Source organism: Lactuca virosa, chromosome 3 (assembly GCF_052849685.1).
Source record: "Lactuca virosa cultivar CGN04683 chromosome 3, Lactuca_virosa_CGN04683_v6, whole genome shotgun sequence".
Classification (NCBI taxonomy): domain Eukaryota; kingdom Viridiplantae; phylum Streptophyta; class Magnoliopsida; order Asterales; family Asteraceae; genus Lactuca; species Lactuca virosa.
In genome coordinates, this window is record NC_136428.1 from 276,799,473 (window position 1) to 276,871,561 (window position 72,089).

General features: G+C 37.6%; 3 long non-coding RNA genes across 5 annotated transcripts; 1 reads left to right on the forward strand and 2 right to left on the reverse strand.

The window, feature by feature from the left end:
- The first annotated feature begins 10,295 nt into the window (after positions 1–10,295).
- LOC145162956 (uncharacterized) lies at positions 10,296–53,894 on the forward strand. 2 transcript variants are annotated; one of them, XR_013739461.1, is made up of 3 exons: positions 10,296–10,674; positions 11,152–11,252; positions 53,774–53,894. It is a non-coding gene; the product is annotated as an uncharacterized LOC145162956 (long non-coding RNA). The 2 variants fall into 2 exon arrangements; XR_013739460.1 differs by lacking the exon at positions 53,774–53,894 and adding an exon at positions 25,337–25,417.
- A 2,632-nt stretch (positions 53,895–56,526) lies between these two features.
- On the reverse strand, positions 56,527–59,102 carry LOC145162957 (uncharacterized). 2 transcript variants are annotated; one of them, XR_013739463.1, is made up of 8 exons: positions 58,969–59,102; positions 58,719–58,836; positions 57,889–58,000; positions 57,714–57,742; positions 57,581–57,633; positions 57,413–57,502; positions 57,166–57,257; positions 56,527–56,903 (listed from the first exon to the last, which is right to left on the reverse strand). It is a non-coding gene; the product is annotated as an uncharacterized LOC145162957 (long non-coding RNA). The 2 variants fall into 2 exon arrangements; XR_013739462.1 differs by having other exon boundaries at positions 56,528–56,903; positions 57,718–57,742.
- A 1,605-nt stretch (positions 59,103–60,707) lies between these two features.
- On the reverse strand, positions 60,708–62,140 carry LOC145162958 (uncharacterized). The gene is made up of 5 exons (XR_013739464.1): positions 62,080–62,140; positions 61,927–61,984; positions 61,113–61,214; positions 60,870–61,016; positions 60,708–60,776 (listed from the first exon to the last, which is right to left on the reverse strand). It is a non-coding gene; the product is annotated as an uncharacterized LOC145162958 (long non-coding RNA).
- Between the last annotated feature and the right edge of the window lie 9,949 nt (positions 62,141–72,089).

Here is a 72,089-nt window from a genome sequence, read left to right on the forward strand (position 1 = left end):
AGAGAAATAGAGCTGCATATGTTACAGGCCAGGTCGGATCTCTCGATCACACAAAGGAAGCAACATATGACTAACAGACAGATAGAGAGAAAACAATTTTCTACAGACCTAATTTATCGGAATTCACCAGTCACCCCATCAATACCGGAATTAAGGACAGAATCCGCACATCGAGGAAAAGTTAATCCACGGTTCCAAGTACAGGTTCTTTAATGTGACCGGTAGATTCCCATATATATCTCCCTGCTCAACCTATCCAAGCGTCGTATTGTCAGGCTAAACGGATCTAACTAGGTCAAGATTTGTCAAGTCTATGAATTCCTTAAGTTCCACTCTGCCTAGTCATGTCCATTTAGAATCTTTCATGCCTACCAACGCATCAAACCCAGAGCATAGACCTTTCAACTTTGGGTACGTTACGCAGACTCAGATTGCCTGTTATCACTTGATAATATCACTTCCCAGTACTACATCAACAAGCAAAACTGTAAGCGACAATATTTTTGATTTTTCTGAAATTTTTTTAATGTTTTTGGATTTTTGAATGTTTTCTGAAAAAAATAAAACAGAAACAAGATGTTTTTGGATTTTTTAATTTTTCAATTTTTGTTTGGTTTTTGTTTATTTCTCCCCATAAATTTGTGCATGGGTGAGAATGAAATCACTAAAATGCGCAAATTTAACCTAACCTAATCAATAACAAAAATTTAATCCTCAAAACGAATCATTTTCAAAAATCCCACAAGCACATCGAATCGAGCTTTGTTAAAAGGCTTGGTGAACAGATCCGCCACATTATTGGCAGTGGGAACCTGTTCTAGCCGGATGAGCGAGCGCTCATAACAATCTCTGATAAAATGAATTTTGATATCAATGTGCTTGGTTTTGGAATGTTTGACAAGATTTTTAGTAATTTGAATTGCTGCCTCATTATCACAGTGAATTGCGGTTTCTAGATAATTCAAACCGTAGTCCAACAGCTGATGTTGGATCCAGATAACTTGAGAACAGCAGGAAGATGCAGCAACGTATTCCGCTTCTGCTGTTGAGGTAGAGACGGTATGTTGTTTCTTGCACTGCCACGACACCAGCCTATCTCCAAGGAATTGGCAGCCTCCTGATGTTGATTTCCTGTCAAGCTCACAGCCTCCATAATTACTGTCAGCAAAAGCATATAAATCAAATTCAGAATTCTTCGGATACCAAAGACCCAATTTAGGGCTGCCTTTGATATACCGAAAAATCCTTTTGACAGCAATAAGATGTGAAAGTTTAGGATTAGCCTGATAGCGAGCGCATTGACAAATTGCAAACATGATGTCAGGACGACTTGCAGTAAGATACATCAACGATCCGATCATCGATCTGTAGTGTGTCTGATCTACGGATTCGCCATCAATATCTGGATTCAGCAGGGGTCTTTCAGCCATTGGTGTCGATGCAGGTTTTGCGTCTTGAAGCCCGAACTTCTCAAGAATATCCTCCACATACTTAGCTTGATGTAGCAGGATTCCGGTTGAATTTTGTTTGACCTGAAGCCCCAAAAACATGGTCATTTCACCCAGTGAACTCATCTCAAACCGCTTTTTCATCACGCCTTCAAACTCTTTGCAAAGTTGTGGACTGGTAGACCCGAAGATAATGTCGTCAACATAGATCTGGACTAGTATCTGATCATTACCAACATGCTTGATGAATAAAGTTTGATCAATAGTGCCGCGAGAGTATCCATGCTCGAGCAAATGCTTTGTTAGAGTCGCATACCATGCTCGAGGAGCTTGATGTAACCCATACAATGCCTTGTCCAACTTGTAGACATGATTAGGAAACTTTGAGTTAACGAACCCAGGGGGTTGGTCAACATAAATTTCTTCCTTCACCTTGCCATACAAGAAGGCAGTCTTGACATCCATTTGGTAGACCGTGAAGTTCATATAGGAGGCATATGCGAGAAAGATACGAATAGCCTCCAATCAAGCCACGGGAGCATAAACCTCAGTATAATCAAGACCCTCAACTTGTCGAAACCCGCGAAACACCAACCTTGCTTTATTGCGCACTATTACACCAGAATCGTCTTGCTTGTTACGATAGACCCAACGCGTGTCAAGAGACCTTTTTCCCTTCGGTAACTCAACCAATTTCCAAACCCCGCGCTTTTCAAACTGATTTAGCTCTTCATGCATTGCATCTACCCAGCTGGGCTCATTCAAAGCCATGTCAACATTCTTGGACTCTATTTGAGATATAAAGCAAGAATAGAGACATGCATTGACATCTCCACTCTGACTTCTAGTTTTAACTCCGTCACCCAGCTGGCCAATGACGTTATCGATCGGATGATCGCGTTGAATTCTTGAAGGTATGTCTTGGCTGATATCATTGAGTGAAACAGGAAGAGTGTGGATGTTGAAACCTCCATCATTTGTTGATTGATCCACATTAGATGAATCTGCTACAAACTCATTAGCAATTTCTTCAGGAAAGAGTAATTCCATAAAAGTTGGATTGACAGCGGAAGCATCTCTAGACATGAACTCTCTTTCAATAGGGGTAAGAGGTGTAGCATCAGCATCAGGAGTTCCATCTTGAACTTTAGACTGTGGACTATCAAGTCGATCAGATGACTCCCCCTGAGGTGGAGCAGAGGACCCCCCCCCCCCTCAGATGGAGCAGAGGACTCCCCCTCAACCGTTGGAGGTCTGTAAACAACTTCTTCGTCTTCGTCTTCAGAAACAATCTTCGAACCAGAAGAGGATCCATTTGAGCCATCTGAAGACACATTTAAGGATTTGAAAAGCGACGTGTAATCAAATAACCAGTCAGGACCCACTCGAGCGTCTGTTTCATTCTCCTCCAACCAGCGCACGTCATAGGATTCGACAATCTGCTTAGTCTTCTTGTTGTAAACCCTATACGCGGTGCGCACAACATATCCTATGAAATAACAATCATCGGCTTTGGCATTGAATTTAGGGTTGGATTCCAAGTGAAGAAGGGTGAAAGGGCAGCCAAATACACGGAAATGGCTGACTGAAGGCTTGTGTCCATAGAGAATCTCGTACGGTGTCTTCATCTGAGCTTTGTTGATTAGAACACGATTCTGCACGTAGCAAGCAGTGTTAATCGCCTCGGCCCAAAAGAAAACAGGTGCATATGACTAACTGATTAGAATGCATATGTTATACACCCAGGTCGGATCTCTTCCAATCATCATTTTGAGATCGAGTTCTTGAGGATTTTCTAATTAAAGACCTTCCTCGAGATTCGTTCTCTCCTTTTGGTGACATATAGTTCACAAAGATCCTATTTTGACAATTCCTAGCTATATGACCACCAACACCACAATTAAAACAAATATGTTTATTATTTGAACTTGTACTGCATTTCTCAGATTTATTTTCTTGACAGACACTCTTACTCTTCTCAGAAGAACTTGCATGAGAAATAGGTTGTGAGATAAGTGAGGGTGCCTCAGAGGGTGTGACTTGTGGAATTGATGGGTTTTCATGAGAATCACAAGCATCAGAATTACCAAACAATTCATCAAACATATCAAAGAAATTAAGTTCAACAGTAGCAGATGTGGAAACATCACACGAAACATTATCAGTCTTAACATCAGAAACACAAACATTTTCATTTGAAACAAAAATATCATAATTAGAAACAGAAACAGATTCTCCAGCTTCACGCTTTGCCTGATCTAATGGTTGATCTGCAGGGGAAGTAGAAATGTTAGTACTTTCAACATTAATAAATCCTCCTAAAACGAAACCAGATGGCTTGCCATAAACCATAAATGATTCGTTGGCAATCTCATCCTTGGATAGGGGTTGATACTGATATGTATGATTATAAGGAGGAGGTACACTATCATAGCCTAGACCCTTTTGTTGGTTTCGTTTAAACTGCATGCAGTGATCAATCATGTTAGCAACTACCTCGCTTGACCCATCAAATTTTCTAAAATCAAAATTTGCAGTTTCAAATTGTCTTTTTAATGTATCAAGCTCGGTAATTAGCTCATCATTTTGTCTTTTAACATAATCATAAAGCTCACATTTTTCACTGTATTCTGTCTGAATTCTTCTAAAATCTTTTATTTTTGTCTCTAACTGGGCCTTAAGGGGTTTCTGTGCTTTCCTGAGTTGATATCCTTCATATCTCAGGTCCTCAACTTCTCTTTTTAATAAATCAATTTGTTCCCGAAGAAATTTAATCGTAGTTTCACAAGATTGAGAACATGAAACTTTATTGACTGGAACGTTTGAAGAACTCATTGTCTTTAAAAAATATGCCCTTTGACTAAAAACTCAAAAGTCAACCTCAAAAGTCAAATTTAAAAAGTCAAACTCAAAAGTCAAACTTGAAAAGTCAAACTTAAAAGTCAAACCGAAAAGCTAAATTTGAAAATTTAAAAGTTAAACGAGAAAGTCAAAGTTTAAAGTCAAAGGTCAAATTTTAAAAGTCAAAGTCAAAATTTTAAGTAAAAAGTCAAAAATAAAGTCAAAAATTAAACACTAAATTTTTGGTTGAAAAAGGAATTTAAAATTAAAAGAAAATCAATTTTGGGCTGAAATTGACAAAAATGCGAAAGTAGGTGCGAAAGAGAGTCTTTATGAATAAAATCTGGGAGTAATGGAACAAGATGCAGCCTAGAGCAAATGGTAAGACGCTGTGGTGTTGAACTGAAGCACCCGGGTTCGAATCCCGGCACCCCCAAAACTGTTTCAATTTTTGAAGTCCGAAGGCGAGGCTGCTGCTTGCGAGGACGAGGCGCGATGCTAGGACGTGCGAGGATCAACTCCGAAGCGAAGACCGACGACGCGATGCGAGGACCTGGTGCGAACCGGAAACTGCTGCTGACCGAGCCGTCCTTCAAGCCGTTCACCGAGCCGAGGCCGCAAACTCCGGCGACCGTAAACCGCCGACCGTAAACAGCCGGCCGTAAACTGTTTCCGGCCGTAAACTCCGGCCGTAAACCCTTCAAAGACCGTAAACACAGCTTCAGATCGCGAAAAAAACGACGTTTTTCACCATTTTTGCTCCAAAACTCGATCAAAAACTCGTTTTTATGAAAAACGCGAAGAACAAACCCCCCTAATTTTCAGAGATCTATCCAAAAACGCAATAATCTTTCCAAAATAAGATCAAATCGGCTCCAGATCTGACAAAGATGAGTGATACAATCCAAGCTCTGATACCAATTGTAAGGTCCTGAAAAGGATCTTTACCAATGATCAAGCAACAAACAATCACAATAGAAGTAGAAGAAGAAAAGAAATCGAGCTTGCACACGTTTATATTGAGAAAAACGTTAGGTACAACTCGATGGAACACTCTGTAAACACAATGGCATCAACAACCACACATAGACCTACACCTCCACTATATATACTAGACAGGACCGCAAACAGGGTTTACGGCCGTAAACACACTTTCTGACCGTAAACACAAAAACAACTCACAAAATGTATTAAAGACTCATACTGAACAAAATACAATGAAAGCCTAGACCAAACCATTAACTGGACCTTTCACATGCCCTCCGTGCCAATCCAGTCATCCACAAAGAATTAATTATTGAGTTCTGGAAAAATGCATCAATCAACAAAGATGGAGCTGGATCTATTGAATCAATGATGAAGGGAACTCAAGTAATTGTTTCTGAGCAAGTTATCAGAGAAGTACTTGAATTTGGTGATGCATCTGCATTTCCAATTGAATACTCCGCTGATCAAGTGAAGGAAGTTCTTGAGAAGATGTGCTATGAAGGAACTTATCCTCCCACCATTAAGAAACTGTTGCCACCTTATTGGAGGCTTCTGGCACACTATTTTGTGAGTTGTATTTCTGGAAGGAAGGGAGGATCTGATGAATAAGTCAGACTGCGACCTAAGCTATTGTCGCTTTAGCAATGAACTAGGATTACAATTTTTCAAAGTTTGTTTTTGAAGAAATGAAAAGCAACCTCCAGGGGAAGAAGAAGGAACTGTTCTTGATGTATCCCAGGTTCCTTCAAACGCTCCTGAATGAAAAATATCATCAAATTGAGAGGTCGTCTGACACTTTGGACATGAAAGCTTTGGGTCCCAACACCTTTGGACTCATGAAGCAATCAAGAAAAGCTGCCAAAGTCGCCTATCAAGGATTGAAGGAGTTGGTTAAGTTTGGAAAATTTGCTGAAGTTGAAAACACTCCTACTGCTAGCACCATTAATGTTGAGGTTGCCGAGGAATACGTGGCACCTAAATCAAAATTTTAATCTGCATCTGAAGAGATTGATGTATCTGATGATGAAATAGAAGAGGTTCAAGAAAAGGATATGACTGAGAATGAGCTTGAAGATCTTCTTCAAAGTATTTCAATCCCTGAAGAGGATGTGACTGTCACACCTTCTGCTGTGACTGAAAGAGATCGTGACTCAATTGTGCAAGTTTATTCACCTACCCCTGAACAGATGGATGCTCTTATTGTTGAACTTCAGCGAACTGCGAGGAAGCCTCCCCAAGCAGATCCTGTTACAACTGAACCTTCATCTAATTGTGATCAAGATGATTCAACTCATGTTCTACTCCCGAGAAAAAGGAAAAGAAGAGATCCAAGACCTGGAGTGCTTATCACAGACCCTGTTCAAAATGTTTCTACTCCGATTGAACCTAGTTCTGTGGCCCATAATACTGAAATCACTTTCACTGAGTCCTCTCCAGTGATGCAAGAGATTTCAAGCACGTTACCTGAATCCACTCCTATAGATCAAGATTTTGAATGCCATATTGTTGAACAAGAAGTTTTGCCTTCAGTTGGGGCTCAAGCTTCTGTAAGCTCCTTTGAAGCCCCAGAGCTAGATATTTCAAAAGGCAAAAGCAAGTTACCTGAGTCTGAATTTGTGGATGTTGCCCTGCTTCAGAACGGAGTTTTTGATTTAGAACAAAACTTGGATGAAAAGGATTTGATTATTGGAAAGCAGGACATTAGAATAAGTGATCTTGAAAAGGAGAACTCCATTAAAGATGCGAAGATTTCAGAACTTCAAGCAAATCTTGGTGGTCTAACTACCTTATTTCTTTGACCTGAAACAACGTTTACATTAAAAGTTTGGTGATGATTTTCAACCTCTAAGCGTTGAAGGAGAAAAGATTTATGCTTCTAGTTCTGGACCAGTTAATCCATCTTCTTAACCTGTAAGTGAAAGAGTTGTAAGACCTGCTCCGGATGCAATTCTTGACACATTTTTATCTTCTGGTCCTTCTTCTGCTCAAGAAAGAAGAGAAAAGCAAATCAAGGTTGAGCAGCTAAGAGGGAAGATGTTGGTGATGAAACATTCGGACCAAAATGCTCCAGGTGATCAGCCTGAGTTGTTTCTCAGGGAGACTGGGAAGAAATTTACTGATAAATATAGGGACCGCTCTGGCATTTTGATGTGGGGATATGAAGCTAACAAGAACATGTGGATCGTAAAGCGAAAGAGTGGATGAGTTGAATATTATGAGAAAAAGGTCGAATTCTTGTCTTGGACAAAAGTTGATCTTTCTGAACTCATTGTTGCTCCTTTCCACAATCCAACTAATGAACCCATGGCCTGGTATTTTAAGAAGTATCTTGAGGATAAAGCTAAGAATAACTTTGAAGGCATGAAGACTGCTTCATCGTTTACAAAAAAGGCCAAGGGTGTCATTGATCCTCGTACTAACAAAACCATGGTGAATGTTATGTGGCCAGCTACAAAGCAATTGATTAATAGAATTGTGTGCATTCATTGAAATGTGTTCTTTGGTTCATTTAATTATTTGTTTGTTTTGTATTGTTGTTTGATTTAACTCAAACAATTGCATTGATACTTAGAGTAAATCCAAGTATTGGGACTTACATCGAATTTGGACCCCGAGGTTTGGTGAAGTTAGGAACCTAGTTTTAAACGAAGTTCATAAGTCGAGATATTCGATACATCCCGGATCAGACAAGATGTATATCGACCTTAAGAAGCTTTATTGGTGGCCCAACATGAAGGTAGAGATTGACACGTATGTCGGTAAATGCTTGACTTGTGCCAAAGTCAAGGCAGAGTACCAGAAACGATCAAGATTACTACAAAAACCATCTATTCCATAATAGAAATGGGAACAGATAGTCATTGACTTCATAACAAAGTTGTTGAAAACTTCGAGCAGTCATGACACCATTTGGGTTGTGGTTGACCGTTTGACTTAGTCAGCCCATTTCCTAGCCATTAAAGAAACCGACAAGATGGAGAAATTCACCAGGACCTACATTAAGGAAATAGTCAGACTGCATGGAGTACCACTATTTATTATCTCGGACCGAGATAGCAGATTCACTTTCAAATTCGGGCAAACGCTGCAGAGGGCTCTAGGAACCAAACTCGACATGAGTACTATGTATCATCCTCAAACATATGGACATAGTGAAAGGACGATACAAACCCAGGAAGACATGCTCCTCGCCTGTATGATAGACTTTGGTAATGCATGGGATGTCCACTTACCACTAGTTGAATTTTCATATAATAATAGTTATCACACCAGCATCTAAGCTCCTCCATTCGAGGCCTTATATGGGTGCAAATGTCGTTCTCCGCTATGCTGGGCAGAAGTTGGTGATACACAACTGGATGGAAAGTATGTGGGGGATACTTTACGTACTCGCCCCGAAATCATTCAGGAAACCACAAAAAAGATTTTTTAGATCAAGGAAAGGTTAAAGGCCGCACGTAGTCGTCAGAAAAGCTATGTTGACGTGACACGTAAACCCCTCGAATTCGAAGTAGGAGACCGTGTTCTATTGAAATTCGCACCATGGAAGGGTGTCATTAGATTTGGAAAACGAGGTAAACTGAACCCTCGATACATCAGACCTTTTGAAATCCTAGCAAGGGTTCGTCCAGTGGCTTACAAACTCAAACTACCACAAGAACTCAGCAAACTCCACGATACCTTCCACGTGTGTAATCTCAAAAAGTACATCGCCGATGAGAACCTCGTCATTCCTATCGATGAGACACAAGTCAACACTAAACTTCACTTCGTAGAAGAACCGTAGAGATCATGGATAGAGAAATCAAACGCCTCAAACAAAGCCTCATACCAATAGTTAAAGTCCGCTGGAATTCATGTAGAGGCCAGAGTTTACTTAGGCACGCGAAGAACAAATGAGGCGGAAGTACCCACAACTGTTTAGCGGTGACCCCTCCACTAGTGGAACGAAATAGTATTAGGAACGAGATAATTTCGGGACGAAATTCCTTTAACGGGGAAGTAATGTGACATCCCGAAACTTTAGTCCGAATCTGTAAACGGTCAGTTCGCTGCGAACCTTTTTGTATTTTGGGCGATTAAATTTTAATGCATATTTTAGTAGAAATATAATGTCATTTCAGATACTATAAGATATGAAATGGTATCTTATCTCAAATTATGGAAATGTCGAACGAAACTTAAAGCACAAATTGTAATACTAGTTAACGATTGAAAAACTGAAATTTTGCATTAAGTGTCTGTGAACAAAGAAAATATTCTAGACTCGTAGTACATGTTTCCCTGATTGCTGATATATAAAGAATGTGCAAAATGGAGTTTGTATGCAAAAGATACGACTATTTTGCATAAGATATGAAATGGTATCTTATCTCAAATTATGGAAATGTCGAACGAAACTTAAAGCACAAATTGTAATACTAGTTAATGATTGAAAAACTGAAATTTTGCATTAAGCATCTATGAACAAAGGAAATATTCTAGACTCGTAGTACATGTTTCCCCTGATCGCGGATATATAAAGATCGTCCAAAACGGAGTTCGTATGCAAAAGATACGACCATTTTAAGAAAATCAAACCGATATATCATTGCAGTTATTTGATTTCGTAAATTGTTTAGGGTTTAGGGTTTCGATCCATTGAGACACTTGCGCACCTCACATGAAAATTCGAAGAGAATTTGGACTTAGACGATAATCTAATATACATAATCCCACACTTAAAATATTTTTACCAAAAATATTTATAAACTCAAAAAAATAAAAATAAATAATAATAATAATAGAATATAACTTAAATAAATATAGCAAAAATAAATAAATAAATAAAATGAAATAAAAGTAATAACAAGATTTTCGTTTAAATAAATATATTTATTTCAAATAAAAACATATTAGTCCAGGATAATTTTGCAATTTCCGAAAAAAACTAAATATTGGGTGGGGTTGGTTTTTGGACTTAACCCACCATTAGAGCTGATGCCAAAAAGGAATCTTGGAAAGAAATGGGTTCAGATTCCACAAATGTGAGCCATTGACTAATTGTGAAGTCGCTTTCGGCTGTAAAACTCGAGTTTGAGGCCATAAGAATAACATTTCACCGCCAATCACCACCTCTATCCCCCCTTCTGTTCTCTTCTGTTGGTCGGAACAACCAAACCACCACAGCACCGCCACTGCCCCACCGTAGCACCACCCAAAAACCACTCTCCTTTGACCCGAAATCACCACCAAACACTCCTGTTGCGGTCAGAATCCTTCCCTGACCTTTCCCGCTCGACGAAATCGCCGGAAACGAAGCGACAGGAGCCGCCGGAGCAGCCCCATCCGCCACAGCCACCATTTCGCCGCCACCATGCTGCCATCGATTGCCGCCCTCCCTAACTCCGATTCCACTGTAAGATACTCTCTCCACCGTCGCCATTTAATTTGTGTACCCATTTCGTCGATTGATCACAACCGAGACTCAAATTGAAAAACGAATTTTATTCTTTCCACCTGCAATTCGTTCAAATGTAAAAGAAGTTCAAATGTAAAAGACGACACAAACTACATTTCGTTTCATTTAATTGTGACCCTGAGGTTTCTGATACTTACAACTCTAGTCCTCATGTGAAATAAGATATCAATCTAGGTAAAACCTATATTTAAATTAAACAGAATTAGTCCCTCCACCAGAAAGCCTAACAAAATAAGCCCTAAAACCCCAAAATCAGTTATAAATGCACATTTTAGTCCCTTTCTTGAGAATAAATCGAAATATCAGTCCCTGAAGCGTGATTTTGGCAAAAATCAAACCCTAGAGTTTATTTATTTTGACAAAGACCACCATATACTTAATAATTAATATCAAAACTACCATTTTGTTTATTAGGAAATATAAATATACCCGATGGTTCGTTTTAAGAATGAGGAATGTCACGTAACAAATCTCGCAACAAGATTCACACTTCGAGTCTCGTTCACACTACGAAAGTGAGTGTTACGACCCCTTTTTAACGTTTTATTAAGACAAAATTACAAAAATGGTCCCTGTGGTTTGCCAAAAGTCATAAAGTCAGTCTCTGCTAATTTTTTTTTGATGTAAATGGTCCTTGTGGTTTGCAAAACTTGCAAAGATGACCCTTTTTACTAACGCCGTTAGTATTCAGCCGTTAGGGACTGAATCTGTGAGGGTATTTTCGTCTTTTCAAGTATAAAGGGACTGAATTCGTGACATTTAATAAACCATAGGGACCATTTTTGTAATTTGTCTTAAATTAATATAAATGATAGAAAATTAAGGGTATTAGATTCGAACTTTGGACCTCCTACCTTTCTCCCTTAATCAACCAAAGCCTTAACCAACTAGGCTAGAGCCATACTTGATTTATATTTTCGAAAACTAACTAATATTATCTATAAATTGTAAATAAATGAATAATAAAATATTAAAAAAAACATATTTTTACAAAATAAATTAATAAAAAAAAATATTTTTAGCGTATTGTAAAAAAAAATACGAACGATTATTTGTTTTTTTACGTATTTGTTTTACGTATTTAAAAAATAAGTTTTCGTATACTTTTAAATACATAAAAAAACGTAATAACATATTATACAAAAACGTAATCCTAAAAAACATAAAAAAAAGTTTTTTGTATATATTTATTTTATGTGAAGTATGTTTTTTATATTTTTTTATGTATTTATTTTATGTAAATATGTTTTTTTTATGTAATTCAAAAAATACGTTTTTATATAATATGTTATTACGTTGTACTGGAATACAAAATCGGTCAAATAAGTTTTTGTATTGGCCCAATCGGTTTTCTAAACACCGTTTTTCGGTTTAAAAAATACATAAAAAACTTTTTTTTAATATGTATTTTTTAAACCGAAAAACGGTTTTTAGAAAACCGATTGGGCAATACAAAAACTTATTTTACCGATTTTCTATTCCAGTACAACGTAATAACATATTATATAAAAACGTATTTTTTTAATTACATAAAAAAACATATTTACATAAAATAAATACATAAAAAAATATAAAAAACATACTTCACATAAAATAAATATATACAAAAAACTTTTTTTATGTTTTTTAGGATTACGTTTTTGTATAATATGTTATTACGTTTTTTTATGTATTTAAAAGTATACGGAAACTTATTTTTTAAATACGTAAAACAAATACGTAAAAAAACAAATAATTGTTTGTATTTTTTTTTACAATACGCTAAAAATATATTTTGTTTTATTAATTTTTTTTTGTAAAAATATGTTTTTTTAATATTTTATTATTAATTTATTTACGATTTGTAGATAATATTAATTACTTTTCGAAAATATAAATCAAGTGTGGCTCTAGTCTAGTTGGTTAAGGTTTTGGTTGATTAAGGGAGAAAGGTAGGAGGTCCAAAGTTCGAATCTAGTACCCTTCATTTTCTATCATTTATATTATTTTAAGACAAATTACAAAAATGGTCCCTATGGTTTATCAAATGTCACGAATTCAGTCCCTTTATACTTGAAAAGACGAAAATACCCTTACAGATTAAGTCCCTAACGGCTGAATACTAACGGCATTAGTAAAAAGGGCCATCTTTGCAAGTTTTGCAAACCACAAGGACCATTTACATCAAAAAAAATTAGCAGGGACTGACTTTATGACTTTTGGCAAACCACAGAGACCATTTTTGTAATTTTGTCTTTTATTAATTTGGAGGAGAATACATCGTATATCAAATATGAAAATGCATGCTAAATTTATAATCTAGTTATGATTGACATTTTTCACAAAATAATATATCGTACACAAGTTTTTATCATGACGTACATATGTTTTGGTGATTTAAAACATGCTACAACTAGAAAAGGTATCTTATCATTTAACCATATAATACTATGATTTTAAATGGCAAATTTGCATCACATAAATTATATATCATAAGATCTTTATGATTTAATGTGATAAATGTATGTCATAAAACATGTACAACAAATGTTTATCAATTTCGTATCGTTATATCTATATCCTGCATGTATTTATACATACGTTGAAAATGTATGTATAAATTATAAAACTCATGTCTTGGAATTTATACATGCACTTGGAAAACTTACCATCTATTTAAGCGAATAAAAGATGCTTCTACGGATACATCGAACTTACTCGGCTTTTATAGGGAACCTTATTGTATATCATAGTTAATGACCTTTATACTGAGACACTATTCATTACCTAAGTTTAACCACTTAGTGTTCCCATTCGGCTATAACCGTTAATCCTCGGAGCAAGATATGTATGTATTGATCTATATGTGTTAACACCCCCACCCGTTGTTGCTAGCTACAACCTCGACAGATCAATCGAATTGGGTGATAATTATCTTTAGTTTATCCACGAAGTCTAATGAAGCGTCGTAAGGGGTTATATCTAGTCACATAGCTCGGTTATAGAACTCACTATAGGCATTAACCGGACTCTTTATCTAGAAACCATAGATTCAGTTGCTCTGTTTATCAAACATTTTGAGTAAGGATTTACTCATGACTTCTCTAGAAACCACAGATTCAGTTTCTCTGTTTATCAAACATTTTGAGTAAGGATTTACTCATGATTTCTCTAGAAACCATGGATTCGGTTTCTTTGTTTATCAAACATTTTGAGTATCGACTTACTCATGATTTCTCTGTTATCAAACATTTTAAGTATGGATGTACTTATGGTTTATCTCTTTATCAAACATTTTAAGTATGGATTTACTTATGGTTTATCTCTTTATCAACATTTAAAGTATGAATTTACTTATGGTTTATCTCTTTAACAAACATTTCAAGTATGGATATACTTATGATTTATCTCTTTATCAAACATGGTTTTAACTACAAAAGGAATACTCTTTAGACTTTTAATGTATCATTACTGCGGTTAGCAGAAAACCCTGTAACTCTCACCAACCTTTGTGTTGACTCTCAAATTACATGTATTCTTAGGAGATCATTGAACCAGTTTTTAGCAGAAGAAACGTTCATGGATTTTGGGCAACCTAGTTTTATCTAGCTTTTGATTTATCGGCCTATCTGTTAAGGCAATCTATGAACTTATTATTATTATTGTATGAACCATGTATTTGAACCTTAAAGGGAGATATAACTATTGTGATGTTATTGTTATAACTTGTGATGTATATTCAATTTGCTTGTGATCCATGAACTAAGTCGCACAGCCCGGCGTATTCCGTCGCCTCGGCCGGGGGTGTGACAGATTGGTATCAGAGCTAAATTGGCTATAGAGAACTCATATCCTCGAAAGAGGAAATACAACTATAGCTACAGGCTCCTAATAAAAAGTATTATTAATAATTAGACTACTTCTTAGCTACTTAGGGTACGGGGAATCTGGTTTGAAGGACCACATAGGGTTGCTGGATTTTAGAACGACTTAATTGCTAAAATGGTCCTGCCCTCCATTGTTTCATGTCTGGACCTCATCTGTAACTGGTAGTCTTGAAGTACAAAACAAAATTTAATAATAGTACAAACCTCACCAACAATAATATATAAGAGTTATATATATACTCTGACCCGCGATGAGAACACTTAATAAAAAAAATCCTGGCATGCCTTCAACTAAAGCTACTAACTCAATCCTTTAGGTCAAACGCCTCAACTAAGGTTAGTATCGTACATAGGCCATACCATAAATAAACCTGGAATGCACGCCTATGTTATTTATGGTCGGGCGGGTGAACAACCAAGCTTGAGCGATGAGTCTGACATACTACAATGGTTGAGAGTTTTCGAGATTGGAGGATGTTCTCAAGATGCGCTGCAGATACTTAGTAGCTTAGAATCCCCATACCAACTTTAAAATACTTACACATTTAAAACTCATCTCTAAAATACAAAAAAAAAAGATTTCCAACCCCTTGATGCAGATGGCTAACGACCACCGAGATGGGATGGACCCTGCAAATCACGAGGATCATCACGAGGCTCCAATGTACTTGGCTGGGAACCCATATTTTCCTGAAGATGCCCCATCTGACCCCGCCGAGGAGGAAGACCCTTCAGAAGAGGAAGACCCGTCAGAGGACGAGGATGATGACATTGCAGAGTTCGATAATGAAGGTATACTGGAGGAGGTACCGGAGGAGATGAATGATGACAGCCCAGTGGAGGGCGGGGAGGGCCTCACAGATGAGGCGCCTATCCCTAATCCACCTCTTTCCCCACCTAGGTTGTGTTATCAGCCACATCACTGTCACGACAAGAGTCCTATGTTGAGGAGGACTCCAAGGATGAGTATTCCCTCGGTGTCTCACCTAGATACCTTCTCCTACCTTTTCTAACCCATCAGTGGTCAGAAAAGGAAACCGAGTTCACCCACTTAGCTAGCTTGGCTCACCAACATGCTCCACAAAAGGAGGATTACTGATCATCCTCCATGTTTTGAGAGAGGCGAGTCTTCTCGTGCTCCATCACGTGCACCATTTAGGGGTGACTCCGAGGATCAAGACGACGAATTAGCAGACCGAGTCCAGTCCCTAGAGGAGCTTGTTAGAGCTTCAGGTACTACCACTAGAGCGATCTAGCGGCGAGTCGAGAGACTCGAGGAGGAGGAGAGGGATGATGCATAAGCCATTCAAACCCTCTATCACAACATAGGTGTTGGTCGTACTGAGGCGAATGCCATGGGTGCCCATATCAGGGCCCTTGAGTATCAGATCCAGGTTACGCAGAGCTGACTAGATGCAGCAGAGCACAGAGTGACCATTGCAGCACAGGAGCGACGTCAGCTTCAAGAGCAGTTCGAGGAGATGGTCCGCTACCTGATTTACCGCTTAGGATGGTAGACGTTCAGCTAGGGTGGCTTGTGCCTTAGGGTAAGGTTAGGATTTTTGTTGGAATGGCTAATTATACTACAAGTATATACCACTGCCTGTTTGGAAATTGTTTTATTGTAAAGCTTTTCCATTTCTAACCTTACACAGTTAGTACTTTTGTAACCTTTGTAACCGAAAACAAGCAGTCTAATTTATGAATCTAGTTTCAGATATGACTACATAGCATTTTACAAGCAATATAGATAATGAATTTCAACATTTAACAAAATACTGAAACTAGGTTCATAAATTAGACTGCTTTTTTTCGGTTACAAAGGTTACAAAAGTACTAACCGTGTAAGGTTAGAAATGGAAAAGCTTTACAAAAGAACAATTTCCAAATAGGCAGTAATATACACTTGTAGTACAATTAGCTATTCCAACAAAAATCCTAACCCTACCCTAGGGCACAAGTCACCCTAGTTGAACGTCTACATCCTAAGCGGTAAATCAGGTAGCGGACCAGCTCCTCGAACTGCTCCTGAAGCTGACGTCGCTCCAGTGCTGTAATGGTCACTCTTTGCTCTACTGCATCTAGCCGGCTCTGCATAACCTGAATCCAATGCTCAAGGGCTCTGATATGGGCACCCATGGCATTCGCCTTAGTACGACCGACACAAATGCTATGATAGAGGGTTTGAATGGATTTTACATCGTCCCTCTCCTCCTCGAGTCTCTCGACTCGCCGCTTGATCGCTCTAGTGGTAGTACCTGAAGCTCTAACAAGCTCCTCTAGGGACTGGACTAGGTTTGCTAATCCGTCGTCCTGATCCTCAGAGTCACCCCCAAATGGTGCACGTGGCGGAGCCCGAGAAGACTCGCCTCTCTCAAAACGTGGAGGATCATCAGTAATCCTCCTTTTATGGAGAATGTTGGTGACCATAGCTGGCTCAGAGGGTGAACTCGGTTTCCTTTTCTGACCACTGATGGGTCGGGAAAGGTAAGAGAAGATGTCTAGGTGAGACACCTGGGGAATACTCATCCTTGGAATCCTCCTCAACACAGGACTCTTGTGTGATGACGATGTGGATGATAACACAGCCTAGGGGGAGAAAGAGGTTGTTAACGTATCCCTCAGGGAGAACGTCAGAAAAGGAGAAGTCAAACTAACGTCGGTCTTGGCCTGGTCAAAACCCAGTCCAAAGCCAAGGTCGGGCCTTCTCCAATGCGAAAATCATAGGTGTGGCGGTTAAGGTGCAGAACCGCGCCTTAACCTCTTCTCCGAGGAATTACACCCTTGCAAACGTGGGACCAATTAGAGAGTCCCACTTGCCCATCCGACGATAGCCACGATCTTCATAATAATTAAAAGATTCCCCTCTAGCCAATGAGGGGACGAGGCAAAAAGACGTGACAGAGGATCCTCCAGTATGGGTCCGCCATGTCGCACCTCATGAGGGAATGTTGAACAGAATCAGTTGAGAGGCATACGCCTCTCAAACATGTATAAAAGGATCCTTCTTCCTCACGAAGACGGGGACAAAACTCTTTTTCCTGTGATCTATTCTTATTCTTCTCTCCTTATTCTTAAATGTTAGCTTGTTAAGTTTATCATTAAGATCAGAAATACTGATACGGGTCCTTTTTTAGCTATCACTAAAATCAGAAATCGTATAACATAAATCATCCAATTCAGAATCATAACGTGATGTAGGAATATTAAGATATTTAAGAATAGAATGTACCTTGTCCACAACCTTCTCGCATTCATTCACCTGCTCGTTGATTGTCTTCGTAGCAAAGCAGCTATCTGACGCTTTTGCACCATCAGTTACATATCCTCTCTGTTCCGAACTGCCACTCTGAATCATCAAACACTTGCCTGCATAACCTTGCTTCTCGGAATTTACCACAAAACACCCGCCATGAGGAGGTTTCCTTACTTCATCATCCTCTGAGTCTGTGGACCACACTTCGACTCGACCATCATCACTTTCCTCTTGCATCATCAATATAGGTTTCACATTTGATGCACTTTTCTTTCGGAGTTCGTCAATTTTCTGAGTGAAGTAGGCCTCACCTTTATCCTTCTCCTTCTTGTCATTCTGATTACGTATCATGCATTCCTTTGCGGAGTGATTCTTTCCATGTCAATAGTTATATTCATATCCAGAATCACCCAACAACTTCTTCTCTTTCTTCTCTTTGTCATTATGAGAAATCTTGTAACTCTCCTCTCTTGGCTTTTCGTAACTGGAGTTGCCCTGCTTGTACTTGTTTCTGAAACGAGAGAAGTTCTTCTTAAAGAACTTCTTTGGGTTAAACAGCATCAACACTTTATCTTCTTTTGAGAGTTCATCATCCGAAATGTCAGATTCGAAATCATCAACAACTGACTTCTTACCTTTATCAACCAACGCCAAAGATCCAACACTATAGACAAGCTTCGCTTCCTTAGTAACTTCATCTTCATGAGATTTTAGAATACCCACGAGTTTTGCCAACGAATAACTTTTGAATTGTTCATGTGCCTTAATAGTAGAAACTATAGACTTTCATTCGGATCTGAGACCATTCATGAATGTTACCTTTTGTTCAATGACTTGTCGCTCAAGATTGTATTTAAGCATTTTGCTTAACAAGTGATTGAAGCGATTGACTGTCTTTTCCAAATTCTCATCTGTTTTCTGCACAAAATATCCAAATTCTTACAAAAGTGTCGTCTACAAAGAATGTTCCAAGTCGGCATCACCTGAATATAATTCCTTCAGTCTATCCCAAATTCCTTTTGTAGTGTTGGATGACCTGACAAGACGGAATGTGTCAGGAGGAAGAGCAAACCAAATGATTCCCATTGCCTTTATATTACACATCAGCTTATCCTTCTTATCCCGTGGAACGTTAGTGAGTTCACTAATGAGTGCATTATATTCACCCAGAGTTTTGATTTCTTTTCTGGTACCCGTATGCTTGTACGTTTTCCTCGTCATTGCATGCCATATGCTGGAACCATGTTCTTCGATTCCAAGTATGTAATCTTCAAAGTGAAGACCCCAGACCTTATAATCTTCTGGAAAAAGGATAGGAATCCTTGTTGTTGATCCAATGCTACTTGATATATTGAATAAGAGAGAGTGAGGATCGTCGTTAGGCATATTAACGAGAATTCAATAAACCAAAATATAGAATCAGGTATGTAAACTGGAATCGAGCTCAAGGGAAAACTAGAGATCTAGATTTGGGATCTACAATCGCTCGAGACGATTGAGACAACAAGAATAGATCTGAGAAAATTGTAAAAACACTAATGAGAAACCCTTTACTCGACAGAAGAATAGCGAATTAATTACACTATCTCCTGCTCTGATACTCATTGTGAGAAACAATAAAAGATCGATAGATTCTATATTTATGATATGAATTAAAGACAAGGAACGAAAACAATCAAAAAGGTGTCGAATGATTATTAATCACAACAATATAATAGTTCTTGGAGGCGGAACTATTCTGTACTTGCTTCAAAAGTTGTTAACCCTAGAAGATACATGTGTCACTAGTAGCATTTTGCTAGGAAAGTCTATTCTCATGTAAACAATCAACAATTGTAAGGCATGTATTTTAAGTGAATATCATACTCTATACTCATTCAAATACATCTCATATGTTCAACTAAGGGTTGAAAACCTTAGAAATCCCGGTTCAAGTTCTTTATGGACTAGGATTTTATTACTGGGCCTAAAACGAATTAGTTTACCTTGGGGGCGGAGGACGTCATGTACAGTATCACAACAATGTATAATAGTAAACAAGCAACAACATCCTCCATTGAATTAATAGTATAATTTTAATACAAGTGTGTTCTGTAGTTATAAGACACCAAAAATGAATAATCAAAATAAAGACAAGTCTTGAAAGTTCCGTCTTCTCGAAACCTGGTCATCTGTACCTGTCTACTGGCGACCTGAGAATACAAGTTATTTTGAAAGTATAGATCAGCATTAAAGCTGGTGAGTTCATAAGTATTTTAGTGTCATTGTTTGTATAAGTTTGAAGAAAGTAGTTGCAAATGTTTGATGTAAATATTTATAAACTTCCTAGAAAATCCTATATTTTCTACTAAAGCAGTCTTCTACCAAGACCCAACTGTTCTTTATGTTTGTTCTTTTGTAAAAGTGAGTATTTTCCCAAAGTATGACTATCATTACCAAAATATAGTTTTCATTACCGTTTATGTGAGAAGATCACAATGTGAATGACATGGGAAAAATAAAGATGTACTGTAGTTTTATTTAGGTAACTACTCATGTAATAACTACCTTTAAACTTGTTAGTTAATTAAGGTAAAATGTGATATGATTGTAACCATACTTGATCGACTAGTATAACACGACGTTCGAGACGTCGAAATGATATGACATTCGTCACCCGTAGACCTGCAGGTCCCACTTTAGCTAGCATCAAGGTGTAGGAGGGTCAGTCCCGTATAGATCTATACACAAATTCACGCTCTCCATCCAGGAGACTCTGGGTATAAAACGTGACGCAGTAGTATATTGCCGAACCATGAAGTAGTATCTCACATCATTGTTATAGTATTCTTGTATTTGTATAGTATGTTCTAGTGTAGTGTATGTTCTCTCTGTCTAGTATGTAGTATGTTCTCTAGTGTATAGTGTGTAGTATGTGTTGTTTCTCGTTATAGTATGTACTGTTTCTCTTTATAGTGAGTATTGTCTCTCGTTATAGTATGCTCTATTTGTTTCTCTTTATAGTATGTTTGAACTGACTCTTGTATGTTTCATTGTTCTACAAATAGTATTAGTGACTTCCTAAACTATACCTATTATAGTTTACTAGCAATGTTGTTTGTATGAATGAACGTGTTTGTATACCTTTGTTACCCAAAGGTATTGAACTAATAGAATAACTTTTATATCTATATACATACACATAATATATAACTAAGGTTCAAACGACCTTCAGACAAATAACAGATACTCTAAGTCCACAACCAAACAAGGAACAGGAAATAAGGCGAGTTATCAGTCCTAAGTCCTTTCAATCCTACTTATATAACTATATCGATATAGACATGATTTTGACAAAGTATAAGTTTAAAAGAGTTTAATAGAAAGAATTTAACATGTAAAAGAGTTTATAAAACGATTTGAAGCAGTTTGTTTGATAACACAGTTTGAAATGTAACAAAATCCATTTGTTTGATAGTTATTAAACACATGTGATTGATATAATAACTGTAATAGTTCAACTTGTATTCCCCCCCCATAAAAGCATTTAAAATCATTTAAAAGATAAGTTAAGGGGTATGAAGTCACCTGTAGTGAGTGATACGGATGAAAGATCGGTTTGCAGGATACTAAGTGTCAAGTGAAGACTTGAGCACAAACGGATCCTAATAAGCATATAATGACACATATATGTATATAATTAGTGTTTGTACAACTAATCATGTAAGGGAAACACCCTAGGACTTAGGAAACACTTAGACTGAAGTGTTAGAAGTACAAAGGGTTGCATCTAAGAGGTGTATGGCCACGCTATGGTGTTTACGGCCAATGTGTTTATGGCCCTTGAGTTTACGGCCATAGGGTTTACGGCCCTATGAGTTTACGACCGTAAACTCATGAAGTTTTGTGCCAAAGAGGTGGTTTAAAGTCCTTCAAGTATGCAGGAAGTGTTCTAGACTCAATCCAAGCCTTAAAGAAGAGTTTATGTCCAACTTGTAGCCTTAAGAAGGGTTTACGGCCAAGGGAGATGCTCCTGGCCATAAACTCTCATGTTTCTTGGGATTTGGTTGATTTCAAGGATGAAAATCAAAGGCTTCTACTAGATAACAAGTATAGGAAATAGATACTTACGATATTGAAGCAAAAGAGTTGATTTCGGCCCAAAACACTAGTGTGTGTTCTTGGTGATCTTGAAGATCAAACCCAAAACATGAAGTTAATGGATGAAATCAAAGGATGATACTAGATAATGAGTTAAATCAACTAATCAAAGGATGAAACACTTACATTTTTGAAGAATAAAATGAAGATCCTTGTGATACTTGATAGAGAAATCGAGTTCTTGAGGTTGAAATGGTGAATAATGAGGAAGAAAGGGTGGAATATCATGTTTATGGCCCGAGTTTACGGCCACCTTGAGTTTACGGCCGTAAACTCATGCGATGTGGCCGTAAACTCCACATGATGAAGTTTATGGCTTGCTTGGTGCACATTGGACTCAAGCAGATAATTCCTAACACTCATTTCTTGGATGTACTAGGCTTAAAACGCTCTAAATGACTCTAATAATGCTAGAAGATAGCAAAATGAGTCCAACCTTGACTGATTTGAATAATTATTCAAGAAAGAAATTTCGGGTTGTCACACATTTTTGCCCAAATTTTCCTGATCCGTCGTTTAATGAAGTATGTTGCTCAGCATGGCCTTTTTTCAACTTCGACACAAAACCTCGACACCATGTGATCGCATTTGTTGAAAAATGCGATTGCATTTTTCTCTTTTTGTTGCAATTCGGTCGTAATACTTCCATTTAAGCATTCCAAGTCATTCATCAGCATCCTTCATCAGTTTCAACTCCTTTTAAGCTCCAAATATGCATCCAAACTACTCCCAAAGTATCGCTCCATTCGAATTATCTGAAAATAACATAAAAAACATGAGCAGTACGGGAATTCTGACGATAAACATGAGTTGAACATTATTTAAACTAATGACATGTGTGACATCCCAAAATTTAGGTCTAAAACTATAGGCAGTCAAGTCACCGCGAACTTCTTTTTAACCGGACCTATTGAGATTTAACGCATATTTTGGAAAATAAATAGTTTCATTACCATTATAATAAGATATGAGATGGTATCTTACTTCCAATTGTGAAAAATCTCAAACGAATCATAAAGCACAAATTGTAACCCTAGTTAATACGTCTGAAAAACTGAAATTTCGTATTTAGCAGTTGTGAGCGAAGCAAACACTCTAGTCTCGAGGACATGTTCACCTGGTTCCGAAAATATAAAGAACTTCCCAAACGGAGTTCGTATGCAAAAGATACGGCGGTTACAAGAAACTAAACCAGTATAATACTGATTTTCTTTAAACTACATAAACTGTTTCGATCCGTTGAGGCACTTGCACACCTCATATGGGAATTCTGAGAACGTTTTTGAACTCAGACTATGGTTTATTATATGATTTCATACTCGAAATATTTGTAGTAAAAATATTTGTAAAAGTAAAAAAAATCGGAGGTTTCAGGCCAATTAGACGCGAATCTTTAAACGCGATTTCCCGAAGTAATACAACTCGAAAAATTAATCCATTCGGGTTTTTAGAATCCTTGAACTTGGCTCTATCATTTTACACTTTAGAAAAAAAAATATTAGATTTCGGGATCTTGGCACGTAAATCTAGGAAGGTTTTGGGGCATTTTTTGAGAAGATGTCATCACTAGGCCCTACCATCCTGTCATGGAAAAAGAAAATCAACCATGCCTTTCCTTCTTACTTATTTCCCACATCCAAGGCACCCCTCTTCCACCACCTTACTCCTTTGTGTGCACTCCTACTTCAAAGGTACCAAGTATAGGCTAGTTTTCTTTGTGTGTTTGACTAGCCATGGAAGCATGGTGCTTGAGGCTTCCATGGACTATAAATTGAACACTTTGCTTCCTCATTCCATCACCAAAATCACCAACTATCAATTCCATCACTCCATCTCTCCCATTTTCTTCTTTTGACAGGATAAACCCAACAATGAGGTGGTTGACTGTCGGATGTTGAGCCACCGTGAACATCCACCACCACCCCCATTTCTCCCTCTTTGTCTGTCGATGATAGCCCACCCAAACACCCCCTAATCAGTGCCACCTTCTGCCCCCTCCCCCTCTAGTCGTTCTTTGTCGGGCAGAAAAGAAACCGAGGCAGCAAGGCTACCGAAGTAGTCCACTGTCGTCGCAACTCCACCCTCGGCCACCACCTTTAGTGTCATCCCTTGTGTGCTATTTTTCTATGGTGCTCCCAGTTCTAGACTCGATTTTTTAGTATTATTTCGTGGGTTAAATCAAGTCCAAACCCGGATAAATTTTGGTTGCTAGTTGGTGCTATCTCGCGGTGCTTCCCAAACACAATCACATTCTCTAGTCTAAACCGAAAATCACGAATTAAGGTGAGTGTTTACGACTCCATTTTAAAGCTTTTATATATTCCTGAGGGGGGGGGGATACATGTGCTCACATATTTTGTTTATGCAAAACATACAATAAAATGTTATTATTTTATGTGAAAATGCAACATACTTAGTTTATAAATGTTATTGTCAAGTAACACTTTATTTATACATAAACTAGTTTGAAACTTGATATATACATTTGTTGTGTTGTTTAAGATAAAACAACTAGTCAAAAAGAACGTATACCAGTTACTACAAAATGCTATCGTTCTATGTGGAAAATGCATGTCATAAATCTTATGTCATGAAAAGTTTACCACCTAACTTATATCATGCATGTGTGTGTGCCTCTCTCTCGCTCTCTCTCTCTCTCTCTCTCTCTCTCTATATATATATATATATATATATATAAGTTATAAATATTATAACTTGGAATTTATACATGTACTTGTAAGATATTACCACCTATTTAAGCGAGTATCATACACTTTTAACTATATACTTATCGAACATACTCGACATCTATGGTAAAACTTTATTCGTTTACATTTGTTAATGGCTTTTACAGTGACAATCTATTTATTACCTAAGTATAAACACTTAGTATATCCACTCGACTATAATTGTTAATCCTCGGAGCGAGATACGTATGTATTGATCTATACGGGTTGACACCCCCACCTGCAGTTGCTAGCTACAACCTCGACTGATCAATCGAAGTGGGTGATAAATATCTTAAGTCTTTATCCACGACGTCCAATGAAGCGTCATAAGGGGTTATATCTAGTCACATAGCTCGGTTATAGGACTCACTATAAACATTAATTGGATATCTCTCTTTCTACAAACCATGGACTTGGTTTCTCTCTCAACAAAACGTTTTAAGTATGGATTCACTTATGGTATCTCTTTACAAAATCTTTTTTAAGTATGGTTTTACTTACAAAGAAAATACTTTTCGGTCATTTTAAAAGTATCACTACTGATCTAGCAGAAAACCTATAACTCTCACTAACCTTGTGTTAACCCTCAAAACTACATGTATTCTCAGGGGATCACTAAACAAGCATTTCAGATGATGGAATAATCATGGATTCAAGCGACCTAGTTTACTAGCTTTTGTTATATATGCTTACCTGTTTAACGTAATTCATGTACTCTATTATTATATGTAAGAATATTGTATTGAAACTTCAAGATGGAATACAACGACTATTTGTTTATTATTGTACTCGTGCTATATATTCAGTTTACCTGTGATCCATGAATTAAGTTGCACAGCCGGGCATGTTCCGCCGCCTCCGTTGGGGATGTGGAAACATGTAAATGTGTAAAATATGATGTTAAATGCTAACAAAAACTACTCTGAAAGATGCATAAAATGGCATCTATCAGATACATGGAAAGACATTATATGTATATAAAGAGCATTCTAAAAGCACTTACGAAGAACTAGAGAATGTTACATAAGATGATAAACACATTAAGATATTTATGAATTATAGTTGAATTATGACTTCATTATGAATGAAGATAAGTTTTGTTGGAATGAGCTCCAAGAAAAACATAATTATACGTTCTACTACATAATTAGAATACAATGCTACTTCAGAAGTTGCAATTTAATATCATTAGATGAAAAGTTCATTGAAAAACTAGGATGAGTCCTTCCGTTTGAGGATCACCTAGAAATCTTTTATGAAGTCAAGAGTGTACTTAATCAAGCTAAGAAATCTAAATCATGTCAGAAAACCGATCATTTTATCCAAGAGATTTAGTTATACTTTGAGTATACTTAAATAAGGAGATAATCGTATTCGTAAAAGTCACACAAATTAAATTTAGTTAGACCCATTAATGAAGTCCTCCCATAAGCGAAGCATGAAAAGTGACGCTTCTCCTGTAGGACTTCGTTATTCTAGAAATGGGATTTGATTTGGATTTAGTATTTGGATATTGGAAATTATGACAACTAATATATTGTTTTAATATATTGGGATATGATCTTTACATTAATACTTGTGTTTTATATTAACATGTTTAATACATGACTAATATGACTATTCTAAAAGTCCATAGTCGATCATGATTGTGGGAATAATTATGAAGTAAGAATAATATGAATTGGATTTTGTTGACTCTCATAAGATGAAAGTGGGCAAATGGTTGAAACCACTATTCATATGTACTTGTCAGAGAACAAGTATTCGACATGACCCATTTCAAGATCACTTCATGGATCACTATCATGAGTGATACTTGATAAGGTACTATCTTTGTAACTTGTATCCTTAATAACTGAGATACACATTTAGGACTTGAGTGTAAGGAATACTATACTTTGATATGGTTAAATATTGATCTTTGAATATACAGTTATAAAATTCAATAATAGATACGGTATGAACTATCCAAGAGGTGTATGTTGTTAAGATGGTATTTTTTTCTCTTATGTCATGAGAGTTAGACAACTAACGCGTGTTAACAGAATTGAACAATAAATGATATTGATTGCGATCTGTATCTCATTTTCAACATGATGATTGTAACAAAGGGATAACAGATAAACTTACCTTATACATCAAATGAAGCTTTGATCTTTTGGGGAATTGAATGTTGTCGAATGGAACTTCGCCATGCGTTATTAGGGGCAATGAATTGTTGCTATGAATTCACCATTGTCTATATCAACCTATAATGAATATTTTACAAGTGAGAGACTGAAAGATCTACATGCTCAAGAATCATAATTAGGATGATATTGCTAATAATATATGATCGTAAAGGGTAACATTAAAAACAAGTTGATGCAACTATATTATTTATAAGAATTTGATTCTTGATAATAATTTATAACTCTTGTAATTTATTGGAAATTATTTATTTTATGAAATTAATTATTTTCAAAGTCAAGTATCATAATATATAAGACTTTATATATATATATATATATATATATATATATATATATATATATATATATATATGTATATATATATATATATATATATATATATATATATGTATATATAGACATACATACACACACTTTATCACATATAGAACAAGAAACACATAACCATGCATAGGTAACATAGTAAGTAAGTTAGTGTACCTCACTTAAACAACAATTGAACAACTAATTGGTTTAATTGGTGAGCTGGCACACCAAGCACGTATTAACCTATAATATTGTTACTAACTAAAAACTATGTAATCTAGAAAATTAATATCTAGATCCTTCAAAAATTATATTTATACCAGCTGGCTATCAAATAAAGATGAGCCTGTTAAGACATTCGGGAGGCATGACCATTTCGGTATATAGCTTTTTCTAAAATCCAACGACTAGGTCGAACCATTCATCTTCGCTCTCATAAGTGGAACAATCAGTATACATACTGGTATTAATGACTAATATCATATGTATTGGGTTCCTAACAACGACTATAAATATACTCAGTATCAGTTAAGTGTAAGTATAACTTACCCGACTAACACATAACTTGGAAAGCCTATGAGATTTACTTTGACATATAGATCCTTCTCTTGCGGATCCTTCCAACGCTTCAACATTTCACTAACGACACTCGAGAGAGACGAATCGATAACAAGAGATTGAGGTCTCAATAAAGATTAAGAGATTAAGGTGCATGAAATGAAGAGGCTTAACACTTTTATTGAAATGAATGTAAAAGCCTCAACGCACCATGCCCTTACAACGGCCAGGCATGTCTTCCACGCAATAGACGGTTGGTGGTGTAGGTGCATTAAATGCACACTCCGCGATTCGCACTGTGCTTTTGAAGATTTCATCAAAACTTCTAAAAATCGTAACTGTCCATTTAGATTAATTTGCCTAAAAGTAACATATTTTCACTTTGAATTTTTTAAATAAAAGTTTATACTTTATTATCATTAAAATTGAAAACGGCGTGTTACAACTCTCCTACACTATAATGATTTCGTCCTCGAAATCACCTCTGAGCCAAAATAGGTCATTACGCTACATCTCTTAACGAATCTATGTTCCATATTATTCCTTTATAGACGTTACTCAAACTTCTTGCTTGAATATCGACTTGATTCATGGTAATTATGTTCACGCTCCTAAACGTACTTGAACTCTTAACCGTTTTTTCAGCATCTTGATCATTTTATGGTAGATCCCATGATTTCTTTCTTTGTTTGTCATCTTTCTTTGTTTGTCCCACCCCTGTCCGGTGGCGGAAACGTCGGGATGTGCGACGACAACGTGGATCACATATATTGATTTCATTGAACAATACAAAAAATTATAACACAAATATCACTTCCATTACTGAACATAATATTACATATTGTACTAAGATTTAGAATACTGGAAAGTAAAGTACAAACATTTCCATAATAGATAAACATAATAATAAATGATAAAAATAAAGCGGTATGCCTGCGATTCCATGATTGTTCCCCAAAAGACGATACACGTCTGACTTTTAGTTCCCTGAGAATACATGTGATTTTAAAAACATCAATGTAAAGTTGGTGAGTTCACATGTTTATAGCGTTTGAATCAAAAGTACTTTTCATACTAAAAGTATTTGTTTTCTCGTATATAAGCATTTCTAACTTATATAAATATGTGTACTTTTTACAAAAAGTAGCGGTTTATTGTATATAACTATTGTTTCAACTTATATATTTATTTTCTTTTCCTTTAGCATTCTTATCAATGTTACATTGAGTTTCTATAATCGAGCTATTAACGAGTTGGTGCCCCTCATGACGCTTCATAGGATGTCATAGTGTTTAGACGGTTATCGCCCGTGACTTGATCGCCGAGGTTGTAGCTAGCAACCGCATGTGGGGGTGTCAAACCGTATAGATCTATACATAACTCTCCCACTCACTTAAGATTTTAACTCTCCCACTCACTTAAGATTTAACGATCATAGGTAGGGGCCTTTGCTAAGTATTATAGTTTGGTGATGAATGTGTCTCATGTAAACTATTGAGTAAGTAGCTCTAAAAGTTGTGGACCTAACTTTATAAGTTCTAAGTTATCAGGATAAAGTTATATTGTATAATTATAATAATGTTTATTATATCGTTTAATTACTTCTTAAAATTAAACGTACAAAGTAACGGGAGGGTATAATAACTATCCATGTTATACGGGCATAGTAACGACATGGTATAATAATTATCCTTATTATACGGGCAAACTAACGACAACATTTATTTAATCCATTATACAAAACAACAATTTTTAATGATGATTTATTATAACGATTAAATAATTAAATCATCTAAATGCTATATAAATGATTGATGTTTATATAAATGCATAATATATAACATGTAATCTCCTCCGAAACAGTAAAATGTTTAAAATGGAGTTGTGATACTCACCCTCGACGCATGCTTTAAAATTCGCGTTTTCGTCAAAAGCAAATGGACAGTGCTTTGCCGTCAAATGTGTCAATGTGTGACCGGAAAAAGGTGAGTTCTCGTTGTATTTTTCTGTCAGAAAATGGCCAGAGGTTCATCGGAAAACAACTCCGATTAGTCGGTAGCGGCGATTTTGAACAAAAAAGGGCCGAAAAGGGGGTTGTCGGCGTCGGAAGGGGGTGGGGTGGCGTTTATGGTTGGGGGAGTTGAGGGATTTAGGTCGGTGGTAGGGGGTGGCCGAAGGAGCTGGCTGACGACGGAAGGTGGTAACGGTGGGTGGTGGTTTGGGTGTCGCTGGCGAGAAAAAGAGGGAGGGAGAGAGGGAGTTTTCAGGAGCTTTCTTGAGAAGTAAATGAGTAAGAAATTAGTTGATCTCAAGTTCCATTTTATAGGAATTCAAGTTGAATTTGGATGGCTTGGAATGAAAATGTGCGGCGTGATCTCGGGCGTCAATTTTAGGTCTGAAATCCGACTTCCGTAAAATTTTCTGAGTATATAGGCTTATAGTACTCAATCTCCTGAATCGTAAAATCCAAAAATATTCACCTAACGAGTCTCACAATTATGCAAACATAATGTTTGAAAGTAGGAATAAAGTAGCTTCCCGGATGTTGTGATTCGACTGTTTTTTTCTCAAAATCGTCAAACCTTCGTGAAACGGAAAAGTTAGTAATTGAATCAAATACTAGATCACTCCTTGATTCATAAAACATTGTTATCTTTTTTTGTTGAGTTCCATAAACCACCTAACAAATCGTATGAAGATTCATAATCGGGAAAATGGTTACTGCTATACCTATCCCTTAAGAAAATTTTGGGCAAAATAAGATTAAAGCATACTTAGATGCAGAACTGCACTACGATCATGACGAAAATACTGGAAGTTGAAAATTCAACTTCTAAGCCACTAACGTTGTGTTTAAGCTTTCGTATTGGGGAATGAATTGTGTATTTTATAGGTTTAGTTATAACTTTTGCGTATGAACTCTATTTTTGACGTCCTTTATGTCCGCGCAACCTCAATGACATGTACTTTCTGGTTATTATAACATGTGCACCAAAAAAGATGCTTTATACGCATTTTATTTCAATAGTTTGTTTTTATCCCTTTTCTTGTATTACGACGAGTTTTCAAGTTTCGGATACGAACTCCGATTTCGACATTTTTTATATATTCATAATCGTACTGACATGTACTTTTGGATTATGTTATTATTTATACAAAATAATACTAAATTTGCGCGTCTATATTTTTTGCAATTGGATGATTCAACTCATTTTTGTATATATTTAAATGTATATGTATTTTCATTAAAAATTGTCAAACATGATACATTAGGCCTATTACATTGACATTTGTCACATTTGCGATTGACGATTGTTGATGAGTTTTTGGTTGTTGTCACATTCTCCTCCGTTAAAGGAATTTTGTCCTAAAATTTAGCTTGTGACGGGGCATTGCTGAAGAGGTAGGGGTACTTGCTCTTCATCTGATCCTTGTGCTCCTAGGTAAACGATGGTCTTCGTTTAGAGTTCTATTAGACTTTCATTATGGGAATGCGACTTTGTTTGAGTTTCTTCATCTCTCAATCCATGATTTCCACTGGTTCTTCAATGAAGTTGAGTTTAGAGTTGATTTGAATTTCATCGAGAGGGATGGGAAGAGTATATCCAGACAAAAACTTCTTGAGGTTGGATATGTGGAAAGCATCGTGTACATTGTTGAGTTCTTGAGGTAATATGAGTTTGTAAGGAACATAACCAATTCTTGAAAGACCTTTGAAAGGTCCTATGTATTGTGGGTTCAGCTTTCCTTGCTTTTTAGTCGTATCATTCCCTTCAAAGAAGATACTTTTAGTAGTACTTGGACTCCCAGTTGGAAATCCAATGGCTTACGTCTCTTGTCAGCGTAGCTTTTCTGCCGATCATGTGTCGTCTTTTTTCATGTATAATCTTAAGGACAGTAAGTAGTGTGTCACCCACATGTTTCTTTGCTAGTTGGGTATCACCTACTTCCTCCCAACATATCAGTGATGGAAACTTGCGCCCATATAGTGCTTCAATTGGTGCAACTTTAATGTTAGTGTGATAATTATTATTGTAGGAGAACTTATTTACAGGCATATTAGTATACCATGCGCTTCCAAAGTGTATCATACTTGCTTAGTTCATGTCTTCAAATGTTTGAATGGTCCTTTCACATTGACCATCTGTTTTGCGGATGGTAAGATGTGCTAATGTCAAGGCGCGTTCCGAAGAATTTCTATAAGAATTGCCAATATAGAGAGGTAAATCTATTATCACTATCATAGATGGTAGAAATCAACACCCCGTGCAATTTGACTATTTCCTTGAGATAGGTTCTGGTTAGCTTTTCCATCTTGTATGTTTCTTTGATTGGTAGGAAGTAGCTGAACTTGGTCACACGATCGACCACTACCCAAATAGTGTCGCAATCACTAGGTGTCTTGGGTTGTTTTGTTATGAAGTCCATTATAATCTGTTCCCATTTCCACTCGAGGATTTTTGGTTGTTGTAATAATCCCGAGGGCTTTTGGTACTCTACTTTGACTTTAGCGCAAGTCAAAAATTTACCCCTGTTCCTGTAACATCCCGTTTATTTAATAAATAAATAGATAAAGTTATTAAATGAATAAGTAGCCCTAAATGCAGAATAATTTACCAAGGAGATGTTTTTGGGGGTTAAAATGTAATTTCAGATTAGTTTGTAAAGAACCTTGGAGGTTGAGGGTGATTTGGTAAAATTCTGGATTTAAATTGTAATAAAATCTTAAGAGAAGGGCTGAATGGTAAATATAGGATTAAAGTTGAAAAGATTTTAGGAAGGCAGGGGCTAAAGTGTAAGTTTTGGGATTTAAGCTGATAAAGATATGGTAAGGAGGGGCCCAACAAACACCAGATGATACGAACACCAGATGATACATAAACGTGAAAGGATAAGGCCCAACAAACATGAATATGTATAACATTATATGTATTTAGAATTACGAACACCAGATGATACATGAACGTGAAAGGATCAGGCCCAACAAACATGAAAAGATAACTGTGGCCCATTAGAAATGTAAGTTATTTCCAGCCTTGTTAAGTATGCAATGGACACATTACAGCCCATTTAGCATATGATAAATTATTCCAGGCTAAATTAGCATGTAAATGGGCCACTAAGGCCCAATAAGCATGTATACTGAGTACTAGGCCTAATAGTCGTACCGTTGTTGTATTTCGTTTGTTTGTCATAGTATAGTTCATTTAGTCAAAACATTTATCCATAATGTTATAAAAAGTCCAGTGTTTTGTTATAATGATATTTTCTTGTTCGATACGTCAAAATTCTATAATTTGAACTCATGTTTAATAAAAATTACACTTTAGGTCCCTTAAGAACTAATTTGAACATTTAAAGGCTTATTTTTACATAAAATGTCATTTTTGGTCTATTTTAATTAAAAATATCATTTTAGCCCATTAATTTATAAAAATCTATATTTTCGCCCCAAATGTTTAGTAATTGACGGGTTTGGCCCAAAAATACATATATTGACATTTTCAGCCCATCTTTGTGGAAAATTACATTTTCAGCCCTTATTTGAATAAAATGACATTTTCGGCCCAATTTTTATAAAATTAACATTTTTGGCCCAATTTTGAAATAAGTGTCATTTTCAGCCCCTAAATTTGTAATTTTTCATTTTTGACTCAAGTTTTGATCAAATAACATTTTAGTCCATGAAAATTTATGTTTTTGCAATTTGGGCCCAAAGAGCCGTCAGGCCCAAATTAAGGCCCATAATGCAAAATATAACACTTTTGGTCCTTTGGAAGGTATAGTTGTTTTAAAAGCTCATTTTTATACAAATTTGACCCTTTTGATCCTTACAAAACCGTATGTGGCAAAATTATCCCAATTTTTGTTTACTTGTCAAAAATGATCCTTACACAAGATTTTTGTTTTGCTTTTCACATCTTAGGCATGTATAACACTTTTATCCTTGTAGTATGATGTTTAGAGTATTTTAGTTTATGAATCCCACCCATTTTTGTTAGAGTATTCGAGATTCATCAAGTTTTATCACATAATCACAACATAAACCAAGAAAATCACACATAGCATGCATAAATACATAGATCTACACATAAACACTTGTATTCTCCCCCAAAAACGTGTAAAATCCGAAAACAAGAGGGTATGAACTCACAATGGGTTGATGATCTTGGTTGTGAAGAAGAAAGTGGAAAGATCTCGGCCTTTAGTAAGCTTTCTTGAGTGGAGTTCGAAGTTAGGAAGTTCTAGGAAGCAAAATCATGAAAACATGTGTTGATAAGGAGTGATTTAGCTAATGAATGAAGTAAACCAACTTAAGTTTACAAGATCTTACCAAAGATTGATGATATTAGTGAAGGATCCACTTGAAAGCACTCTAGATCTTCGAAAATTTGAGGCAGGAAGGGGATGTTCTTGAGAGTGTTTGAGAGAGAGTTTTGAAAGTCTGTGTGTGTGTGTGTGTGTTTGGGCTTGCTCTCGGTCGTGAGTAGAAGAAGGGAGAAGGAGGAGTGATCTTTGCATGGAAGTATGAGAGTGCATTGATACATGTTGTATAAAAGCCTTATTATCTTCTAAACAAAAATGATGTGTCATGGATTAGGTTAATTAACCATTTTTTTTCATTGGCCGAGAATTGGGCTAGGATAAAGGAGTTGAATAGTTTGGGCCATTAATTGTCTTAGATCGAAATCATAAGGCCCAAGATATTACTTTTCGGCCCATTAGGCCCATTGGATGGTTCACGGGCCATTTAAATAAAAGAAAGGGAGTTTATGGCCCATTAAGGCCCATTAAGGTTAGAATGAATAATTCTAGGCCCAAATGATCCAAAATGTTATAGATTTATGAATTGGATCCATTTAGAATCCCAATAGGGTTTTTAAGCCCAAAATAGTCGAATTGAATGCTTATTGGTCCATTAGGCCCAATAAGAAAATACTAGTCCATAAAGAACTTGAACCGGGGTTTCTAGGGTTTTCAACTCCCAATTGACTTTCTGAAATGCTTTACATAGAGTTTTGAACTTCAATTGTGAATCTTGACTAAGTTTGTTGTCATAGAATGAACATAGTGTATGATAACAAGTTAGAGTTACAAGTATTATCATAGATGACATATACATGACCACAGAATTTCCTGGCTAAAATGCCATTTGTGACATCATCCCCCCGTTAGAGGGAATTTCATCCCCAAATTCTTTTGAAAACTAGGATTATGAAGGAAAGAATAAGTGAGGGTACTTCTGCTTCATTTGATCTTCGTGTTCCCATGTGAATTCCGGTCCACGCTTAGCGTTCTATCGAACCTTCACAATCGGAATGCGGCTCTGCTTTGTACGCTTCACTTCCCTATCCAATACCTCAACTAGTTCTTCGACGAACAGAAGATTCTCGTTGATCTCGATCTCTTCTAGAGGAATGACAAGAGTTTCATATGATAGGCACTTTTTCAGATTCGAGACGTGGAACACGGGGTGTACGTTGCTGAGCTCGACAGGTAGCTGCAGCGTGTAAGCCACTGGACCAATCCGGGCAAGAATCTCGAACGGTCCAATGTATCGCGGGTTCAGTTTTCTCCGTTTCCCAAAGCGGATCATCCCTTTCCAGGGAGAGACCTTCAATAACACTCGATCCCCGACTTGAAATTCTAATGGCTTTCGCCGCTTGTCGGCATAGCTCTTCTATCGGTCTCGCGATGCTTGAAGTCGAGCTTTGACTTGGATTATCTTCTCTGTCGTCTCACGAATAATCTCTGGCCCTGTTAAAGTACTGTTCGGTGATTGCCCTTTTGCTAGTTGGGTGTCACTCACCTCAGCCCAGCATAGAGGTGATCTGTATTTGCGACCATATAACGCCTCGAAAGGAGCAACCTTGATGCTTGTGTGATAATTGTTGTTGTATGAGAACTCGATTAGCGGTAAGTGGGTATCGCATGACTTGCCGAAGTCTATCACACATGCTCGAAGCATATCTTCGAGTGTTTGGATGGTACGCTCGCTTTGGCCATCCGTCTGAGGGTGGTAAGCAGTGCTCATATGTAGCTGTGTTCCCATTGCCTTCTGAAGAGATTGCCAAAATCTTGAAGTGAACCTACTATCTTGATCCGAGATAATAGACACTGGCACTCCATGGAGTCTCACAATCTCCTTGATGTAGATTCGCATCAGCTTTTCCATCTTGTAGGATTCTTTTATTGGCAGGAAATGAGCGGATTTTGTTAACCTATCGACGATTACCCAGATAGCATCCAATCCGTCTGCTGTCTTTGGTAATTTGGTCACGAAGTCCATAGTTATCCTTTCCCATTTCCACTCGGATATCGCTGGTTGTTGTAATGGTCCCGAGGGCTTTTGGTATTCCACTTTCACCTTGGCGCAAGTAAGACACTTGCCCACGTAAGTGGCTATCTCTGCCTTCATATTTGGCAACCAATAATGTTGTTTGATATCCAGATACATCTAATCTGACTCAGGATGAATAGGATATCGCGTCTTGTGGGCCTCATTCATAAACACTTCTCTGAATCCCCCAAGTCTAGGGACCCAGATTCTATTCATGAAATAGTATGCTCCGTCCTCCTTGGCTTCCAGACTTTTATCCATCCCACACAACATTTCATTTATGATGTTTTCCGACCCCAACGCATCTGTTTGGGCTTCCTTGATTTGCGAGGTTAGGTGGGATTGGATTATTATGGTTAAGGTTTTCATCCGGCGACCTGAATATTCCTTCCTGCTCAAAGCATCGGCTACCACGTTAGCCTTCCCCGGGTGGTACCTGATCTCGCACTCGTAATCATTTAGCAGCTCAACCCATCTTCGTTGCATCATGTTTAACTCTTTCTGATTCAGAATGTGCTGGAGGCTTTTGTGGTCGGTGAAAATGGTGCACTTTGTACTATAGAGGTAGTGCCTCCAAATCTTTTGGTCGAAGACCACTGCTCCCAGTTCGAGATCATGAGTGATGTAATTTACTTCGTGCGTCTTTAGTTGCCTGGATGCATAAGCTATCGCCTTACCGCGCTGCATGAGGACACAACCTAACCCTTGGTTCGAAGCATCACAGTAGAACACGAAATCTTCGGTTCCCTCTGGTAAGGATAGTACTGGCGCACTATAAAGGGCTCGCTTAAGGGTTTGGAAGGCGGCTTCTTGCTTTTCTGCCCAGTTGAAAGACACACCCTTTTGTGTCAAGGCTGTAAGGGGTTTGGCGATCTTAGAAAAATTATAGATAAACCTTCGGTAGTAGCCTTCGAGACCCAAAAATCGACGGATTTATGTTGGGGTTCTCGGGATAGCCCAGCCTTCAATGGCCTTTATCTTGGAAGGATCTACGTGAATCCCTTCCTTGCTGACTACATGACCCAAAAAGTTTACACTGCGGATCCAAAACTCTCATTTGGAAAGCTTCGCATAAAGTCTTTCAGTTCTTAGGGTTTCCAAGATTTGACGGAGATGTTGACTATGCTCTTCTTCGCTTCGAGAATAAATAAGAATATCATCGATGAAAACAATTACGAAGTTGTCAAGGAATGGGCGGCAGACTCGATTCATGAGGTCCATAAATACAGCGGGGGCATTCGTTAGACCGAAGGGCATCACGACGAATTCGTAATGACCGTAGCGAGTTTGGAAAGCAGTCTTAGGAATGTCCTCATCTCGGACTTTGAGTTGATCATAACCGGATTTCAGATCTATCTTCGAAAATTAACTAGCCCCTAGAAGCTGGTCAAATAGATCGTCGATTCGTGGAAGTAGATACCGGTTTTTGATGGTGAGCTTATTCAGTTCCCTATAGTCAATGCACATCCTGAAGGATCCGTCTTTCTTTTTAACGAAAAGAATCGGAGCTCCCCACGGAGAGAAGCTGGGTCTTATGAATCCTTTATCCAGGAGTTCACTCAGTTGGCTTGATAATTCTTGCATTTCAGCGGGAGCCAACCTATAGGGTGATTTGGCGATAGGAGTGGCTCCAGGCACGAGGTCGATTCGGAATTTGACTTGTCTTTCTGGGGGTATTCTCGGAAGATCTTCTGGAAATACATCCGGGAATTCACGTGCCACTGGAATGTCTTGAATGTTCACTTCCCCTTTGGTCTTATCCACCACATGAGCAAGGAATGCGTAGTTCTTCTTGTGTCGACACTTTTGTGCCTTGATACACGAGATAAGGCGAAGGTTGGCACCAGGTTTATCGCCATAGATTATTAGGGTTTTGTGATTGGGGAGATGAAGGCGAACGGCCTTCTAGCAACACATTATGTCAGCATGATGGGGGCTTAACTAATCCATGCAGATTATCACATCAAAACTCCTAATATTTACTAGCATCAAGTCTATTTGAAATGAATGATTGTTTAGCATCAAGTCTATTTGAAATGAATGATTGCACCGGAAATGGCCGGTTTCTTCACACCCATAGCAGTTGTAAGTGGCCCCAGCATTGTTGTTGTTGTTGTTGTTGTTGTTGTTGTTGTTGTTGTTGCGGTTGTTGTTGTTGTTGTTGCGGTTGTTGTTGTTGTTGTTGTTGTTTGACTGTTGGTTTTGTTGCGGATAAGCTCTACAAAATCTGGCAGTGTGATCCTTTCGGTTGCAGCTCGTGCAGTGCATCTCTCTACATTCTCCCTGATGGTGAAAATTGCATTTGTTGCACTTAGGTAGGGTCCCTGAGTATTGCTTGGGATTATTTGGTGTGGATGAGGCTGGAGCATGTGGTGTGGTGGTAGCTTGAGTTGCAGCATGGACAGTCACAGTTTGTTGTTTCTTTGATGATTCAAAGTTTTGTTTTCCCTTTCGCTTGTTGTTTTTCCCTTTCTTGCTCTCACCTTCTTTCTTAACCTCCGCTTCTCCTGTTTTGGCACTCTTTTTGTTGCCATGATCATACAATTTCTTGGCCAGCCTCTTTGCACTATCAAACGTCTCAGGGTTTGCCGCAATGACGTTCCCTTAGATTGGCGCGGTCAATCCCCAGATAAACCTCTCAATCTTTTTCCCTTCTGAGGTGATCATTCTGGGACACAAGAGAGATAGCTCGCTAAATCTGGATATGTATGCGTCGATATCAGAATTTTGAACTGTGAGGTCCCACAGTTCTTGTTCTATCTTCTGAATTTTTCCCCTTGGACAGTATTCAGCCAACATCATTTCCTTAAGCTCTTCCCATGGCATCGCGTTCGCCACCGGGAGTATCATGGCCTCTACGTGGCCATTCCACCTGGAGAGAGCTTGATCAATGAATGTGCATGCCACAAACTTGACCTTGCACCCATTCGGACACCCGCAGATTTCGAAAACTGATTCCACCTTCTCAATCAATCGCTTCAGGGCTATTACGCCTCCTGTTCCATTGAAGGTTCGAGGTTTGGCGTTGATGAAGTCCTTGTAGGTGCAGGTTCGTGTGATTCCGTGGTTTGTTCCTTGATTTGTGCTTCCAGTTCCCTGTCCGTTAACTTCTCCGTTGTTCCCGTTGCGAATCTGCACAAGTGCTGTAGTGACCGCAACGGACAGTGCTGCTTGGAATGCAACTGAGTTTATTTCAGGTGGGGTCGGTGTTGCGTTGTTTCCACGGTTGGGTCTTTGAGGCATCTTTCTGTCAAAGAATGGAAAGATGTTGAGTACATATCGTATTCCGAGTTTAAAATTCCACAGACTCGGCGAATCGAGTGTGCATTTAAGTGATTCCATGCATTAACATAAAACAAGGAAATAAAACACATAGCAGATAACAACATCACGATAAAAACATAAAGCATTTCCATTAATACTAATTGTTTTTAATACTTAAAAATTTGCCAAAAAGGCATACAATACATGGGAAAAACATATGATCCGACAGCATGACGACCCTATGAGTAGTGTAATCACTTAAACATATGGTCGTTAGTACATAGAGTAAAACATAGAGAAGGAAATTGTAACGGGAGTACGTGAACAGGTGCTAGTCACGGCGGGGTGGATCTGGTGGTGTTGACGATGAGGTGGATGCGCCTTGAAGTCTAGCCAGGTGGCGCTCGGCGTCCCGAAGCCGGGATTCCAAAGCTGCCTGACGCATCTGGTAGTCCCTGACTACCTCGTGTGTCATCCTCTCCGTGCGCTCCATCGCGGCTCTCATGGCCACCATTTGGCCAGCGGTCGCCGGCGCCTGCTTGTCGATGTCGCGAGTCCTCCTTACTATCACCGGCAAGGCTCGATCGGCGGGTCCACCGTGACTCAGATCGTAGTAGTCCCGGTTCATACCAAATAGGGGCCGCACCCCCTGCTGGCGGCTCCATCTCCAGATGTCGTGTGCCCATGGGGGCGTAGGTCCATTGGGGCCCATCCGGTATGGGGGCACCGTGGCCATGTACGGAGGGTTGATGACTTCGGAACCTGTGTCCGAGTCATCTGATTCGCTGCCCTCTGCCTCCTCCTCGTCCGAGTCGGCTACCGGTTCTGCCGGTCCTTCTTCGGGCTCGTCTTCCGGTTCTTCTTCGGGTTCTTCCTCGGGTTCTAAGCATCCACCATTTCCCTGATTGGAGAAATAAGGATCTCCAGGATGATGAAATCCAGCCATAAAGTCTGCACGGGGGGTGTAAGACGTTGTAAAAATAAATCACGTATGCATATAGTATTTCCAAAATACTCCTATAGTATTTTTAGTTATTTTTGTTTGAATTCCTGAGAAGTTTTGGATATGATGTACACTTCTAGGTCAATTTCCCGCCATAATTACCCCCAAACACATGTTGGTCATATTTTGAATAAATATAGTTGATCAGGCTATATTTACCCCCAATATAACTACATAACTGCCCGGGTTTAATCACAGTGTTCCATTTCCTCTAGAGACTTTTAATGTTATAGTTTTTAATGTATGCACTTTATTCAGAGTGTTTTAGTCTCATTGTATTTATAGTTTCATATCAAGTATGGTTAGATATGCCAGTTCACAATAAACAATGCTCTGATACCAATCTGTCACACCCCCGAACCAGACGGCGGAATCGTCCGGGGGCTCGTGTGACTATCAATTGAATTATCATCACATTGAATATACATGAAACATAACACAATCATCACCAAACATTACATATTACAACTGGTATTGTTCACATCAAGTACATTGTCTTAGATAACATGTTCCCAAAATATTAATTGTACGATGATTGACATTACACAAAATAAATCCACACACTTGAAGGTTCTTCTGCTTAACGGTTACCTGAGAATACAAGTTATTTTGAAAACGGTCAACATATATAATGTTGGTGAGTTCATAAGCATGTTTGAATGAAAGATTTTGTATTGTTTGTAAAACCCAGAAAATCCGATATTTTCTGTAAAAAGTCTGAAAAATGATGTGAAAATCGAGAATAGTTGCATTTGTGAATTTCATAGTAAAAACATGTATAAGTATGCAGTCCAAATTTCTTTGTATTCTTTCTGTTGTAAGTAGAAGGTAATTGAATAATAGTGTTTCCACAGAAAATTCGATATTTTCTGATTTATAAAAAAATCTTGCAGTCCTGGCATTATCGTATGATTTATTTTGTATCAATATGATTTACGAGTTTTGATTTTCGTAATTTTGTGATGGTAATGGATCTCTATATGAGTCGTTATAACCATGTGTAACGCCCGTAGATCCGGGCTAGACAATTTAGAGACGATAAGCGTCAAAAATGACTTTTTGATAAAAGATTATTTAGAATGAATAATCTTAACTAAGTTGTAGTGGTCGTGGCAAGGTTTCCGAAAATATAAAGAATGCCGAAATCCGAGTTATAACGAAGAAGTTATGACCTGTCGAAGTTTCGCGACAGAACCGACACGACACAGCGCGACGTAAACAGTGAATTTACGATAGAGCGATATTTAGCCTTAGTGATCTAAACGAAAGTCGTAGAGTTCGTTAAACCGAGAGTGTGCATAAAAAGAACGTCCAAATCTGACTTCGTATGAGGAAGTTATGATTTTTCTAAGTTTCAGCTTAGCAGTATGCAGCCCGAACTTCGGATTTGAGATCGAGTGATTTCTAGCCAAAAAAATCTAAACGAGAATCGAAGATCTCGTTGATAGTAGTCCAACGGTAAAAAGACAGACGAAAACGGATGTCCGATGAAGAAGATATGAATTTCTAACTGAGTTTTCCTGTCCCGGCCTACTCAAAATAATATAATATAAATAAAAGTCAAAATTTGCCGACGGAGTCAAAACGAAAGTTGTAGAGCATAATCTCACCTACGCGTGGATATAAAGAACGTCGAAATCGGAGATCGTATGCGAGAGTTATGATTTTCTGAAGTTCGAGGCGCGCATCGCAAAGGGGGAACGCCCCGCGTTCGGAGCCCAGAGCCTGTCCCGTCGCCTGTCAAGTCCGAAGTTCGTAAGCAATGACGCACGGCGGAACGCGCTGCGTTCGTACAAGCAACGCGCTATGTTCGTTCAGGGAACGCGCTGCGTTCGGAGGGTCAGCCCCCCATAAATAGAATGCAAGGTCTCCGGAATTTGTTACTCATTTCTTCTCTCTCACTCCTTATTGCCTCGATTTGCATGCAATTTATACCCCCGAAGCCACGGTATCATCCCGAGACCCGAAGCGAGTCCCGAAGCCCCGAAGATCCCGAGAAGTAAAGTTTCCGAGCCGAAACTCTGCCCGCGAGAAGCCCGGTTTTTGTGAAGATCTCCCGGTTTCACTGAAGAAATACTACTCTTAGAGCTGTAGTGCTGCCCGATCATCTTCTGATCAAGTGAGTGTGTAGTTACTTTCTTCCAACACATAAATATGAAGTATTTACTATGAAATACATGCTATGTGTTATGTATTGTTTGTTTATTTGTGATGGGTGTGGAATGGATGTTTTATACAGGTTTTTAATGATTTAAACCGTATATGTATTTTATATCTACAAATATGTTGGGTAGAACATGGGTAGATGAAATATCTGGTGACTATGAGACGTGGTGCCTATTGTATAAACCCTGGTGACAATGAGACGTAGTGCCTATTGTATAAACCCCAGTGACTATGAGACGTAGTGCCTATTGTATAAACCCTGGTGACTATGAGACGTAGTGCCTATTGTATAAACCCTGGTGACTATGAGACGTAGTGCCTATTGTATAAACTCTGGTGACTATGAGACGTAGTGCCTATGGTATAAACCCTGTCGACTATGTGACGTAGTGCCTGTTGTATAAACCGTAGTAGCAATGGACTTTGTGCCGATTCCTTAGGTCAATCCTTAGGAACGAATGAAGGAAGGATAGTCGGTTCTTAGGGTAAAACCTTAAGAAATAAAGAAGATAATGGGGATGGGTAATTGGATTGATTGTTTGATGATTGAATATAATAATTATATTATTGTGGGTTGAAAACCCTATATGCTCACCAGGCTCCCAAGCCTGACCCACTCAGTTTTCTTTGTATTACAGGTAACGGCACAAGAGTATAAATTGGTGGACTTGACGAGAGATTTTGGATAATAGACCAGTAGTTGTAAATATCTGTTGTAAGGTCTATTTTATACTGTTTATGCTTTTGGTCTATATCGGAACATGACATCCAGAGATTTTGTTATTTAGTGAAAATACATTTCTTTAAAGAAATGCTTTGATAAATTCTTATCACATTTTGTTTTAGGAACAAATTCCGTAGCAGTTTTCTTTAAACGATTACTCTGATTTCAAAACAAAGCATAAACAAATCGGTCTTTTCTGGCCGTGAAAATGGGGATGTCACAGTTGGTATCAGAGCATTAGTTTAAGCGAACTAGGAATTTGTAGGATTTCTAGACTTAAACTTAGAATGCTAAGAAATGATTGTGAGATGAGTGTCTACCATATTTTAGACACGAGCACTAGTATATTTTAGGAAAGATGCTTAAAATGCTTTTATGTGCTAAATGCTCTATGTTTGCTATATATGATATTGTTTGTTCGGATCTATGGTATGTTGCCGACCGGATCTGGAAACCTTATGTGTTTAGGATTCTAAGCATACGACTACAATATTAGAACTAGCATGTAAACGTTTCGAAGTGATAAGGATGATTTGAATATCTACCGTGAATGAGGATCTAAAATCACCTTATTCGGTGTATAGATCCAAAATGGCAAGAACCAGGAGTGGAGCTGGAAACGTGAACGAAAACAGGAATCAACCACTTGTGCTTGAACAAGTAGTTGTTGCAGCAGCACCACCTGAGCCGATGACAATGGCTGGAGTACAATTGATGATTCAAACGATGTTGGATCGTCATATGGAAGAAACTAGACGCCTACTTCGGCAGAATCGTGAAGAACTTTCAATTCAAGTTGAAGAGCCCGAAGTGAATGGAGGGCAGTCAGAAGGAGGAAACTTAAGTGGGATTATTGGTCAAGCCGACCCACCGTTAGTTCGACAGAACAACCATGATGGAGGAAATGATTGGCGTGGGTGCAAGTACAAGGATTTTATGGCATCCAAGCCACCGTGTCTTTCTGGGAGCCCGACACCGGTGCAAGTTATGGACTGGATCTCCGAGATGGAGACAATGTTTGAAAGTTGTGAATGCAGCAATAGATAGAAGACCGCGCTCGCGATCCCTCTGTTAAAATCTGGAGTGCTGAGCTGGTGGAAGCTACTGGCTGGTTCTATGCCCAAGGGGGAAGCTAGCAAGATGTCGTGGGAAGATTTTGGGGTGCAACTAAAGATGCAACACTGCTCTGAGCAGGACCTTCTGGAAATCAATAATGAGTTCCAGAATCTGAAAAAGGGAAGGTTGAGCGTCACCGAGTACGCTACTAGTTTTATGGAGAAAATGAAGTTTGTTCCCTACCTACTTCCAACGGAACTTTCCAAGGTCAACAAGTTTGCCCTCGGATTACCAGCGGACTTTGGTCCGATGGTCAAGCAAGCGACCACTCTGAAAGCCACCATTTGGGCTGCTAGGAATGTCAAGACCCAGATAAGAGAGAAAGGTCTGGAGAGAGCTGAAGTTGGAGAGAAAAGGAAGCATGAGGGATCTTCAGTGATCAACAAAGAAAGCAAATTCTCGAAATCTGGGGGAAGAGATGAAGCTAAGTTGTGAGAGAAGTGTAAAAAAAAACACTTCGGTAAGTGTAGCGAGGAGATGACTTGCTACAAATGTGGGAAGACAGGGCATTACGCCAACAAGTGCGCATCCAACAAAAAGGTGTGCTACGGATGTAACGAAGAAGGGCATGTTTCTAGAGACTGCCCAAAGAAAAACACACCGCCACAGCCAAGGGCATTCCACATGATCCTCAACGAAGCAGACAATCACGCAAGGAATCAAGGATGAGGATTTTATATCCAAAGACCAAGTTATGAAGTAGAAAGGCGAATAGTAACTTGTGGTTTAGCCTATTAGAGGCATAGTATAGGGTGAACTTGAACCTTTGTGTAATCGTTTCAAGAAATAATATAAACCCTGGTTTTGATATCTATGTGATATTTATGGTTTTAATATCTGATGTGTTAAATGATTGTGTGATTTTTGTATGGTGACTTGGTTAGACTGAGAGAGAATACTTGGGACGAGTATGAGTAGGTGTGAATAGTATTAGAGATCTATACTACTGGAAGCACAGGACTCACGCTTGGATCAGGAAAAGTCACAAGGTTACCAAGAAGCTAGTGATTGGTCTCGTTTTATTCAAGTATGTCGTTACCATCGTTTCGGTAATGACTAATGAGATGATTGTTATTCTAACCCTAGTGGTCATATCAAATTGAGTCCGACTTCAATGAGTTTGTTACGTGGTTCGGAGAACCAAGTTCGAGGTAGCATCTGACTTAAGTCAGAAGATTGAAATCAATGCAACCAATAGCATCGCGCTTGTAAGTAGCTAGAGATGCTACATGCTAAAATATGATTATATCACATTAGAACATGAAGGAAGATATATTCCATTCTAGAATTTGACTCTAAGAGACTTGAGTCTAAGCGTTGCATCATACGATGAGAGATCATTAGAGCATGACCCATCGGTCTGTTACAATAGATAAAGGAAAGTATTTATCCTAAGAAGAAGAAGGAGTCCACAATAAGGACTTATTATGTAACTTGAAAGTTATGATTGAAAGTCCAACATAGTACGAAAAGCAGATGCAAGATTGAGCATCGTCTGCAGTCAGGAAGCCCTAGAGTTAAATACTCATTCGAAGAAAATATAGAAGTTACCTAGGATGAAAAGATAACGTATGGAATCATTATACAAGCCCTATTTTCGTTGATGATTCCGGGACGTAATCATCCTAAGGGGGAGATAATTGTAACCCCCGTAGATCCAGGCTAGACAATTTAGAGACGATAAGCGTCAAAAATGACTTTTTGATAAAAGATTATTTAGAATGAATAATATTAACTAAGTTGTAGTGGTCGTGGCAAGGTTTCCGAAAATATAAAGAATGCCGAAATCCGAGTTATAACGAAGAAGTTATGACTTGTCGAAGTTTCGCGACAGAATAGGCACGACACAGCGCGACGTAAATAGTGAATTTACGATAGAGCGATATTTAGCCTCAGTGATCTAAACGAAAGTCGTAGAGTTCGTTAAACCGAGAGCGTGCATAAAAAGAATGTCCAAATCTGACTTCGTATGAGGAAGTTATGATTTTTCTAAGTTTCAGCTTAGCAGTATGCAGCCCGAACTTCGGATTTGAGATCGAGTGATTTCTAGCCGAAAAAATCTAAACGAGAATCGAAGATCTCGTTGATAGTAGTCCAACGGTAAAAAGACAGACGAAAACGGATGTCCGATGAAGAAGATATGAATTTCTAACGGAGTTTTCCTGTCCCGGCCTACTAAAAATAATATAATAAAAATAAAAGTCAAAATTTGCCGACGGAGTCAAAATGAAAGTTGTAGAGCATAATCTCACCTACGCGTGGATATAAAGAACGTCGAAATCGGAGATCGTATACGAGAGTTATGATTTTCTGAAGTTCGAGGCGCGCATCCCAAAGGGGGAACGCCCAGCGTACAATTGGGGAACGCCCCGCGTTCGGAGCCCAGAGCCTGTCCCGTCGCCTGTCAAGTCCGAAGTTCGTAAGCAATGACGCACGGCGGAACGCGCTGCATTCGTTCAAGGAACGCGCTGCATTCGTGAACGCGTTGCGTTCGTTCAGGGAACGCGCTGCGTTCGGAGGGTCAGCCCCCCCTATAAATAGAATGCAAGGTCTCCTGGATTTGTTGCTCATTTCTTCTCTCTCACTCCTTATTGCCTCGATTTGCATGCAATTTATACCCCCGAAGCCCCGGTATCATCTCGAGACCCGAAGCGAGTCTCGAAGCCCCGAAGATCCTGAGAAGTAAAATTTTCGAGCCGAAACTATGCCCGCGAGAAACCCGGTTTTTGTGAAGATCTCCCGGTTTCACTGAAGAAATACTACTCTTAGAGCCGTACTGCTGCCCAATAATCTTCTGATCAAGTGAGTGTGTAGTTACTTTCTTCTAACACATAAATATGAAGTATTTACTATGAAATACGTGCTATGTGTTATGTATTGTTTGTTTATTTGTGATGGGTGTGGAATGGATTTTTTATACAGGTTTTTAATGATTTAAACCGTATATGTATTTTATATCTACAAATATGTTGGGTAGAACATGGGTAGATGAAATATCTGGTGACTATGAGACGTAGTGCCTATTGTATAAACCCTGGTGACAATGAGACGTAGTGCCTATTGTCTAAACCCCGGTGACTATGAGACGTAGTGCCTATTGTATAAACCCTGGTGACTATGAGACGTAGTGCCTATTGTATAAACCCTGGTGACTATGAGACGTAGTGCCTATTGTATAAACCCTGGTGACTATGAGACGTAGTGCCTATGGTATAAACCCTGGCAACTATGTGACGTAGTGCCGGTTGTATAAACCCTGGCGACTATGTGGCGTAGTGCCGGTTGTATAAACCGTGGTAGCAATGGACTTTGTGTCGATTCCTTAGGTCAATCCTTAGGAACGAATGGAGGAAGGATAGTCGGTTCTTAGGGTAAAACCTTAAGAAATAAAGAAGATAATGGGGATGGGTAATTGGATTGATTGTTTGATGATTGAATATAATAATTATATTATTGTGGGTTGAAAACCCTATATGCTCACCAGGCTCCTAAGCCTGACCCACTCAGTTTTCTTTGTATTACAGGTAACGGCACAAGAGTATAAATTGGTGGACTTGACGAGAGATTTTGGATAATAGACCAGTAGTTGTAAATATCTGTTGTAAGGTCTATTTTATACTGTTTATGCTTTTGGTCTATATCGGAACATGACATCCAGAGATTTTGTTATTTAATGAAAATACATTTCTTTAAAGAAATGCTTTGATAAATTCTTATCACATTTTGTTTTGGGAACAAATTCCGTAGCAGTTTTCTTTAAACGATTACTCTGATTTCAAAACAAAGCATAAACAAATCGGTCTTTTCTGGCCGTAAAAATGGGGATGTCACACCATGCATGATAGTGACTGATTCGCCTGCCTTGGCCATTTTTCCAAACGCCGGATTTTGATCAAGGTTTTGTCACCCTAGACTGGCCTAGTCTAACTGTAGCGAACAACTCAAGTGTGGGGGAGTCACCCCCGTATAGATCTATACACAAACTCTCGCTCTCCCTCCAAGAGACTCTGATTATAACTATAGGCTACGACCATACACTCAATGGTGTCAACCGACAAGTCTCACTAGATCTCAATATTTGTCACATGAATATGTATAACGTTATATGTATTTAGAATTACGAACACCAGATGATACATGAACGTGAAAGGATAAGGCCCAACAAACATGAAAAGACAACTGTGGCCCATTAGACATGTAAGTTATTCCCAGGCTTGTTAATTATGCAATGGACACATTAAAGCCCATTTAGCATATGATGAATTATTCCAGGCTAAATTAGCATGTAAATGGGCCACTAAGGCCCAATTACATGTAAAGGCTAATTTTGGCCCATCAAGCATGTTACTGGATCGCGAAAGCCCAATCGACATGAAATTATTATATTGGGTCCAATAAACATGCATATGGATCACGAAGGCCCAATAAGCATGTATTGTGAGTAGTAGGCCCAATAGTCGTACCGTTGTTGTATTTCGTTTGTTTGTCATAGTATAGTTTATTTAGTCGAAACATTTATCCATAATGTTATAAAAAGCCCAGTGTTTTGTTATAATGATATTTTCTTGTTCGATACGTCAAAATTCTATAATTTGAACTCGTGTTTAATAAAAATTACACTTTAGGTCCCTTAAGAACTAATTTGAACATTTAAAGGCTTATTTTTACATAAAATGTTATTTTTGGTCTATTTTAATTAAAAATAACATTTTAGCCCATTAATTTATAAAAATCTATATTTTCGCCCCAAATGTTTAGTAATTGACGGGTTTGGCCCAAAAATACATATATTGACATTTTCAGCCCATCTTTGTAGAAAATTACATTTTCAGCCCTTATTTGAATAAAATGACATTTTCGGCCCAATTTTTATAAAATTAACATTTTTGGCCCAATTTTGAAATAAGTGTCATTTTCAGCCCCTAAATTTGTAAGTTTTCATTTTTGACTCAAGTTTTGATCAAATAACATTTTAGTCCATGAAAATTTATGTTTTTGCAATTTGGGCCCAAAGAGCCGTAAGGCCCAAATTAAGGCCCATAATGCAAAATATTACACTTTTGGTCTTTTGGAAGGTATAGTTGTTTTAAAAGCTCATTTTTATACAAATTTGACCCTTTTGATCCTTACAAAACCGTATGTGGCAAAATTATCCCAATTTTTGTTTACTTGTCAAAAATGATCCTTACACAAGATTTTTGTTTTGTTTTTCACATCTTAGGCATGTATAACACTTTTATCCTTGTAGTATGATGTTTAGAGTATTTTAGTTTATGAATCCCACCCATTTTTGTTAGAGTATTCGAGATTCATCAAGTTTTATCACATAATCACAACATAAACAAGGAAAATTACACATAGCATGCATAAATACATAGATCTACACATAAACACTTGTATTCTCCCCCAAAAGCGTGTAGAAACCGAAAACAAGGGTGTATGAACTCACAATGGGTTGATGATCTCGGTTGTGAAGAAGAAAGTGGAAAGATCTCGGCCTTTAGTAAGCTTTCTTGAGTGGAGTTCGAACTTAGGAAGTTCTAGGAAGCAAAATCACGAAAACATGTGTTGATAAGGAGTGATTTAGCTAATGAATGAAATAAACCAACTTAAGTTTACAAGTTCTTACCAAAGATTGATGATATTAGTGAAGGATCTACTTGAAAGCACTCTAGATCTTCGAAAATTTGAGGGAGGAAGGGGATGTTCTTGAGCGTGTTTGAGAGAGAGTTTTGAATGTGTGTGTGTGTATTTTTGGGCTTGTTCTCAGCCGTGAGTAAAAGAAGGGAGAAAGAGGAGTGATCTTTGCATGGAAGTATGAGAGTGCATTGATACATGTTATATAAAAGCCTTATTATCCTCTAAACAAAAATGAGGTGTCATGGATTAGGTTAATTAACCATTTTCTCTTTTTTTTTCATTGGCCGAGAATTGGGCTACGAGAAAGGAGTTGAATAGTTTGGTCCATTAGTTGTCTTAGATCGAAATCATAAGGCCAAAGTTATTACTTTTCGGCCCATTGGATGGTTCACGACCCATTTGAATAAAAGAAAGGGAGTTTATGGCCCATTAAGGCCCATTAGGGTTAGAATGAATCATTCTAGGCCCAAATGATCCAAAATGTTATAGATTTATGAATGGGGCCCATTTAGAATCCCAATAGGGTTTCTAAGCCCAAAATAGTTGAATTGAGTGCTTATTGGTCCATTAGGCCCAATAAGAAAATACTAGCCATAAAGAACTTGAACCGGGGTTTCTAGGGTTTTCAACTACCAAGTGACTTTCTGAAATGCTTTGCATAGAGTTTTGAACTTCAATTGTGAATCTTGACTAAGTTTGTTGTCATAGAATGAACATAGTGTATGATAACAAGTTAGAGTTACAAGTATTATCATAGATGACATTTACATGATCACAGAATTTCCTGGCTAAAATGCCAGTTGTGACAGTATGGGTTTATATATATAACTCTATATCTGGTTTTTGTGGGGTGCGTTTTATCAATTTTGTTTATCACTTCAAGGATATTAAGTAAGGTTTGGCCAGACAAGAAAATCGGAGGGCATGACCATTTCGGCATATAGCTTTTCCGAAATCCAACAACCAAAACACCATATCCGTCATATACAATGCTCCCGTAAGTAGCCAATCAGTAATAAAATTACTAATAACACTTGTTTTTAGGCTTAATAGATAAACCTAATCAGGGTGTGTAACCCCTAAGCGATAGTCGTAATCTCCTGAAAAGATACTAGTTCTATATAGCTCTGATACCAATGCATCATACCCCCTGAAGGCTGCAGAAACAGCGTATTGTGCGATGTAATCGTGGATCACAAAAATATATTTCATTAAACAATACACAAAATTATAACATAAATATCATTTCCATTACCGAATATAATATTACATATTGTACTAAGTTTTAGAATACTGGAAAGAATAGTACAAACAGTGCTTTAACACATAGGTATAATAATAAAGGATAACAATAAAGTGGTATAGGACTGCGATTCCATGATTGTTCCCCAAAAGATGATACATGTATGACTTTTACTTCCCTGAGAATACATGTGATTTTAAAAATGTCAACGTAAAGTTGGTGAGTTCACATGTTTATAGTGTTTGAATCGAAAGTACTTTTTATACTAACAATATATGTTTTATTGTATATAAGTATTCGAACTTATATAAATATTTATACTTTTTACCCAAAAGTAGCATTTTACTGTATATATGAGTATTGTTTCAACTTATATATTTATTTGCTTTTAGGTTTGTTATCAATGTTACATTGAGTTCATGAAATTGAGCTGCTGACGAGTTGTTTTCCCTCATGACGAGTTGTTTTCCCTTATGACGCTTCATCAGACGTCGTAGTGTTTAGACAGTTATCACATTTGACTTGACCATCGAGGTTGTAGTTAGCAACCATAGGTGGGGGTGTCTACCCATATATTGGCAGAGTAACGACAACGTTTATTTAATCCATTATACAATACAATAGTTTTTAACTATGGTGTAACGCCCAGTTCCCGGTACGTATTTTAAGTATGAGTTTTGCATTTTTATACTGGGACTCGACGAGTTGAGGCCCCAAACTCGTCAAGTAGGGGCGAATCTTGGACGCGGGTGGAAGAGTCTACTCGACGAGTCAGAAGCCCCGACTCGACGAGTAGATCTGTCTGAATGAAACCCTAAATTTTAGGGTTTGCACCCTATTTAAACACCTTATATGGCCTCCACTCCAGCCTCCATCACCCTCAGACCCTATTCTCGAAATCCTAATCAATTTTTGAGTGTTCTTGAGCTATTTTGTGCCATTTTAGTGATTTGAAGCTTGGAGAAGGAAGGAAAGGCTTGGAGGTCCAGGAAGAAGGCAGTAGATCTAGAGTTTTGGTTGCATTTCCAGTTTGTTTGAGGTAAGAAGCTTCAACCTTGGCTTTCCATCACTTACATCTTCTTTAATGTTTGCATCTTGTCATTTTTGGGACATTTATAAGTCACTCTCTGGATTTGAGTGTATATTTGAGTGATGACTTCAGATCTAGGAACATTTGGGCTCAGGAAGCTTAAAGTTGCCACCTTTATTGAGCTATGTCCCTATCCCATGCACTAGGACTCCTTTATGGCTTAGTTTTGCTGTTCTAGTTTCATAACACCCATGCATGCACGTAAAGTTTGTAACTTTACGTGTTATATCGACCCTAGGAGGTCAGATCTATGCTTTGGATGCAATAAGCCCGACTGAAATCGACTGTATGGACTTGGACTTTGGGGGACTCGAGGAGTCGTTCATAGGACTCGTCGAGTCTGGTCATGGTTCCACAACCTTTTCCGTTTTTGAGCAATCTAGTTGAGTCTAGAAGAGGACTCAACAAGATGGACGTGAATATGGACTTGAAGATCTAAGAACTCGACGAGTTCAAGGATGAACTCGGCGGGTTCAAGGCAATGTCCCGGCGGTTATGAAGAAGAACTCGACGAGTTCAAGGAAGAACTCGGCGAGTTAAGGGCTAAACGTTCCAACTGATATGAAGCAGGACTCGACGAATTCAAGGATGAACTCGGCGAGTCATGAGCAAAAGGTACCGATTCTGTATGAAGGAGAACTCGACGAGTTCTTGAAAGACTCAACGAGTAGGATCGAAGTTCCAGTATTTTGTGGATCATGGAACTCGACGAGTTGATGGACCAACTCGGCGAGTTGAGTCAACCAGATGTTGACTCTGACCAAATGTTGACTTTGACCAAGGTGTTGACCTTGACTTTGACTTTGACCTGAGTTGACCCTTGAAAGGGTTACGAGTATGAAATGGTAATTAAGGAAGCTTGTTATGTGTAGGAGTTTGAGAGGAGTTGACCCCAACATCGAGGACAGTTCAGTTACTACACGACATTGAGGCGAGTTACCTTCCAGTAGAAGTGGGTCTTAGGCCACAATGCCGGCCCACTAGTAGGAGATGTTTGTTAGATGATTGTCTTCGTGATAGATGTCTGGTGTGCCACTATGCTTTATGTGCTAGTATGTTATGTCATAGTATAGTAGTGGTAGGGGTGAAATAGTCCACAGTTACCGGTTGAAAGATACCGAAGGGGAGGCCAGCACCCAGATATGCTAGGCAGTCTATGATAAATGTATGTATGCTAGGGTATTATGTAGTAGTAGTAGGGGGTGAAATAGTCCCCATATCCGGTTGAAAGAGACTGAAGGGGTAGGCCAGCACCCAGATATGCTAGGTAGTTACCGGTTGAAAGAGACCGAAGGGGTAGGTCGGGCACCCAGATATGCCTGACAGTATGATTTTGTATGATATGTGGTATGATGGGGAACTCACTAAGCTTTGTGCTTACGGTTTACAGTTTTTGTTTCAGGTCCTTCTTCGTCGAAGGGAAAGGAGCCGGCATGATAACAACGCATCACACCACTATTTTCTGAACTTGATGTTCTTGGGATTGTACTCTGGCATTGTTACTATTTGATGATATGGTTTTGAGACACGTGAACTATAGTTTTATGAAATAACATACTTGATGATGTTTGCAAATTGTTTTTATAAACCATTATATTAAAAATGAAATTTTTGGTCTTGGATTTTTGGGATGTTACATATGGTTTATTATAATGATTAATTAACTAGATTATATAAACGATATTTAAATGATTGAAGTTTATATAAACACATAATACATAACATGTATTATCCCCCCAAAACAATAAAAGTGTTTAAAATGTGGCCGTAAAACTCACCCTCGAGATGTGCTTTAAAAGTCATGTTTTCGCCAAAAACAAACGGGCAACGCTTCGCCGTCAAACGTGTAAGAGTGTGATCGGAAAAAGGGTGAGTGCTCGTTTTATTTTTCTATCGAAAAAGGGTCGGAGGTTCGCTAGAAAAACAACTCCAATCCCCAGCAAAATTAGCAGGAAAAACTGTCGATGACGACGACGTTAAACAAAAATAGGGCCAAAAAATGGGGTTTCCAGCATCGGAATAAGGTGGGGGTTGTGTTGCTAGTTGGAGGAGGTGAGGGGATCCGTTCGGTGGTCGAGCGTGGCCGGAGGTGGTGGCCAATGACGGCAGGCGTCACCGGTGGGTGGTAGTTTGGGTGTTGCCGACGAGAAAAAGAGGGAGGTAGAGAGGGAGTTTTTAGCAGCTTTCTTGAGAAGGAAATGAGCAAAACATCAGTTGATCTCAAGCTCCATTTTATATCAATGAAAGTTAAATTTGGATGGCTTGGATCAAAAACGTGCGGCGTGATCTCAGGCGTCGATTCCGAGTCCGGAATCCGACTTCCATGAAATTTTCGGAGTATACACGTTTGTAGTATTCAATCATCTGAGTCGTAAAATGTAAAAATTTTCACCTAACGAGTCCCGCAAGTATAGGAATAGAACGTTTAAAAGTACGAATAAAGCGACTTCCCGATTGCCGCTATTCAACTGTTTTTTGCGAAATCGTCAGTCTTTCGTGAAACGGAAAGGTTAGCAATCAAATAAAATACTCGATCGCTCCCTAATTCATAAAATACTTCTATATTTTTCTAACGAGTTCCGTAAGCCACCTAACAAATCGTTTGAAGATTCGTTATCGAGAAAGTGGCAACTACTCGGTCCTTTAAGAAAATTTTGGGTAAAATAAGATAAAAACATACTTAGATGCAGAATCTTGCTACAATCGTGAGAAAAATATCAAAATTTGAAAAATCAACTTCTAAGGCACCTAACGTTACGTTTGAAGGTTCGTATTAAGCGGCTGAATTGTGTGATTTAAAGGATTGGTCATAACATTTACGTATGAACTTCGTTTTCGACGTTCTTTTTGTCCATGGGTCTTGTCCATGCGACCCAATGACATGTACTTTCCGATTATTATAACATGTGTACCAAAAAGATGCTTTATATGTATTTTATTTCAATAGTTCGTTTTTAACACTTTTTTGTATTGCGACGGGTTTTCAACTTTCGCATACGAACTCCGATTTTAAGGTTTTTTTATATATTTAGAATCGTATTGACATGTTCTTTCGGATTATGTTATTATTTAGAGAAAATAATACTATATTTGTGCATCTATATTTTTTTGCAAGCGGATGATTCACTCATTTTTGTATATATTTAAATCTATAATATTGTATTTTCATTAAAAAACTAGAGGGGAATCATGCGCGCCGTTGGCGCTGTGTTCGTTTTTTTTCTCTTGTCAGCAAAAACCTCCTCTGATAAAAGTCAAAACATTAGTCAACAGCCCACAAAGATCGTATCCATAAAAAAAACTGAAAATACATCAGATTTGTTTCGGCACCTGGTCATAAAACATAGATAAAAACCATAAAGTTCATACATTTTTCAAATTTCTATAAACATTCAAGAAAAATTAAGACATACAATCATATCTTACATGAAAAGTTGGTGGAAGTGAGTAAACATTCACTTATAGATATTTACAGAAAAACAAAAAATATGAACTGAATTTTGAAAAGTAGTTAAATTCTGTCATTATATTTGTCAGGCTGTTGATAACAGAAACTTACAATAGAAAATGACATTTTTTGAAATTTAAATGTTAATAGGGTAAATTGTGAATAGTAGCAGCATAGTTTACTCTCGCTGACTTGTTATATCAGCTTTTAAAGTAATTTCCAAATTAACCATTCTGACCATTGTTATGTGTGATATTACGTCAAAAAGTCAAAACGGGTTAAACAGGAAAAATATGTGATACTTTTATGGCTTGATCCGTAAAAATAAAATATAAGTGGTTATTTGTCTCTTATTTGTTTCAATATGTATATAGTAAGAGTATTTTGGTCTTTCAATGAAAAGGCGGAATGGAATTGAATTCTTTCTATCCTCCCATGGAAATAATGAAATCCATCAAACACAAAAAACTAAATAATTTTATATCTGTTATTAGTTATGAATATATAGGCTTATTAAGAGATAAATAAAAACAAAAAAAATTTATTTTTTTTACCATTTGGGCAGTAGTAGTTGTTATATATATATATATATATATATATATATATATATATATATATATATATATATATATATATATATATATCATTTTATCCAAAAAAAAATATTAAATAAAAATAAAAAGGACTGAAATTAATTACGACTTCATTGGCTATAACATGAGCACAAGATGTCTTCCCAGTACCTAGAATTAGATTGAGCCCACTTGGTTAAAATTTAGGTAAAAAAACAATTTAATAACATCTAAATGTTTCATTTTACAGATGAGGAAAAATTCAAATTAACAAAGTCAATATTTGAGATGAGTATGCTCTTTGACTTTTGCTGATAAAAAAAGAAATATTCACATCCTGTTTGATTTTTAGCCAAATTTCGCAAGGTGGGAACCCTGGCATGGAAATTTTGGTTTCTATTATCCTTGGGAAAAATACTTACAGATAGGAAAGCTTATTAGGGAACTTGCTTCCATCATTCTGTCAATGAAAGAGTGTCTTGGATCACCATTACAGGTTTGTACACGTGTTCCTATCATAACATTTCAATTATGGACTTAAGTGACTTAACATTGTTAACTTTTTGTACACAGCCCTTAACACCATTACAACATACACTCAAGGAGCCATGCAAAAGTAAGAATTGCTTTTGGTCGAACCATTTAGTGGAAAATGATTAAAAAAAACATAATTCAGAAAAAAAAAATTATACTAACCAAAGCAAAAAAACTTGAAATAATATGAAGTCGTCTTATTTGTAAATTTAAACCTGAAGAAGCATACATTCAAATTACCTTTATTATTCTTATTGAAGTTTCTTTGCTTCAAATCGTTGTCACTTGTATTCCCATATCTTGCATTGAAACCGATCTTGCTTCATTACAACCTATTTTCATTGAAAATAAGTAAGTGCAGACAAGTTTGTAACTTATAACAAATATCAACAGCAGGAAATATTATAATTAAAAAATTGTTGTGGACCAAGAAAAAAAATGATAAGCTACATATGTAAAAATTTAAAAAATTCAAAACAAACTGTACTTCTAAATCGAAAGGCCATACATTCAATCCAGTTAATCTTCATAAAGTTGAAGACACTACAATGCATCGGGGAAAAAAACTCCTCCAATCCTAAATGGAACAAAGGGAAAATTAAGATCAACCAATATAAAAAATACAATGGTAAAGGAGAATAATCTCATAACTTACAATTATGCTTGACAATATCCAGATCCATGTCTCAATTTCCTCCTTCTTCTAACCTGTAAAACACAAATTAAATTTATTACTCTGATACAACATCAAATACCAACTAAGCTCAAGTTTGTGTTGAGAAACATACATACTTTGTGAACGTAAAGTCTTCATTTCCTGTCATGAAGTGCTAAAAAAATTAAAATAAAACCAAACCATCGGTTCATTTTTTGGGATGTATGTTTCGTTTGAGCAATTCATCAAACACTTGGCATACGTTGTGAAATATCTACAAATTTACAAACTTAGATAGATGTTCTTACCTTATCATCTGTGTTATGTAGCCTTTTTGCGTTGGTCCAAATAGAATAAAATAGACAAGTGAAAGCTACACCAAATCCTCCACCAGGGTTGATTAATTGATGGACCGAGTCTCTAAATCACAAAGAGAGTGAAATAGAAACGAAAAAGAAAAAGGGGGGGGGGGGGGGGGGGGGAGCAGTAGCATACAAAAGAAAGAAGTGCTTACGGTTTGTTTCATCAGAACATAAAAATGTTTAGAACAAAAAACAGCACAAGATGCAAAAATTGATTTATGTTGTGACATCCTTTCTAATGACATAAGAAGCCATTATTAAAGAAGACACATTATTGAAGACATGTGGTCTTTCAATATGAAAAGGAATTTGTAATTATTTATGGTTTTGTCTTTTATAATTATTGTATGCAAAGTGTCGGTAGCATAGTAAAATAAAGTATGTAAGACCTTCAATACTCTAGGGGGCATTAATGTAAATAGGTTTGTCATATTGCAATCAACCGATTGCAGTTCTATTATTGTACTCGGCTCCTTTGAGCCTATAAATAGGGCCTTTGCCCATATGGAATGAAGAAGCTAAGTTTGAGTGTTTAAGATTTGAGTTGTTCTCAATCTTCTTCTGTTGAAATAGCTCGTCTATTTCTGAATAGCAGAACCCTATCCAAACATATCCATATATTCATATAAACATATCAAACCCAGACAATCAATCCATTCCGACGCATCATTCAGGTATATTCTATCCTAATCATAGGGGTGGGGGAGCAGTAGCATACAAAAGAAAGAAGTGCTTACGGTTTGTTTCATCAGAACATAAAAATCGTGTCTACATACCTTCAAATTTGAAGCTGAAAAGCTTAAAGCTGTCGAATCGTGGCTAGAATCGGTGTGCGATGACGTCAACAACTTCTTGAAAGGTTTGGAGTTACAACAAATAGGGAAGACAACATACCTAGAAAAGAAACAGAGACAGGAAGGGAGAATAAGAACGCATCACCCAAAATTGAATAACCCTAAGTTCATGCTCTCCCTGTTCCAAGATCAAAACCAATTACTTGCTAATTCCTAATTTCATACAACGAACCTGAAAGTTGTCATATATTTTAGTGAAGCTGTAGGAAACTGCAAAATATAAAGATGAAAACTGATAGAGATTGAAATCGAGATAGAGAAGCACGGTCGGGATGGAGGAGCATAGGTCGCCGCGTCCGGTGTGATTTTATTGGGAGAAGACGAGGCAACCTCCGGTGCAGTGATGGGAGATTAAAGGACCTAACGAAGGTAGGCGACGGTGGAGGTGGGAGAATATGATTCACCGATCAGGAAATCGAAGTATATCGTTGGCGGTGGCGGTGGCCTTTGTGTTCGCGAGAGAGAAAGCGGAGAGGGAAGTAAGCGGAAAGAAAGAGGAAATAAAGAAAAGCGAACGAATTTGTATTGGACGAGGAGGGCGGCAAGCGGCGACCAAGAAGGAAAGGAAAGAATAGAAGAATTGGGGTTTTTTTTATGAAAAGATAAACTTCAGTGGCAGCAGAAGGAAGAGAAAAAAAAGTACTGTTCCTTAAGTTTTTAACAATTAACTAGGTGGGGAACCTGCGTTGTGGGGGTCAGATGCGACAGGTCTTTAGCAAAATTGAAATATGAACAAAATAACTTTACATAGGGGTAGTTTAGTCACAAATTAATAATGCCAAAACAATAAATAAGCAGCTTTAAATATATATTTTATGTTGTTATGCATTGCAAGTTTGTACCTTCATTCCCAATCATCTTTGATCTCTTTTATAATCAGTAAAAAGCATCTTTGATCTCTTTTAGAAATGCTACATTTTCCTACTTCTATAATCAATAAAGACAAAGTTAATAATGCAAGATTATAAGTTTAAACTAATAAAAGATGAGCTAAAGTGCCTTCATCAATTTCTTGTATTCGGACCCCTATTTTTTGTATTTCTGTTCCGTCCTGACCAGTAATAAATCCACCTTGGTTGTCGCTTCTTTATCATTCGATTCATTTTGAGAGACATCATAGCAGTGACCCGTATAGAACTGTAAACCTAAAGAAAAAAATACAAATCAATATACAGATTAACCGATAAAGAAATGAAATCACAATATCTAGACATCTAGAAAAAACAAAAATCAATTTACAAATAGACATGGTTTACCTTCTGAAGTGAAAGTCTGGAAGATAAAATCATGAAATCTGGAGGAGGAAATCTGATATCAAGATATCTGTACGAATTAAAAAAAAAAAACCAAAAAAAAAAGTCAAAAAATGGCATATATTTACACCTGCAGAATCAACCAAATGAATTATAATTTCTTTAATTCAAGTCAAAGATTAATTTTACAAAAAAGAACCATCTGCATAACACTAACACCATAAAACATGGCTATTCTTTCTTATGGCTTTTCAAAGAATTGAATGTTGTGGAAAAAGAAAGAATGGGTGACACTATTAATCAACTTGTATCCACTAAACCAAAGTCAACCAATTTAATCTATGACTACAAAAGAATGTTTTAAATAATAAAATTCACAAACCCCAAATCTGTTGGCTGAATTTCAACTTTACATAGTGAAACCCAATGACCCTTTGTATGTATAAATACATGCCAATATGTCATTTGCTCTCAAATTTGTAATTGCTTGCGACTCGATCAAAAAAATTTTACAAATATATATTTTTTCTTAAAGTAGTCGACCTTGAAGAGTAGCAAAACATAAACACCATTTCATCAAAAAACAAAAAGTGTATGCTTACAAATTTAAAGTATATTATAGCTCAATAATTATACAGAATCAGTTACCTCGATGGATGTTCATACAACTTGTAACTTTGGTTTAAAGTTAACTGTGACAAAAATGTGGAAGACCATTCTTCAAAACCTAAAATCATAACAGAAACAATAATCATGTTTAAAAAAATAAAGCCTAGTCGATTACATGATGGGAGTGTATAAATAGCAAAAAACAACTTACCAGATACATGACAAAGTTGCTTTATAGAGTCTGCATATTTTGGGTTATCTTTCATTCTTCCATGAGGAATCGACTTCAGGAAGTTGATATTCATCCGACTTTAGGGCCAAAGCGAAATCAGGTAAAGTTGGCGCTGTTTCCATGATTCTGTACTCATTTTTTTATTACATTAGTATGCATGTATGTATGTATGTGTATGCATGTATGTTGGGAACATTGAAGTGGACTCAATTCAATACTTACTTTTCATAAGTGTATAAATCCCTATTGATCCTCACCTTGCTAGAAGTGTCTTTTGGAATCTTTTCAGAAAGATATTTCATAGTTCCCCAAAGAGGTGGAGTTCTGCATGAAATAATGTAAAAATCAAGATTCAAAATAACACAGAATTATTTGATATCAACAAATGTTATGAATGTTACATTAACAAATAGATAAAACAATCACACATTTCAGTTTCATAAAACTTATTAGTCAATGATTCCTATTAAATAATTTTATCATACATGTTTCCGAAAATTAAAAATTTGCTAAAGTGTGTCGAATATTTAAGAATCTATATCATTAACTATATTAAATATTTATTATCTAAGTAAACAAAAGGGTAAAATGGTAATTTGGATGTCTGCAGAAACATGACTTAATCCATTAAGCTGTATATATGGGCATCCATTTTTTATTTAATACAGAAAAATGAACTAATGGAACCAAAATTTTATAAAAGTAGCGAATGATACATTGAGACATCATCTCCAATCTGTATTCGTTGTTTTGGAAGATACAAACAAATGGTAATTATAATAATCATTCAAAGATGATTGAAAAAAGATTACTTCCAACTTAAAAACTATACTGCTACCTATAGTAAAAAGTCATGACTTCCTTTTTTTAGATCAATAATATCCAATTTTATATTTTGTGAACATACAGGAATGTTTAGATAAGGACATGTGATTTAAAGGTGGTGTTCTTATTGTTAAACCTAATAAGCCACAAATAATCATTTTGATAATCGAAAAAAGGGAAAAAAGGGAAGTTTTTGGATAATTTTGGTTACCTCCACAATTAAATTCGTTACCACTTCGATATATGAATTTAGCAGCTTCATTGACAATCTAGTTAAAGAAAAGTAATGACGAAAGTCAAAATGTTGAAAGATTTGGATGTGAATCTGTGATAAATTAGCATAGTGGAGAATAAAGATACATGCCTGATCAAAAGCAGGAAAACTGTAATCTGCAAATTGAATTTCTGCTATAGCTCGATTACCCTGTTACAAAATTATTATTATATATAATAAGTAACTGTATGAAAAAATGCAGAAAAGGATTTTGGAGTACAGAATTTTAAGGAACTTACCATTCCTGGTAGACCAATACCAAATCCAACAATCCCCTGTTGTAAAAGAACGAATCTTAAATCAGAAACACCATTTTTTTAATTTGTAGTGATTGGCATATCATAAGATTCCCAATTATTTCAAGAAATGAAAGAGTTCATGACGATTTTTGTTGGTTTAAAAAGTCAAATTGTGAGAGATTTTTTATCGATAAAGTTACCTGTTCGCATAGAGGGGTGTTAAAAACCCTATGTTTACGAAATTGATCAGCCAATCCAGTTGTGCAACGGAAGACGCCACCAAAACCCACATCTTCCCCAAATATATAAGAACTGTGATTCCAAATGTGAAGTTTTAGTTCCCAATTTAGCTTAATCTGTTATGATATGGTAATAGAAATGAAATATCAGTTAAGAATCCGTGCTAATTTTACAATTCCATTCGGAAGAGGGGATTCTATTAAACCTACATGGCCCACATGTGAAGAATCAGAAATATGAATCTGATGGGTTTTAGGTACAACAAATAAACTAGAAAACAATTCCTAAGTTCACATACAACCTACTTTGGATCTATGTTTTAACTATTGAACATACAACTTTGAATTGCAAAACAAGAACCCTAGAGGAGAGAGGCTAATTTCGAAATTAACAAACTAGGGTTTAGGGTTTACATACCTTTCAATTGTTATGGCAAACAATTGATATTCCCTTGATCTTGATCTTGATCTTCTTGGAAGCTTTAGCACCACAAGTGTAATGCCTCTAATGGAATCACACCCAAACTAGCAAGAAGGAAAGTAGAAGAGAGAGGGGAGAGGGAGTATGCAAAATCTCGGCCTTAGGGTTTCTTCAAAAGAAAGAGTCACCAAAAACATGAACCAGGAGGCTCCTTATATAGCTGAGGGATCTAGGGTTTAAGGGAAACCCTAGTTATCCTTTGCTTAGGGCCTAAGCAAACCCAAGGGCCTTATCCAAGCCCCTATGGACGAAATTATTAGGGTTTCCCCTAAAGATTTCGTCCACCCTCTTCCAAGGGGGTTCTAGAGCCTTCCACTCAACTATTAGATAATTGCAAACTAGTCCCTGCACCTTATAATTAATTCTTTTAACCCCAAAATCAATTCTGATTAATTTCTGGCTAACAATTAATTAAACATAATGATTTCTAATTAATATATTAATCCATTAACATATTAATAAATCATTTATATATATATTAATTAATCTTATAAATTAATATCTCTCCTTTCATAATTTCCTTGTCCAGTTGCTAGGTTGAGGGCAACCCAAAAGGACTGTGCTGCTATCAATTCAAGTACATACCAATTATAGTTAAGGGCTTAGACACCTAATCCAACAGTCTCCCACTTGGATAAGTCTGTAACTATAATTGCTAGTATGCCTTCTAAATTTGACCAGCAAATTGTAGCTTCCAAAAAGCTGCTGTCGAACTCTGACCCAGTCAGTTATGTGTCCTAAGATAAGTGATCATATAACCCTTCGTTCTGCTTGATATCCCCAGACAAAAGACATGGAATATAATCAATCTCTTTGTCCAGAATCTATGTTTCCCGATTCCTGATTTGTGATGATGTAGGACTTCTAATTGAACACATCAATTTAGTCCTGGCTGGGCCCAGCACATAAGTCAACACCAAATCATCGAGGGGCCCACAGATATCGCTTTTCCTGTTAGGGCAAAAGGAACGAATAAACGTTGACTCATATGCTTGTATCTTTTACTCATCAAATTATGCACGACAATACGTTTTATAACACCAAGTTATTGATGCGTTTTCGTATCACCAATGCACAACCGACTTGTAAATTACAACTCATATATCTTCGTTTCAAGATTATAAGATATTATCGTCTCAGTATTACTCGTGATGAATTCCATGAAGTAATACTCTGAGCGTGGGTTTATCCAATACTCAAATCTCAATTTCTGAGTACTCATGAACATTGCAGCAATTCTATTGCCATGTCTATCCTTAGACAATCTGCAATCCAATTCATGACAGTCTTAATTCACTACTTACTTCCAAGAGTACGAGCGACTGTGGAGTTTGAATAATCTCATTATTCAGGAAGTAAAACATGCAAAAATGAAACACAATAATAAACAATTGACAAAAGGTAGTAGCCAAACTTATAAATAATACTTTATTATTTAATCACCAAAAGTCAATTACATTTACTTTGTTACAAGTTTCAAAAACTAATCTAACTACTAAAACTAATATCATCTTTCAGTCCTATGCTCCGAGCATGCTGAATATGCTTAGCCCTACTCAGACCCTTTGTGAGGGGATCTGCTGAGTTATCTTCAGATGACACCCTCTTTACTATAAGATGTCCTTCTTCAACTCTATGTCTGATGAAATGGTACTTTCTGTCGATATGTCTGGTCTTACCATGATCTCTCGGTTCCTTTGTCAAGGCAACCGCTCCTTCATTATCGCAGAACAGTTCCATAGGCTCCTGGATGGTTGGAACAACTCCGAGATCCCCGATGAAGTTCCTCAACCAAGCTGCTTCTTTCGACGCTTCACTTGCTGCAATGTACTCTGATTCACAAGTAGAATCAGCCACCGTATTTTGCTTGGAACTCTTCCAAGTAACTGCTCCTCCATTCAGTAAAAATACCCTGCCTGAATGAGAACGGAAGTTATCTCTATCCGTCTGAAAGCTGGCATCACTGTAACCATCTACTCTCAAAGTATCACTGCCACCAAGCACAAGAACCCAGTCCTTTGTCCTTCGCAAATACTTGAGTATATTCTTAACTGCTATCCAATGAGCTCTACCTGGGTTTCCCTGATAGCGACTGACCATGCTCAAAGCAAATGCCACATCAGGGCGAGTACATGTCATAGCGTACATGATCGATCCGACAGCGGAAGCATAAGGTACACGACTCATGTCATCTATTTCAACATCTGTACTCGGGCATTGAGTCTTACTCAATTTGGTATTGCTCTGGATAGGTAGCTCTCCCTTCTTGGAATTTTCCATACTAAACCTCTTTATTACCTTATCCAAGTATGTGCTCTGACTAAGTCCAATTAGTCTCTTCTTTCTATCTCTCAATATTCTAATCCCAAGAATATAGGCAGCTTCTCCAAGGTCTTTCATGGCAAAACACTTTCCAAGCCAAGACTTAACTTCTTTCAAGGTTGGAACGTCGTTACCAATGAGTAATATGTCATCGACATACAACACCAGAAAAGTTACTATACTCCCACTAGCTTTGATATACACACAGAACTCATCTTCACTTCTAGAGAAACCAAATTCTTTGACTTTCTCATGGAAGCAAAGATTCCAACTGCGAGATGCTTGTTTCAATCCATAAATGGATTTCTCAAGCTTGCACACTCTATTAGGGAACTTTGCATCAACAAAACCCTCTGGCTGACTCATGTAAACATCTTCAGCCAACTTCCCATTAAGGAAAGCAGTTTTGACATCCATCTGCCAGATTTCATAATCATGAAAGGCAGCTATGGCGAGCAATATCCTAATAGATTTAATCTTAGCTACTGGTGAGAAGGTCTCATCATAGTCAACCCCTGGGGTTTGAGTGAAACCTTTTGCAACCAGTCGAGCCTTGAATGTGTGCACATTTCCATCCATGTCTGTCTTCTTCTTGAAGATCCATTTGCACCCAACTGTCTTACGACCTGGTGCACTATCAACCAAATTCCAAACTTGGTTGTCATACATGGACTTAATCTCGCTGTCCATTGCCTCTTTCCACTTGGAAGCCTCTGGGCCTGCCATTGCTTCCTTATAAGTGACTGGTTCATCTAAGTTTACTAGTGTTCTGTCACTTATGAATGTGTCACCATCTGAAGTAATATGAAAACCATACAACTCAGGTGGCACACTTACCCTAGTGGATCTTCTAAGAGGTAATGAGTTATCAATTGGTTCAACAGGAACTGTTTCCTCTGGTTGAGTGCTAGTGTCATCTAAGGTTCCCTCATTGGCTGACTCTTGAATTTCTTCAAGGTCAATAGTGCTCCCACTGTCCTCTTTGAATATGAGCTCTCTTTCAAGAAAGACTCCTCTTCGTGCTACAAAGACCACGTTTTCACTAGGCCTGTAGAACAAATATCCAAAAGACTGCTTTGGGTAACCAATGAAAACACATTTCTCACTTCTAGCTGCTAGCTTGTCGTGAGTCTCTCGTCTTACGAAAGCTTCACAACCCCAGACTTTAATATGTGCTAACGAGGGAACTTTCCCTGTCCACATTTCGTGAGGTGTTTTGTCAACCTTCTTTGTAGGGACAAGATTGAGGATGTGGGCGGCTGTCTCTAAGGCATACCCCCAGAAGTGAATAGGAAGCGAAGCCCGACTCATCATAGAACGAACCATGTCTAACAAGGTTCGATTGCGCCTCTCAGCTACACCATTTAACTGTGGTGTCCTAGGAGGAGTCAATTGTGAGACTATCCCACATTCTTTCAGATAGTCGTTAAACTCGATACTAAGATACTCCCCGCCTCTATCGGATCTAAGTATCTTTATCTTTCTGCCCAATTGATTTTCGACTTCATGCTTAAACTCTTTGAACTTTTCAAAAGTTTCTGACTTATGCTTGATCAAGTAGATATATCCATATCTGCTATAATCGTCAGTGAAAGTCACATAGAATCGATTAGCATCTCTTGTAGTTGATCTAAAGGGCCCACACACATCCGTGTGTATGAGATCCAACAGACCTTCACCTCTTTCACAAGACCCTGTGAATGGTGATTTTGTCATCTTTCCCAAAAGACAAGATTCACACATGTCATCTGACTTTAGGTCAAATGATTCCAACACTCCATCCTTTTGGAGTTGGGCTATGCGTTTCTTGTTGATGTGTCCAAGACGACAATGCCACAAGCATGCCTTGTCTACACTATTAGACAAGTCAATATTAAGTACACTATTTCCTAGGCTATCAACACAAGTCACTGTTTCATACACACCATTACAAGGTAAAGCTTCAAACATAAAAACACCATTCTTATAAACAGAAATTGAACCATTTAAATCATTAAAAGAATATGTAAAACCTTGTCTGAACAATGCATGAAATGAAATAATGTTTCTCGTCATCTCAGACGAATAGCAACAATTTATTAAATCTAATCTAACATCATTACTAAGCAGAAGCTGATAAACTCCGATCTTGGTTACTGGTGAAGACTTTCTGTTTCCCATGATCAGGTTTATCCTTCCTCGCTCTATCTCCTCACTTTCCTTTAGACCCTGCAAATCAGAACAGATATGAAAACCACATCCTGTATCAAGGACCCATGAACGAGAAGATAATGAGTTATTAGCAGAAATAGTGTAAATACCTGCCGAAGATGGCTTCACTTTGCCATCCTTGATATCTTGCAGATATTGTGGGCAAGATCTCTTCCAATGCCCCTTTTGGTTGCAGTAAAAGCAAACTGCCTCTTTTGGATAAGAAACATGGGGAGTGGAACCATTGGGCTTAGCCTTTGGGCCATTACTAGATGACCCAGCTTGAGCCTTGCTCTTCCAGTTTTGCTTGGGAGGACCTTTCCTCTTTTTCCCCTTTCCCTGTCCAATAGCCAAAACAGGGGCACTAGCAGGTGTGGAGGGTATACTTTTACCCTTCATCCCTGCCTCAGCTGTCTGCAACAAGTTGTGCAATTGGGCCAAGGTCTGCTCAGTATTGTTCAAATGGTAAGTTAGAATAAACTGACCATAACATTCAGGAAGTGAGTTCAAGACCATGTCAATGGCCAATTCCTCATCAAAGTGAATATTGAGCTTGACCAAACGCTCTATGTAGCGTTGCATTCTTTGCACATGTGACACAACCGACTCCCCATCTTTCATCTTGCAAGCCATGAGTGACTTGACTACTTCGAACTTTTCTTGACGAGCTCGCTTATGGTACTTTTCCATAAGGTCATTGTTCATCTCGAAAGGCCAGTAGTCCTCATAGTACCTCTGCAGTTCTGGGGACATAGTTGCCACCATGATGCATGCCACTTTGGTAGCATCATCGTAATGTTTCTTGTAGGCAGCAAGATCTTCAGGAGTAGCTTCATTTTCATCAAGCTCTTTGAGCTCCTTTTCAAGAACATATTCTTTGTTCTCGAAACGAAGAGCCATCTTGATGTTGCGCATCCAATCGTTATAGTTTGAGCCATCCATAACGACTTTGGAGCATATATTGAGCAAGGAGAAGTTCTGGTTGGAGGAGGATGAAGTAGAAGTGTTTCCAGGAGTAGACATCTGAAAAGAAAGAAAGTTTTAGTTAGATTTCAAGATACCTTAATAGAATAACCCAAAGATATAATATCAAGGTTAGGATCCAACTATGAAGATTCACAACTCAGAAATGGGATGCCGAGATCCAAGTGCAAATTTCATAAAGGTAGGCGAATGACGATTCACCAATTCCACCATTAGACGAAACAAACGAAGTGAAATTCCTAATTCTTTTGAGATACATTGAAACTATTCAATGGCATGTTTTATTCTCAGATTATGCTCTTCTATTTGTGACTGGGATGCCGAGGATCACAAACAAGATGTGAATAACCATGCAAATGTGCTTGGTAACCTCATTGTCTTTATCATTAACTATTGATGTGCTGGTAAACCACACACGCTCCATCAAAATGACAATTATGAGATACCCATTACTACTCTTTATTAGTGCCTTTTAGTGTGCTGGTTAACCACACACGCTCCACTAACGACCAATAAAGCATAATGTGCAATTTCATGGATTAGCATACTTTTCACATTTTTCCTAAAGTAACTAGAGTTGGGATTTTGAAAATAATGTTCTAGTACTTTCTTTAATATCATTATACTTTTAATGAGAAGTAGTTGTCCTATCAAATCCGTTCTGCTAACGACCCTCCACTAATCAAGGAAGCGGTGGGTGAGAGTGGACACCCATTCAACTACCATTTTATAGGCAGTTTCCTTATACCCCCCTTATAGATTAGCTTCGTGAATGAGGCATACTTGCGATTTGACTGACCATGTTCTTATACATATATAATATTAAACTTTTAATTATAATATATATATAAGGTGTGTTTTAAAACATTTTAAAACTTCAGGGGTTTATAAATTTCGAAATTTAAGCTATTAAATTTAAATTTAAATAAACCAATTAACTAGATTTAATATTTATCTTTTAATTAACTATTAATCAAATTATTAAATCTTGTAAGGATTATCTAATTAAATTAATCCATTAATTTAATCCTAATCCTTATCCCTCTAAATTTCGAAAATTAGGGTAAGGATAATTATCCAATTAATCTAATTAAGTAACAATTATCCAAAACAAGAAACCCTAGTTATCCTCTAGCATATTTCGAAATTTACAAGGGAGGAGGCTAGGGTTTTCAAAACCCTAACCCTAATTTCGATTAGGGTTCTTTGGAGGCTAGGGTTTTCGAAAAAAAAACCTTTGATCCAAAACCCTAGAAATCGAAAATTTGGCCTTTAGGGTTTAATAGCTATAAACCCTAATTTGCAATTCAACAATTGTAGCAATTCAATTTAAAACAACAATGGCTCTGATACCACTGATGGATTTTAGGTACAACAAATAAACTAGAAAACAATTCCTAAGTTCACATGCAACCTACTTTGGATCTATGTTTTAACTATTGAACATACAACTTTGAATTGCAAAACAAGAACCCTAGAGGAGAGAGGCTAATTTCGAAATTAACAAACTAGGGTTTAGGGTTTACATACCTTTCAATTGTTATGGCAAACAATTGATATTCCCTTGATCTTGATCTTGATCTTCTTGGAAGCTTTAGCACCACAAGTGTAATGCCTCTAATGGAATCACACCCAAACTAGCAAGAAGGAAAGTAGAAGAGAGAGGGGAGAGGGAGTATGCAAAATCTCGGCCTTAAGGTTTCTTCAAAAGAAAGAGTCACCAAAAACATGAACCAGGAGGCTCCTTATATAGCTGAGGGATCTAGGGTTTAAGGGAAACCCTAGTTATCCTTTGCTTAGGGCCTAAGCAAACCCAAGGGCCTTATCCAAGCCCCTATGGACGAAATTATTAGGGTTTCCCCTAAAGATTTCGTCCACCCTCTTCCAAGTGGGTTCTAGAGCCTTCCACTCAACTATTAGATAATTGCAAACTAGTCCCTGCACCTTATAATTAATTCTTTTAACCCCAAAATCAATTCTGATTAATTTCTGGCTAACAATTAATTAAACATAATGATTTCTAATTAATATATTAATCCATTAACATATTAATAAATCATTTATATATATATTAATTAATCTTATAAATTAATATCTCTCCTTTCATAATTTCCTTGTCCAGTTGCTAGGTTGAGGGCAACCCAAAAGGACTGTGCTGCTATCAATTCAAGTACATACCAATTATAGTTAAGGGCTTAGACACCTAATCCAACATGAATCGAGTAATTAGACAAAAATGATCATGCAACAAAATCGGAAAAAGGAAGGAATAATATATCCGGATTCAGACATAGTGTATTATAATTAAAAGAGGTAGCAAAAGTGAAAAGGTACCGAGGATCAGAATCTAAAGCTATTTGAAGTGCTTGATTGACTGCAGTGCAAAGGTTTATAGATTTCCCCGTTCCAGTTCCTGGTTGTTGCACCTGACCATCAACAGAACTAAAATTAACATATGTTTGTTTAAATTAACATGTAATCTGAACTGAAATCCACAGTGAAATCAAATTAACATGCAAACTTAAGTCTTCAGTTGTATTAGATACAATAAATTGATAGAAAAGTCGAAAATCAATAGAAACCATAAAACACATACTGAAATCAGATATTCACGGCGACATCAGAGAGAAATCGGAAATTCGAAATCCACAGCAACCAGTCTGAATCGATTGTGCATTGGAACTGTCAATGGAGCGATGGTGGTGGTGAAAGTCGGTGGAGCGATGGTGGTGGTGAAATCCGGTAACTTACGCTGAAATACAACAAAGCCAACCTTGTGGTAAGTGGTTTTTGTTGGGTAGAAAGGTTGTGGGGTATAGGGGTAGGAAGGTTCGATGGAGAGAGCCATAGTGCCATAACTGTCTGATGGTGAGTGTGTGTGTTGTGTGAGCGTTTAACATCTACACACATGTGGTATAGAGTAAGGCGTAAGGCCATGGATCAAGGTTTCTTCAAATTGAAGGATCGAGAAACGGAATTTGGTTCCCTAAAAGCATATTATCGACGTTGTTGGCAAATTCCTTCGTGGGAATAGAGAAATATACAGACGGAGATGTTGCTTTCTTTCAGTACTTTCTGCGATGGACTGCAACATGGACCAGCAGAGGTCGTTTTTATTTCCCCTTTTCTTCTTCACACTGGAATCAGAGGTCTCTTCCCTGTCGATCTCCTCCAATGGAAAACAATTTCGTCATATATGAAGAATATTACAGATTTTTGGATCTGAATAGAAACTATCAATTCTAGGGTTTCATGTTTACCTTGAAGATCATTCCATTAAAAAATCGGTGGTTCCTGCTACTTAACTGGAGTAAAATCCGACTAGCACCGTCCTCTACCTAAGCGGGAGCGGTTCATACCTCAATACATGCTATAGAAGAATGTGAACCAGACATAGAACACATAAATAGTGTAACAGTGAGATTATTTGAGGCGGAGGCAGGCCGGTGGTGGTTTTCTGTAAGAAGCGGAGGCGAAACAGTAACAATGGAGAACCTGGGGAGACGATGAAGAAAGAGATGTGTATGAAGAGATAGGTAAGGAAGAGAGAGGCGGTGGAAAATTCCAGAATGTCGCTAAGATAAACATCAACAACTCCAACGAACGATGAACGACACGTGTCCACAAAGAATACGGACTGCTGTA